The 71452-nt window shown below is 46.5% G+C and overlaps 1 protein-coding gene across 2 annotated transcripts; it reads left to right on the top strand.

Moving 5' to 3' along the window:
- The first annotated feature begins 13571 nt into the window (after nucleotides 1–13571).
- Nucleotides 13572–42903, top strand: ATP1A1 (ATPase Na+/K+ transporting subunit alpha 1). Of its 2 annotated transcripts, none has more exons than XM_046026893.1 (23): nucleotides 13572–13846; nucleotides 24209–24313; nucleotides 24999–25058; nucleotides 26833–27036; nucleotides 28079–28192; nucleotides 28469–28603; nucleotides 28691–28808; nucleotides 29266–29534; nucleotides 30022–30220; nucleotides 30472–30581; nucleotides 32439–32573; nucleotides 33065–33257; nucleotides 34586–34761; nucleotides 35967–36103; nucleotides 36911–37061; nucleotides 37591–37759; nucleotides 37897–38051; nucleotides 38382–38505; nucleotides 39502–39647; nucleotides 39739–39869; nucleotides 40142–40243; nucleotides 42078–42169; nucleotides 42549–42903. In XM_046026893.1, the coding sequence occupies exons 1-23, from the start codon at nucleotides 13835–13837 to the stop codon at nucleotides 42575–42577; spliced, it is 3066 nt and encodes a 1021-aa protein (XP_045882849.1). In that variant the 5' UTR covers nucleotides 13572–13834; the 3' UTR covers nucleotides 42578–42903. The 2 variants fall into 2 exon arrangements, with proteins under 2 accessions (XP_045882849.1, XP_045882856.1); XM_046026900.1 differs by lacking the exon at nucleotides 13572–13846 and adding an exon at nucleotides 14590–14616.
- Nucleotides 42904–71452: the final 28549 nt, after the last annotated feature.

The raw sequence follows: 71452 nt of genomic DNA, 5'->3' as shown, positions 1-71452 counted from the left end.
GACATGATTATCAGCCACTTGGGATTCCCCTTCTGTTGAAATGCCTGCGCTTAGCCATTGTCCTTTTCTTTCTGTTGCTGTTGCCCTCGTTTTATTGCTGGCTTGCACAATTTCCCTATACGTTCCGGCTCATAACATCCTGAAGTTTTAGGTATTGCAAATACGTTCTAGACTGTCACCAGACACCTGTCACTATCAACTTTGTGATGTCCTTATCGACGCCAAGACTTCCATTGTTTATTATTGTCAATCATCAATTTATCTCAGCATTTTGAGCTGATGAGGTTTCTACCTAATAGTTTCTCTATTACCCAAAGGCAAATAAGTATTCCCCAATGTTTTCTTCGATTAGTTTTATAGTTTTACTTGCTCATTTTGAAATTACTGCATTTAGAGGCACTTTAAAGCATCAAGATAGGAATTCAGTTTTATTTTTCTCCATTTAAGTAAGACCATCTCCATCAAATTTTTCTAAATAATCTATCCTTTTACTATAGATACTCATGAGTCTGTCCTTATCATTCTACTTGCTTCTCACAGCTGCATAGTTTTATTTCATTCTTTCCATTAGCCTATTTGCTGGTTCTGCACTTCAGCCTTCTACTTGTCATTGCTACATCTTTCTCAAATGACTTAATTTCAAGTAGAATGGTCCCGTCCCTTGGTTCTTCTTTTTCAGAGTTGCTTGGTTCCTCAAGAGCCATTGTTCTCCCATATAAAATTTAAAATCAGTTCATCAGAAGCCCAGAAATTCTTGCTGTGATTTTGATTGGACTTGTAATGAACTATATAGCTATCTGGGGAGCAGAATCCCAAATAGTACCAAGAGTTATCTGTATTCAAATGCAAACGCTGCATGTATAGAAAAGCACAGTTGAAACAAATAGGACTCCCCCTTTTCATTTTGTGATTGTTCACCTTTGCCCCAGGCTAGAAGCTCCACAGGCACTGGGGACACTGTCTGTCTCGTTCATGGGCTGAGATTGGTGCCAGGCACAGAACGAACACCCATAAGTGCTTTTCGAATGAAGGGAAGCCAGAGCCATCAGAAACACACATGCCATTAGAAACTCACAACACACAAACGCATCCACCAGCCTCTGTGGCAGAAGTCCAGTTCCTGGATGAAACTGACTGTAAAGTGCTTTGATGGTGCAAGGGACTGCCCAGTTCACGGCCATCTCAAGGAGAGCTTTGATCTGCCTGGAGTTCCAACATAAGGATGAATCCACACTGCCCCTGACCTGACTTAACCCCTCAGTTCCAGTGAATCCACACATTCCTGAGTTTATCTTTCTGATAAACTGAGGAACCTGAGATATAGAGCCTATGGCAATGGTCTTGAATGAATGAGTAATGCAACAAGTTACAAAGTTCTTACAGGAAGGTTGGAAGATAGCGCCTCCTTATTCTCTTTGGCTTTTCCAACCTCAATTCATTGTATCTAGTGGGTGGACTTGAGGGGGTAAATTTATATAAAGTAATAACCAGTTGTTCTGTTTTTCTTGGGCTCCTACTCCTCTCACTTTATTTGGTGGGAGGGCAAGAACGAAAAGGTTAGGGCTGGAAAGGTGGCAGATTTCTAATGAAATCACAATTCTTTCTTTTTTTTTCCTTTTTCTTTCTTTTTTAAAATTTTTTTATTTATTTCTTATTTTTTTATCTTTTTTTTCCTTTTTCTTAGGGAAAATGGTAACACTAAAACCATAAGGCAAACCAGTAGGGGGTGTTAAAGATAAAATTACCACTCAGAAGTCAATGGAAATGCAGTTATAGACAATTATTGTATGTTCTCTGTGTCCCTTGTAAGCGAATTGACCTTTAAAAATAAAATTGCTCTTGATTGTTTTTTAAATCTCATTTTCTGTGCTCCTGAGATGGTTTCCAACTGTTATCTGTCTATTTTTAAGATCTCCAAATGTGCAGTTATAAATAATAGTGATCAAAATTTCTTGGATTATTAACTTTCCCTTATATTTAAAAAATACTCCTCTTGCATATCTGACCATGAATAAGCAAATCACCATTTTGCCATAAAATGGAATATTATGCAGCTATTAAATAGTATTTTAAAGCATCTTAAGATATCTGGAAATGTTTATTATATAATCTTATATTAAAAAACAAGATACAGACCCACATCTGGACAATGTTATTTTTTTTTATTTTTTAATGTTTAAAATAATGATTATGGAATTATAGGCTGGTTTTATTTTCTTCCTTCTGTAACCATTCTCTGTAATTTCCAAATTCTCTTCTGATAAATCCCTCTCTTACAAGCAGGACAAAAAATGATAAAAGTACTCAGATGTCTTTTTGATAGAATTTAATTTGTCTTGAAAGTATTCTTTGATAGGAAATAGACAACATTTTTCTGTTTTAATAGTGGATTACCAAGACATCGTGAAGTGCCCTGTCATAAATCACATAATTCATGACTAAGAACTGGAATCTGAAAGAGAAACCAACCTCGTGGATTCGGTCCTGGCCCCACTTCCAGAAACCTGGTGAGAGATGCAGAGGGTTGGTCTCTTCTTTGAGCCTCTTGGTGGCTAGCTTTCAAGGGGCAGCCTTCCTCCAAGTACTGACTGAATCTGGAGGAGACCCAAGGAGGAAGAGAGAGACTCCCCTCCCAGGTCAGCTCTCTCCAGCCTTCTGCCAAGGGAAAGGAAGAATCCTGAAACATATCTCTGGATTATCACGATTTCCAAATAACTGGCTCTATCTGATTGAAATCACTTCAGATACAAATGCTGTTTTCAGCAAAGAACAACAGTTCCATGGTTCTAAATTACCAGAAGCCTAACTTCAGATACATTGTGCCCTTCTCTCTTTGAACACTGAAGAACAGAGACTGCGTCTATTCTTTTCCAAAGGCTCCCAGCCAAATTCCCAAAACAGAGGCATGACACTTGTCGTGTAATCTTTCTAAATACTCATTAACTCATTACCCATTGGCCTTAGAACATTGTACCTTGAGGGCACTGATTCAAATTCAGGCCTGGTGGACAGCGTATGCTACGCTCAACATCTTATTACCATGTGGGATGACTCACTCTTCAATGTGGGAGCTCTAAATGTCCATTGGAAAAGTCAATAAATCTTGTGATTTACTTTCAAGTGGCTCTTTTAATTTTTGGAAGTGCAAATGGTAACTATTTCTTTCTTTTGGTCATGGCTCTTGATAAACAAAAAAATTGATTTCCTGGGCTCACCTATAGAGATATCTCTTCAGCTGATCCCCCATGGAGCTCAGGCATTGTGGTTTTTGTTTTTTGTTTTTTGTTTTTTTAATATCCTTTGATAATTCTAATGCTCAGCCAGGGTTGAGAACTATTAATTTGAACTCTGAATTTTTGACTCTACAACATATTTAGTATCTCTGATTTATTGAATGGCAAGTCTTTGGTCAAGAATGCAACATCCAATTATAACACAGATCCCATGGGTAAGATCAGTTTTAGGATTTCCCATGTGGTTCCCAGAAATGGACTACAACAACAATCAAGTACGGTTGGACACATTGTTTGTCTAGTACCCTCAAAAGAAGCACCTAGGAGAAACCAATGTCCTTAAATCTATAGCTCAAACCAGGGAGAATGACTTATTTGCAATATTGTGTCTTCCAAACCATGAATATTCTTTGTTCCTGAATTTATTAGGGCCTTGTATCAGTTAGGGTCCAATAGGGAGTCAGAAGCCAGACCAGTCATTTGAACAGGGAAATTTTAATAGAAAAATTGTGTGACCCAGTACAACCAGGAAAAAGATGGACACCTGTTTAAGAGGGTCGAGGATGGCTCTAAGGGGTACAGAAAGAGCAAAAGTAGCGACTCCCTCTGGATCGTGGGGGATGCTGGGAGAGTGAATAAGTGAAGATACTTGGAAATGTAAAAGACCCCCTTCCCCACCACCACGGCTGAGGTTCAGCCCTCCCTGGAGGAGGTAAGGTGGCGTGGCCACCATGGGAAGCCGCCGTCCACCAGGGATGGAGAAAGGGGGTGGGGGGTGGGCTGAGCTGACCTGCAGCACTGCCAAGCAGGGCGTGGAGGAAGAAGTTACCTGAGGGCACAGGCTGAGCGGCTAACCGAGCAGGACGGGACTTCTGTGATCGTGGGAAGAAGTGATGGGAATGGCTGTCAGTTACTCATTCCCAAGCTCCAAGAGAACATTTTCAGTATTTCACTAGATCTGTTTTCTTCACATTTTTAGAGCCTGTGGGCCACACGAAGGGGAAATGGTGATGCAGCTCTCTGACAAAAACCCAACCCTTTGTTATCAGTGGGATACAATTTACGGTAAGAAGAGCAGCCTTTAAAAACGAAAACGCAGTTACCCAAGAAATCTCTGATCCCATGTTGAAAGGGAAGAATCCTGCTGCTCCGGCCAGCAGCCCTCAGCCCCAAAGCCCTGGGGCTCCCAGATCCCTCCAGCCTCCCGGCAACTGGGTCTAGAATCAGTGCTTCTCCACCACCCCTCTCTCTTCCCCAGTGGGGACCCGATCTTCTGCCCATCATGCATGAATCCAGATGTGGGAAGACAGAGTCTATTCTGACTCGTTTTCAGAGGAGCTGGGGGCAGAGGCTGTTCTGCATCAAGGCAGAGACATAGCAACAGAGAGAGAAACAAGAGTGTGTGAAGGGGCAAGGAGGTTGGAGACATTGTCCATTTGGCAAGAGAGGGGAGAGTAAAAAGACAATAATACCTCAGGGAGCTGTAAATGATTTATGATTCTAGATCAATATCAAAAGAGCCCTCTCCAAAACTAGTTTTGAAGAGGAAATTGGTGAACTTGACTCCTTCGGGACAGGATATTGTGGATAAAATAATCTTACGGCACTTTTTCAAATGTAGGTAAGTGCCACCTTATTGGATTAAGAAAAGAGATCTGAGGCCAAAGGCGCATAAGTGAGCCTGTAGGGAGTTGGAACGGGCTGCTGGAGCTCTCTGGGCACCTCAAACCACCCACTCTGCCTCCAGGATCTGCTGAACCTTACCCCAGCTCCACACTCGGGCCCTGGCCCCTAGCCACTGCCCTCCATATTCTCTTCAGAACTGTCCTCCTCCAGCAGCTGGCAGAGGGAAAAGTCTGAGGACGTTGGAGCCACAATGGCCGTGAGGCATTGCTGGGCAACATCACCCAGTAGCTTGAGGAGACCCCAAACAGGTGCCCATGGTGCTGTCCCTGGAGAGAGAAATAGAGGGGGCTTTTCCTGAGCTAAGAACCCTGCAAGTGATTTTAATTTAATGTTACCTTGAAGCCATTTTGCAAAAAGCTGGAGAAGCATCCTTACATTCTCTGAAATTCCAAACAGTAGTGTAAGTGTGTGTGTTTGTCTACATGTACACACGTGTGTACATCCCTGTGAGTGTTTGTGTGCCTGTGTGTGTTCAGATATGGCTCCCTGGAAATAAGGATGAATCCTTGAGGGGGATTTTTAAGAGCAACGTATATGAGTACCCAGGGCATCGTGAAAAACTCTATTTTAAAAGAGCTGTCCCTTTAAATAACATGTTTTGGATAACCGTCTTTTTTTTTTTTTTTTTTTGGTTTGGAAGAAAAACATTTCTGTCCTTCGAGTTGACATTTTTTCTAGGGGTCCTTAGGTTAAGGAAACAGCACAGTCCAGTGGCAAGTCAAGGGGCTGGGTCTTGTTCCTTCTGTGTCTTGTCCTTGCCAGCCCTGCCCCTTGATACCAGCTTTGTCTATGCATATAAAAAATGGAAGATGCCCTGGGCCCTGGTTGGGAGGTGCGTGTGCAATGCTCCAGGTTCCTTTTCTCTTGGCATTTGAGTGTTGGAGGTTGGGGAACAGGACTGCAACTTGATGGTGCCCCCCCCCCCCCACTTTGGGGAACAGGAGTGGCTAGCAAAAGAGAAAGCTGCAGAGAAGGGCAGGGTGTGGCATCCGGCCCATAGACAGACCCTGGGCATTCCTCCCAAGCCACACGCCCCTCTCTCTGCTGTGTGAGGAGCTGGAAGCAGCCTCCTGAATCCTCTAGAAGAACAAGGTGATTTCAGTCCCACATATTTCTATGACATGGATGTCCAAACAGGAAACCAAAGGGAACTGGCTTTTCAGATCTCTTTTTTTTAAGTCACCAGGTGGCTGGGGATGGACAAAACCAACATTACAGTGGTCATTCCAAATGTCTGCAGCCTAAGAAATCCACCAGGTACTGAGGCAACGCGCTGGAAAACAACGTACGATTTTTAGGAAGCGACGTGGCCACACTGCATGTGGACTGTGTTTAGTAAGTCCACACGGGACCTTAGCTGACACATCCGTACCTGCCAGGAGTTGCTGATGTGAACCAGGTGGCCTGCTGCGAGCAGGATTCAATTACCCAGATGGCAACTGTTTCTTAATTCAAAACTTTAACATGGTCTTCTTTTTTTTTTTTCCTGTTATGAAAAATGAGAGGGGGAGAAAATATCCAAGCAGTCTGGCTGATGCAATTACAGGTATGGTAGGGCAGTGGATCCCGGGCCTCTGCTGGCTCCCTGCAGCTCTGGTCTGGAGCACAGTGCCTGGTGGCCCCGGCTGCTTTATTCCAGGAGCAGGAGTGATGGTCCTGAAGCCCTGCCCTCTTCCCGGGTCTGCTCTTAGGAGGCTGTGAGAATGCTCCCTCGCTCGTTTGTGATTGCATTAGCAGATGGTATCTTTCTTTTTGTGTTTTGTTCTGTTTTGTTTTGTTTTAAGTGAAAAGGAAAAATCAGAAAAGGAAATTTCATTTGGAGACAATGCCTTCTTTTTTTCTAAGGAGGCTGTGCTATATCATAGGTCCCAGCAGTTCAGACCAGTTACTGGGGCTTCTTATTCCGACCCTGCAAATGGCCTTGCTGGGCTGGTGCCATGGTTCATTAGTGGGCTCATTTGCCTGGTCCCCATCTGCAGATGGGAGATTAGCAGTTCTGACAGGTAGAGAGCTGACCGACCCCCGCCCATCCCACTCCTGCGCTCAGCACTCTGCTTATAGCCACCGCCACGGGCTGGCTGTGTGTCCGCAGACAGGCCTGCCCTTGGGGAAAGGAGGTTGGTGGAGGAAGAGAAAAGCCAGCATCGAGTAGGTTCTGTGTTCCCTCCCTTCTCCTCTAGACACGTTCTTGTGGATGCCTTCCTCCTTCTTGAGATCTTGTTTCTCCCAGACTGAGGACAAAGTTGAAATCAGGAGAATTCCTTAGGCGTTTTTGAACAGTCACTATGTGGCAGACAATGTTTTAATTATTCAAGTGTGTCATGTCACTTGATGGTCCTGGCAGCCTGGTGATCTAGTTACAGACAGAAAGGTTCAAAAGTTTCATGTGAAGAAGGAAAATGCTGTTGCTTGAAAGAGGTGTCTGATGGGGGTCCTGTTGCTTGATCAACTCTGTCATCATGGTCAAGTCCCTTCCCACCTCCTGCCCCAGCTCCCCCCACCTCTACTGCCACATCCACTACCAGATGCTAAATGTCAGATGGACAGTGTTGTCCCCCAAAATACAAATAGCTGAGATTCGTTTATACGTGAACATCTTTGACTTGAACTATCTGGACAATTGAAGGTAAAGTTTTCACTAATTTGGCCTTTTACACATTCTCTTTCTCCTCTCTGGTCCCAGTCTTTTCGTGTGGAATTGGGAGCCAGTGACTTAACTTTTCTTAGTCTGGGGAATTGCCTCAAGAACTGATCTGTGATAGAAATGGAAGCCAACCGAGTCCTTGGCCCACGTGGAATTCAGGTTTACAAAAACTATTAGGAAAGCGGAGTGAGATGCCCACACCCTCCCAGCTAATTGAGCTGTCTTCCAGGGTCAGGTGTTCAGGTGCTGACAAATTGTTAAAATCAGGTCGAAATCCCAGTTTTTCATATCCAGCAATTTTAAAACCTCTGTTTGGGGGAAGTCATGCCCAATGGGAATGATAATGGGAATGAAACATGCATGTGTGTGCGTAGAAAAGGAAGAAAATAAAATTAGTGCACCATCTCAAAGATATATGGGGAGACATAGATGTCTTGGGAAGCTGAATTCAATAATACAGTCAGAAGAGCTTTGATAAATGGACTGATTGTGAAGGCTTACCCCAGTGCTTGGAGACGGCCAGAGAAATCTTTGCAAAGCACAAAGCAGATCATGCCACTTCCCTGCTCCAAACCCGGCAGTGTCACCCCAGGGCCAACAGGATAAAGTCCAGGCCCTCACACTGGAATCCAGGTGCTCCACAGTCTGGACCCTGCTCACCTCTCCAGGCTGCTCTCCTGCTGTGCTCTCCCCCACTACCCATGCTCTAGCCATTTGAAACAACTGCCCTCCAACACACAAAGTTCATGTCCCAAAGGGTTTGCCTACTCTGTTGCTTTTGCTTGCGATCGCCCACCCACGTCCACCCCCTGCACCCCAACACGTACAGCTCCACTTCATCAACTCCTACCCATCTTCAAGACCCAGCCAGAGAAGGCTTTCCACCTCTGCAGACAGACCTGGCCACTTCTCCCTTCAGGCCTCCATCAGAGATCCTTGCCAACCCCTCTCAGTGTGGTACCAGTATCTCGGTGTGTCTTTCTTCTATGCCAGTTGGTGAACTATTTGAGGGCAGAGAATGTGTCTCGGTCATCTTTAGTCACGAGCACCAGGCATAGTGCTAGGCTCAAAGGAGATGCCCAAGAAGGGCTGTTCTGGGGTTTCTTAGGGGCATCTCCGTGAGATGGGAGGAAAGAGAGGAAACCTTTCTTATCCGTGGGTTTATCTGTGGGAGTCCACATGGGGAGGTCACCCATCACCCAAAATGGCAGCCTCTAGAGGAAAACCTAAGCTGTTAAAAATTAATTGAGCTGGTTACTATTTTTGTACCTGACCTACTTTTTGGTTACTTTCTACTGCTGTAGAAAAGCTCTGGGACTTTTTGTAAATGAACCAAACGCCTTTTCCATGGTTTTGTCTTCTTTCCTTTTCACTCTACCACAAGGAAAATCGGCATAGTCCCTGCAACCCAGCTCTTGTGCCCAAGCATCTATGGAAGAGTGTTGCTCTCCACAGAATCATCTTCCACAGAACTTCCCCAATTGTTTTTCCATGGAAGACTTAAAGGCCAGAAATAGCAAATCAATCCACCCCCAATGGTAGCGCTCATTTCCTTAGTGGTCCTGACTGTATTCCCCCAAGAACACGAAGGGTTACACAGCCGTTCTCTCCTGCTGCCTCTTCTGGGGCAGGCTTCCCCACACTGGGTTGGGTTGTAAGCCTGCCGGACGCCAAGTCTCTGCCATCAGAGTGCAGATGGGACTCGGGCAATAGAATATTTTCCCGTCTAGATCCTTCCTCTGTTGCCATTTTTGTCTGCAACGCCCCAGTGGATGTTGATTTTGTCAGGATATCGTAACACTCAATAGAGTTTTTTATTGGAACGAGGGGATGGATGCATGGTGAGGGGTGGATGGTGGAGGAGAGGAGCACATCCCGGCTCTGAATTTCAGGATTCTGCATCAAAGCCGTGGCAGCCAGCTAACATCTGACTTACACAGACCGCTTCAGAAGAACAACTGACCTGAGGGGCGGTCAGAGGAAAGGGAGGCTGAGGGAAAGACTGAGGATCCAATGCTGTGCGGCCGATCGTAGCTCCCAGGACAAGCACCAAGGAAATGCTGACTCTTCTGAATTTCCAGAAGCAAAACTTGAGGGCTTAAAAAATCATTAACAGAAGAAGATCTGTTCAAGAGAGTCCTAAAGAGCCTTAAAAGGAAATGAAGAGATGAGCAGAAAACGGAGGCTGGGAGGAAAAGTTGCGGGGGTGGGGGGGTCAGACTTATTTAACCGACAGATTGCCTATGTTGGTGGTGTGCCCAGAACTGTGCTTTAAAAGTAGGAGGTGAGCCATCAGCTGCTGGGCAGGAAAAAGTGGATTTGTAATGGTGGGATAGGAACGGTCTAGGAGGAACTTAGGGACAGCGAGAAGTGACAGTCACAGTGGTGGCTAGGGGGACCTAGGAAATGGTGAAAGATAAAGATGCGTGTTCACAAGGGTTTCCACACCGGCTCCAGCACAAGCTGGGCCGAAGATCCCTGGCTCACTGATCTCCCCCAGTTCTCGCTCCCTATGGAAAATGCTCACTTGGTATATGCTCCAACTCCTGTTCTAAAGCCCTTAATTGCAATGGTGTGTTTATTCAGCTCAGCAAGTGCTTGTTCAAAGCAGAGCATTCTTGGCTCAAAATACGGGCTTGCATCATATTTTTCTTACATCTGCTGACGGTTCGCAATGGCTGGGCCAAGCCTTCATGGCTGTGTCAAATCCTCCTGTAGGCCACGTGCACTTGGCAGTCTTGGATCTGAGAATGCCCGAGTCTCCGGGCTGATCAGTTTAATTGTGTCCTGAGTGAGGAGCTTGAAAAGAGCTGATAGGACAAGAGGCAGATACAATGGAGAGGCAGAATTTGCCCTGCCCTCTCTTCTGGAAGTAGCGTGTATCCCCTGCACTGCTCTGGGAGTCGGAAAATGAACACAAAACTCAGCCCATCTCCTGGGACACGGACAACAGTGTCACTTGCTCCCTGGGCCTTGGGTTCTTCATCAGAAAATGAGGGAGTGTTCGATCTCTAAGGTTCCATTCAGAACCTCTCCCAAGAGGAAGAAAGAAGGCTTTCCCAAGAAAAGGACTTTCCCCCTTTAGTCCCTTGCTTCTTGACCACAGTTTTTCCCTTCACCTCTTAAAATTAGCCATTGACTCCTGGCAATAAACTTTACCCCTAAAAACACCCCTGAAGACTGCCCAGAAGTGCCTAGACCATAGCACTTGGGGGGAGGTGCTGTTGAAAGAAAGCATCAAATTTATCGGGGTAATAGTAAAGCCCTTTCTGATACGCTGAAACTTTTTCATTGAATTATGTTTCTTTCAACAAGACTGCAATAACAGTGACACACTATCAAGTACCTTGAAAATGGATTGGGGTTTGCCTCTGGCGGGGGGATCCCGTGATTCACAAGTGGGGTGGAGGGAGTGTGTGTTCATCTACATGGGGCGTTTCTACAAAAATAATGGCTCTCTGCCTTAGATGCCCCACAGCAGACCTTGGAAGAGCGAGGCCAGGGGAATAAAAGGCTCTAGCGGAGGTCTTCTTGATTACAAAAGAGAAGCATGTAGAAAAGTGTGAGGACAGCAGGGCTGGAAGCAACTGCTCTTCCCCCACCAGAACTTTCTTGGTGCTGGGCTGAGACCAAGCTTTAGAAGCAGGAAGACGGCTCCCACTAACTGAATGGCTTTGTGAGAAGAAAGTCCCCGAGCCTCCAGTTTCCCACTCTGTAAAATGCAGCTAAAACCCTTTACCCTCCTGACTTATGATGCCCCAAGGGGCTTTTATATGGAAAAGCGCTTTGCAAAGGCAAGGCGACATTAAGATTTTAGTTAACATTTCCTATATTTTTATGCCTTTTCCCCCATGCTGGAATTCAGCCAGAACTTTGAGGTCCTCCTGGAAGGACCTACAGCAATCTTCCCGTGGCCAGATAAACAGCTCTAGAGACAAAGGCAAATGCGTTCATCTGTTGAGGTTATATTCCTGAACGGAAAAAAGAAAAGATAATTTTACTTAGGAAGGGAGAAAAAGGAGATCAGCTGGTAGGAAAAATCTCCATCTCTCAGGCTTCTCCTTTCTACATTTTGTTGCCGTTCTTGTTGCACTTTCCCCATTCAGACTGGAGCCCATGGGATGATCAATCTTGAACAATCTAAGAGATGTTTAGCCAGCAAATGCTTTCTAGGGGTAAGCAGTCATGGGGGCTCTAAGGTCTTGTGAGAGAACCATTTTCTAGAGCCCTGGAGCAGAGCACTGGTACCACACTGTAACTGTCTTTGAATTAGCAGGGTAGGGAACTCTGTTCTGGAATTGAGGGCTCTTTCCCCAGCAGTCTCGAATCTGAATCCAGGTCACAATTCCGTTGCTTTTCATGGTCTGGAGGGATGTAACCAAGCCTGATGGTCCCTAGAGGAGACGTTAGCCTTTAACAATGCATTCTTGGACAAGAGGAGGAGACTCCGCCTTCGGCTCAGGTCATGATTTCAGGGTCCTGGGATCCAGTCCCGCATCGGGCTCTCTGCTCAGCAGGGAGCCTGCTTCCCTCTCTCTCTCTCTGCCTGCCTCTCTGTCTACTTGTGATCTCTCTCTGTCAAATAAATAAATAAAATCTTAAAAAAAAAAAAAAAGAAACAGTTATCTTTGAAGAAGTAATAAAAACTACCCTAATGTTTGTACTGATAATACAGTTACTAGTTTTTCCTTTTTTCCTTCCTTCCTTCCTTCTCTATTTCTTTCAAGCTTCGCATCTTTATTTGTTCATGTTAAATTAATACTTAAGAGTTCAGAGGGTCAGCTTTAACTTGCTTAGGAAGTTAATATTTTCCTTGTTTCTTGTAGGAATACTCAGAGACGCATAGAGACTTTCTCCTGCAAATCTTGTGCTTTCCCAGAGTATATCTGACTCCCTGAAAGTATTATTAATAATAATACTTTGGTTTCTCAACGCTGGAGGCCTTCAACCATCGCAGCCTCTGCTAAGAAGCTCTAGTGGGAGCGAAGTCCCACAGCACAGCCAGGCCCTGCCTCTCTGGGGATTCCTGAGCTTATCATCACACACCAGGCCCGGAGTCCCTCACAGCACCCAAGGCCGCGCAGGCAAGAGCGCTGCCCTGCCAGATGGGAGGCGCAGAGAGGATCCTGACAGGTCCTGGAACATCTCCCCATCAAGATAGCTCCATCTGCTAAAGACAGGCATTCCTTTAGGCTTCTTGCTTCTTCCCTAAAAACCGAATCCCCCAAAACGGCAAACAGGTTTCTTTCACACAATATCGTGAGAAACTTCACTGGAAGCCCTTTGGGCGGTCACTGGGGTCACGAAGAGAAGTAGGGGGAGAGCGCTTGGGACCTTTTGCAAGGCCAGCCCAGACCCATTCTTCCTGAGGCCGAGTGGGAAGTGGATCACGCGAGTCCCAGAGCAAAGGAGGCATTTGGGAGGGCAGCGAAAGACTGGGCAGGCCATCTGCAGGAGGGCGCTGGGCTTGGACCGCGAGGAAGGCGGAGTCCCTCAGGCGGGCGCCGGGTGCAATCACACCCTATCCCCCACCCCCACCCAGGCTCGTTCCTTAATCCCAGAGGAGCTCCCTGAAGCACTGCAAAGGCCCCTCTGCGGTTTCCTTCCGCGGCCCGCGGTGATTCGGAGAGCCCAGTTCCGAAAGCGTACCCGCACCCACTGCGGACCTCGCGTGTCCTACAAAGCAGGCCGGTGTCAGGCAGGACGGCGAGAGGAAGGACGCGATAGCCTCACAGCCGCATAGAGTCCCTACGGCCCAGCCAGCCAGCGAGCCCCGCAGTGGCGCGACCGCCGCCTCCCGGGGCTTGGGCACGCGCGCCCCGGGTCCCGGCGCCCTCCTGCCTGGAGCCCCGAAGGGCCGCAGCCGGCCAGCCCGGGCCCGGGGGCGGGGCCTGGGGCGGGGGCGGAGCCAGGCCGGCGGCCGGTGTCAGGTTGCTCCGGTAACGGTGACGTGCTGCGGCGTGGGCGGGGCAAACACGCAGGTTGCATATTTTAGGAAGTGAGGAGGAGGCGCGGGCTTGAGCTGCGGCGGGGTCTGGGGCGCGGAGCAGCGGCGGGAGGAGGCGGACACGTGGCAGCAGCAGCGGTAGCAGCCTCAGCGGCGGCATCGGCCCGAGCCGCCGGCCGGTCTCCCTCCCTCCCGCCCCGTGGCAGCCCTAGCTCCCTCCTCTCCGCTCCCCCGGCCGTGCTAGCTCGGCCGGGAGCTGCTCTCTTCTTTCCTCTCTGATTCTCAAGCGACAGGACCCGGCGGCGCGCACAGACCTCCGCCACCATGGGGAAAGGGGTGAGTGTGCGGCGAGTCTGGCGAGGGGGCGCCGGGAGGGAGGAGGAGGAAGAAGAAGTCAGGAGGGCGCCCGCCGCAGCGGGAGGCGGCGGAGGAGGAAGCGGCGCGGCGTGGAACGGGCAGGCAGGGCGGCCGGGCTTAAAAGACGACGCACTCTGGAAACGGAGGGAGCGCAGCAATGGGGGCCCGGAGGGCGGGCGGGGGGAGGGAGCGCCGGGAGGACGGCGGGCGGGCGGCGGCGCGGGGCGGGCCGCGGACCCCGGGTCCCAGCGCGCTGCGGGCCAGGGGCTCCTGGAGGCGGCGCTCGGGAGCCGCGGGGCCCGGAGTAGGAGGAGGGCGGACGGCGCGGGGCGGCCCCGGGAAGGAGCTGGCGGCCGCGGCATCCCCGAAGCCGGCTCCCCTCCCCTCCCTCGGCCCGCCCTCACCTCCCATCTCTCGCCTTCCCTTTTCCTTCCGCCCTCCGTGCCCGGAGGAAAGGCGTGCTCCTCCCCTTCCCCTGGGGCGCGCCGCCGGGGCCCCTCCCGGGCTGCCTTCCCACCGCGGCCCTGGTACGGGCGCCCGCCGGGGCTTCCGACGCGGGGGCGGCCCTGAGGGGGTGAGGCTCCCACTCTCCGTGGCGCTGGGGCTTAGCCAGTTACCCAGAGAGGCGGCCGCCCTCCCCAAAGAGGGGGGGGGGGACAACAAAAACTGGCTTCCCTTCACTGCGGAGCTGGTCGTGCTGGCTGGTGCCAGAAAGGGTGTGTCTTCACCGCCCTAAGATGGCCTTTAAGGTATACTTTTGAGAGCTTTAATGGGCCGCTTTCCATAAGCACTGGATGCGCCCTGGGGCGGCTGGAGTGGTCATTTCCCTGGTGGGGAGGGGTGTGTAGAATTTTGTTTTATTTTTTGACGGATGAGCCTGGAAGGAGGACTGGCTGGCTCTTCAGGGCCTCTGGGTACAATAAACCCGAAAAAGGACTGCAGGCGGCAGGCGGGACGAGGTGGTAGGAGCGCAGAGCCGCGGGAGAGGGCGGCTCCCGAAGGAACCAGGGGGTCTCCGGGGCAGGGGCGGAGAATCCACGAAGCTCTGGCGAGACCAGAGCCACAGCTCGTTTCTGTGTCTCTGTGCCCCGTAGCTGCGATAACCTGTAGCCACGGCAAAAGACCGAGTGTCAGACCCTAACGGAGCCAAAGTCAAGTTGAGAAAAGTTTATACAAGATAACCGCCCCCCACAAAGTATCAGTTCATGGTAGAAAATGACCAGGTCGTGAGAACACGGGCAGGAGGACAGGCGCTCCGTTATCTCCAGGGCTTGCACGAAGCGGGCATCTAGTAGGTCTTTGGAGATTTTCAGAGCTCCGCATGGTGGCGGGAGTGGTGGGGGAAGAGGCAGGGTGTGTTCTTTGGGGATTCTTAATTTTGGGTGTTGAAGGAGGTGATTAGAAAGCCAGGAACCTGGTAGGGAGGGTAGGGAGAAGCGGCATGTACCACCAGTATCTTTTAAAAGCTTAGAATGTGGAAGGCTGGCGCTGGTTACAGAGCCGGAGGCAAAGAGCTGAGAACCAGCCAGCATACTCCTCACGATATAGAAGTGGGTTAGTGGTCCCAGGCCACACCGACAAACCCTAGGTCATTCCCATAAACAAGACCTTTTAAGCTCACCCCTTTATCTCCCCTCCCTCAAAAAAAAGAGAAAAGTTGATATTCTGAGCTGGACATTCCTGCTTGGGGGAGGGGAGGAGGTGTAGTGATCGGGGATATGTACTCAAGGCCTAGGAAGGTGAAGTGACTTGTTCAAGGTCAAATGGTTGGTTAGTGACACACCAGCCTGCCTGATTCCTGAACAGCCTGTGGCCTCCCCACCTGAACACTCACCCATTTAACGTTGCCTTATATGCAGAACTCCAGTGTTATTTTTCATTCAGATGAAAGTGGGGTATTTGTGATAATTGAATTAATGTGCCCAAGAGCTGTTTGAGTAACTATGTTCTATCCACTGTTATCCGTCTCTTTCGTAACCGAACTCATGCACAACAGTGGTGATTCGCACACCTGGGTTGTGGAGGTTCTGAACTCAGGAGGTCTTAGGGATCTTAGTAAAAGCCAGTGACTGCAAACACAAAAATGAATTACAGCTGGTTCCCAGGATGATAGGCTCCTTATCTGCTGGGTCATAGTAAGCGTTTTGGGGGACTCTGGTAAATTGAATATTAAATAGGGGGGAGATGTGTGTTGGTGATTCTCCTGAGATAAAGTCACCCCTTCTGTCCTCAGTGACTTACTGTGATAGTCCAATGTTCAGAAGGATATTTTATGCTGAAATGTTGGGATTTTTCCACATGGGGATTAAAATGTGGGTGGAGTGGTGACTAAAGCCCTCCTGATAATTGGTTAACCAGGAAGCCTGTGCTGGCAGCTAATTTTTAAGGTCATTGTTAATTTCTTCCCCTCCTCTTCCCACTGCCTTGGGGGCCTAAGTTTTGATGGTATTTCAGGTGATTTTATTTCTCCTTAAAAATCTAGTTCCTAAGCTCTTGGTAAGAAAATGAAAGAATAGCTCCTGCTGAATCATTCCTGGATGAAATAGGATTTTGTCCCTTTTTTTCATATTGGGTGTTGTTGCCAGTGACTTGGCCTAAAGCCACAGGCAGGCCTGCCACCCACAACTAGCTCACCAAAAGGTACACAAAAAAACCTTTCTCTTTTCTCAGGTTTACCGAAGCTAGGGGTGGGGGGGATGTCACCAGGTCCTTCCGTGTGGTTCCCCATTGTTTGAATATTAACTTAGTTACCTGGAAAATAAATCCTAGCTTATGGGTGGTGATTTCAAGAGGAGCCGGGGGAAAACGATTGCAGGTGAAGGTTGCACAAGGGATACACATGTCAGCAAAAATCCTATGGTGACATTATCAGCTGCCCTTTGGGAGCTCAACTTGAAAGTGTGACTAAATCCCCCCTGGCCGCTATAAAGCGAGTACTTTAGACTGGAAACATCGGAAGGCAGAGTCCTCCGAGTGGAAAGTTGCCCGGGCCTGGCCTGGAGCAAGTGGAGAGCGGTTACAGGAGGAACTGTTGACCAGCCAGGGGGCCGGACCAGAGGGCTGGGACCAGAGGGCCCGGGTTGCGTCACACTCTTTTTGCCTCTGAAATGTTCAGTGTGTTGAGTGTGACAGTTCCCAGCTCAGGGTTCTTTCTGTACCCTGTTCTGAGGTTGTATCCTCTTTTGGTAACTTACTGTTTGTTAATTTGTAGTGTTCTCTGCCAGTAAGTTTGTAACTCTCTAGTGACTCACCTTTGGGTGGGAGGGTAAGGAAGGGGGAGGTATGCATTGTAAATGAGGAGGCTGAGAGGAGGCTAACCCCTGTAACCTCCCTCCCCCACCCTGCAGGGGGGGTAAAAAATTCGGTAAATGTGCATTCAGGTGAAAGCTAAAACTGAAGAAAGATGTACAGTTTGGTACAGAGGGTGACATTCCTCCCCGCCCTCCCCCCCCCCAGCTTCTTGTAAACTTCTGGAAGTGTTACCACTAAGTTGCATTTAAAAATAAAAAGTGAACCCAGAATTAGAAAGCACAATAGACTTGGTACCCAAACATGCTCCATCCCAGAACCTTTCCAAGTCCTTGTTTCCTGATTATTTTAGCAAGAAATTAACAGTTAAGTGACTTTCTGTTCAAAATCAGGCTTTGTTGTCTTAAAGATATCCAAACTTAGGAATGAGATAAAGGCTTTAACTGTTTGAAGGATTTTGTAGGCAAAAGTAAGAAAAATTAGTTTGTTCATTTAAAAACGAAAAGGTTAAAAAAATATTTTTTTTTTTTAAGCCCTCAAGCTTCAGGTTTTCAACTGGCCCTTTAAGTAGGCTCCTGGCCCCGAGGACCAAATGCAGTCATCTCTGTTCTGTCCAAAGTGAGTGCAGTACAGGCATATATCACAGCTATGGTCAGGCTTACCAAGGATTTGGCATGGAGGGAAGATCAGATATAAACTATAGGTTTCCTGTTCATCGGTTAGTCTTAAGGCCTCCAAAGCCAGACAAGAATTTTTCTTTCACCTGAAAAACATATTAAGGATGGAAAATAATAGGAACTACTATTAATTACCCTCCAAAGGAAAGCCAAGTGGAAGTATCCCTCGACATTGCTGACCTCCTAATTTAACAGCATCTTAGAGCTTTCATCTACTTTCACTTTTCAAGCAAGGAACTTGACTTTTTTTTTTTAAGTCTTTGTAAGACTTGAAAGAAAAAAAGGGGTGGTGGGAGGGGTTGCTTTTCAACCCTCTTGTGATGGGAAGGGAGTGTGAACATTTGTGCTGCGGTGCCTTCTAGCTGCCCAGGGCTCTCTGCCAGCTAGCAGGCCAGAAGAAGAAACATGAGTGTCAGATCAGATGGGCTCACAGTAATCAGAGTGGCCGCGTTTGGACAGCATGACGCTGGGCAGGATGTTTCCCTATCCCTGCCAGAGCTGTCCAGTTCTGGGTTACTCTGAAAATACATGGCTAGTAAGCGATAATGCGAAGCAAAGAGAATTTGAAAGCCCACTGGCTATTTTTTTTTTTTAACGCTCTCCTTTGTTTCTGTATTTTTGGAAGAGGAGACGTAACCAAGTCAGGTTTGAACTTTTCTCACGTTGCTATGAATTGAGTGTATGAGAGGAAGTGTATTCTTTGGCTGGAATCTCAGAGAGACTGTTCTTTGCATATGACTCACCTCATTAGTTGTGCTGAAATCTGTTGTCAGGAATCCACAAGAAGTTCTTCACATTTATTTGACTGATGTTTGGGTAGCAAATTCGATCAGTGAGAAGAGAGCCCCCATCCGTCCACCCACCCACCCACCCTGCAGTTTCTCTCTAGGGTTTCATTTGCATCCTGAGCCTTGGGAATTGGGGCCAGTACACCTCATTCCTTACTTCCTTTGTGACTCTACAATGAATTGTATCTGAACATTAATTATCTCCGAATCTGGTTTTATCCAGACTCTACTGAGTAACAACTGTTGGGTGTTTTCTAGTAGTGACCCAAAGCATTGGTTCGTGGTGGCTGGTGCTTTGTCTTTGGGGCTTGTATTGTTGGGGGCCTGAAAGTGGAGAGTGTCATTTGTGGGGATCAGTGGGTCTTGGTGTCGGATTTATCTCTCCAGGCTGTCATCGTGGCCAGGGCCCTTGGGCATTTTGGGGCGATACCCTTTTGTTTTTCTTGCATCTTCCACATGATCCTTCCGTGGGGCCGTATTGGTTTTATTGTTTCGGTTGGAGTGACCTGTGTCTGGAGCCTTGTGCTGCCTTTGTCCTCTTCAGCCTGCCAGCTGGTTTACTTCGTACCCTACACTTCGTGTACCAACTGAGGAGTGATGACTGGGAATTTATTCAGTCCCCTTGGAACGCTGGTGCCAGCTAGTAATCCTTGTCTCTCAAACTGACAGCATCTTTTGAGTAGCACTAGCCAAAGAGTGCTCTGTAAAATGAGAAAAGGGGTGAGGTGGGCAGCGGATGGAAGGTACAGGCAGAAGGTTTTAACTCTTCATAACCCGGTGCCTAATGATGGAGGTTAACTGAGTTAACCCCAGTGAAAAAACAGGCTTGGGTTTTGTTTTGTTTTCTTTTCTTTTCAATCACTGAAAGAACTAAGAATATTAGAACTATGAGTTTTAAAAGAGGTAGTAAATCTAAAGTGTATAGATTGTTTAGACATTCTACAATATTTTTTTGATTATGGGTGTACACTGTTGCAGGTTGGGCAGGCTGGCAAGCTCCTTAAGAATTTCCTTAAGAAATTGGGGAGGAAGGTTAAGCCTAGTTTGTTTGGGAGGCTGAGGGAGCCTGCTGGCTAGAGCTGGAGCTGGGTTCTCCCCACGCTCAGCTGGGTGGGCTACAGTCCAAGTATGGGGGTCCTGAGCTGGTCTCATGAAGGGACGCATTGCTCTGGCTTTGCTCCATGACCTTCTCCAGCCTGCTGCATGTTCAGGTGAGTGACAAGGAATATGAAGGCATGGCGTGGTGGTCCCCTGGGTCGCCTCCTCTGCAGAAGAAGGCAAATCATTCTTTAACTGTCCTAAATGCTGCTCTAGGCGCAGAGCAGCTGCAGTATTCAAGCAGTGCGTGTCCTCCCTCAACCCCGTCCACGGCCACCTCGGAGCCCTGGGTCCTGGGCTAGAAAATTCCTTGCACGTAAACTAAACCACTTAGTCATTTAGGCGCAACTGTGGGTTGTAATGAACTGGGCTTGATCGTTTCTGATCCTTTAAGTTTTAACTGATGAGATTTAAAAAAAATGCCCTGAATGGGTTGTTTTTTTAAGGTTGGAAGGGGTTTTCGTAGGAGGCAAGGAATGGCAGTAATTTATATGTTAATTAAAACCCAGTTCTATAATAACCATGGTCCCCTGCTTTGCAGAGTACCTCTAAGTAGTACACCTTTGTGTTTGAGCATGATTTAATAATGCACGATCCCGGGAAGATGGGAAGAGCCTGTGTCCCTCTTCCCCCCAAACCTTTTCCCCCCACGTGAAGGAAGGCATAGCGCCCCTTCTGGCCCCTCTTGCTGGTCCAGAGCTTTATTAGTTTGTGTGTAGGCTTTAGGCCAGGCACGCCTGGTTTTAGGTGTTTTGTTTTAAGGCTTGACAGCAGCCCCTTGATGAATCAGACGATCAGAATGCCTTCTAGACTCTCCAGTCATCACACCAAATGTTAATGCCCTCTGTAGGGACAGGTAGCTGAGGCTGACTGTTGAGGGTCCCGCAGCCATCCAGGATGGCAGGGGGTGGGTGGGTGGCTTACCTCAACCATATCAGCGATGCCGGCTGAAAGGGCATGGATGTCCAGAGCTTCCCAGTAGCCTGGAGGCAGCTTCACCAGTTCTAGATGTCTGAAGCTCATGGAACTCCCGGCTGCCCCCAGGGCCATCTGTTGCTGTGGTGGGACGGGTCCCCTCTTTAGGCTTTTCATTACTGACAGAGACAAAGGAGCACATCTAGGGGGTGGTCCATGGTTTTTTTTGTTTTGTTTTGTTTTTTAAAGATTTATTTATTTGACAGAGATCCCGAGTAAGCAGAGAGGCAGGCAGAGAGAGAGGAGGAAGCAGGCTCCCTGCTGAGCAGAGAGCCCGATGCGGGGCTTGATCGCAGGACCCTGAGATCATGGTGGTCCGTGTTTTTACATTAGTGAACCTCACTGCTTGTGTTCACCTTGGTTTCTCTTGTCAGGAGTTTTCTCTTCCCATGTCCTGGGTACCTTTTCCCACTGCCCAGATCCAACAGTAGCAGAATTCCTTAGGGCATCTTTGGGAGAATGGAATCCCTGGGAAGCACAGGATGAAGTAATGACCCATTTTCAGCCATGTCACACTGGGCACGCCCCTGCCCTCCTTGTGACCTTCCACTTCCTAAATTAGCAATGGAAAAAACACACACACAAACCAGAACCTAACTCACTTCATCATTTTCACTAGTCAGTGTCCCATTTATGTGGGACCTCATGGGAACCTTGAGCTTCCCATTGTATCCTCCCTCAGAGACCTTGGTTTGGGGGGGGGGGGGCGCCATCACAGGGAGCATGGTGGGTGTAGAAGTGATCTGAGTTTTCTAATTGGGCAGTGGGCACACATTCTTACTTCTTCAGAGGAGCAGGAAAGATTCTTGTAGTTGATTGGGGAAACCATGTTTCTGTCATTTTTCCCAAATGTTTTAAAGGAAATAATAAAATGCTGTCTCACCCAGTTTTTAGCATTGTTCCCCATCCCACCCTACACTCCCTTTACCCCAAACACACAAACACACATATTTTTCTGCTTCGAATCTAATCGAGTCTTAATGGAGACTTAAGAAATATTTCATTTCTGTCACAATAAACAGATATTAAATCATTGTTTTACTTGTAGGGAAGAACTGAATTGTAAAAGCCATCTGGTCTTCTGGACAAACATTGCCCATTGAAAAAATTAAGAGCTTAAGGAGAAGAGATTCCACATATTAATACTTGCCATGTCTCTCTCACAGATGTCCTCATTTAAAACTCGGCGTTACATAGCATGGATTGATGAGGAGGGAGGATGGGAGCTATTAGGAAATCAAACTCCCAGCCAACTTAACCATTGATAACTGAGTCTGGAGGCAGGATACTTTTCTGTAAACAGGGATACAACTTTGGAACCTGTCCAGGGCCTCTCTGTCTTAATCATTCTCTCCCCCCCTTTTTGGAGTGGAAAATACTGAAAGTCTGAGCATCAAGTATATAGGTGGTGAGGCAGAGAGATTTTTTTAATCTGGTTTTCACATATTTAAATTAAACTTGTATTAATGATATCTTGCTTAAAAGAGAAATTGTGAACTCTGTTTTAAAAATCAATACAGGGCGCCTGGGTGGCTCAGTGGTTTAAGCTGCTGCCTTCAGCTCAGGTCATGATCTCAGGGTTCTGGGATCGAGTCCCACATCGGGCTCTCTGCTCAGCGGGGAGCCTGCTTCCCTCTCACTCTCTGTCTGCCTCTCTGCCTACTTATGATCTCTCTCTGTCAAATAAATAAATAAAATCTTTAAAAAAAAAATCAATACAAACTGACCACATAGTCTTTTAGAGATTCCCTAGTCAATGCCTTTAAAATGATTTTTAAGTGATGTGCTTTCCCATTAAATACGGGAAAGAAATCCCACTTCAGGCTGTGGTTCTTGTCTGGTGGAAGCCCTGTCCTTTCTGTTTTATTTGTGTATTTGCTTTCAGTGTGTGATGATTTTCCATTTTAACACTGGCACGGAGGGCTCTCTGTCTGCAAAGAGGCACTTAGAAATGTGGTTGCTCCACAGTGGAGAGAATTTCAAGAATGTTGACTATCTTTAGACCTGTTTCATTCTTAACAGATAAGATAGAAACAAAAGAACTCCACTCTGGTGGGAGAAGTTAGTCAAGGAACACTGCGGAAGGAACCACAGGAGTTGAACAGCATGAATAATACAAATGTCTCTGCTTGTGGGCTGCACGAACTCATTTGGGGCAGGATTTCTCTTTAGAGTCTTAAGAGAGGATGTTTTCCAAAGTCAAGTAAATGTTGTATTTTATTTGCAGCGGTCTTGGCTGTGACACCTGTGTCCTTTTTTTGTTGTTGTTTTCTTTCTTTTTTTTTTTATAAGCACAGTAAAATTTTGATCTGGACACAGGTTCTCAGTTAATTGCTTTCATAGCTAGTAGTGCACTTCTGCTAGTTGGAAGTGAGTAAGGGAGAGCTACAAGATAATGGAGCAGTAGCACGACAGAGCATCCATTTTAAGAAAAATGCTGCTCTCTCCTTTCCCGGCCCCTTCTCAGGTGGCAGTTTTGGGAGGCAGTTTTTGGGGTGGGGGTGTCTAGAGGGAAGGCGTCTTCTGGGCTGACCAAGCTCTGAAGCACCAAGTTCAGGCTTTGTGTAGATAAGGTCCAGCATTTTAAATGGGGTGGGGGGAGGGGTATGTGGAACACTCTAAATTTAAACTATAGAATCACCATTTTCTCTAAAAATTGTTCCAGTTTTCATGAGGGTGTAGGTGGATCCTGTGAATTGTGTGATAATGCACATGCTTTCCTCCACCCTGCTTATGTCAAAACATTTCCAGGGACTTTTCATTTGGGGGCTTTATTTTCAGGCTGTACTGGGGAGAGGACTTTTTTTTTTCTCTCTGTCTCTTTTATTTAAATAATGTTAAGTATTCTTAGGCTTAACTTCTTTTTTTACATATAAGAAAAGATGAACAGGTCACTATTCTTATGTAAGACCTAAAAAAAATTAAATTGGATCTTGAATGGCTTCTTGGCAAAGCTGAGAATTTAAACATAATGATAAAAGTGACTTGCCTCTGAGGGTTTTGTTTCATTGGTTCTCCCAGAAAACACTACATAGAGGTAGGTACAGTGATTCTCTCCATGCTAGGGAGGAAAAAGCAGAAGCCTGAGAATCAGGGACTCACCGAGGATGCATAGCTGCTGGGAGGTAGAGAGCAGGAGTCTAACTTGGACTTGGCTGGTTCAGAACACAGAGGCATCAGCACCCCAGTTACTAATATCAAGATGGTTGCATTCTCTCAGTGGGGTGGATGGAGGGGGGTGGTGCAGAGATTTCGGCTGCACCACCCTCTCCCTGTTCACCCCAAATGGAAGTGCCTGGCGGGACCCTTCTCTGGCTCCTGTGACTTCTCCCCTGGTCTTAATGCCCTTGGGCGCAGATGGCGTGTCGTGCAGGTGCGGTACTTAAAATCGTAGTCGCTCTTGCTTAGTTTGTGGTTTGTGCACGTACATTTCCGTGCGTTTCCACGAGTACTGTCTTCTTGTTGGCCATCCTAAAACCTGCTGAAATCCCCTGCTCCAGAATCTCCTGTGTGTTCATCATACACAGCCTCACGGCTCCCACATTCTCCTGTAGGTCGGACGTGATAAATATGAACCCGCAGCCGTTTCAGAGCATGGTGACAAGAAGAAGGCCAAGAAAGAGCGGGATATGGATGAACTGAAGAAAGAAGTTTCTATGGTGAGTGTTAGGAGGCAGGTTGCTTTCTGTTCTCCTTGTAAGTTAATTGAATCATATCTGTTGGGTGTTCCATATCCACCCCCTCTGAATCCTTTAGTCAGAGGCTTTATTTGAAAAGTGAAACCATTACTGTGGTTGTTTCTACAGACCTTACCAAGCTGTAGAAGTCAATATGGAAAATTTTCACTTTCTAGGCTGTTGGAGCGTTGGGAAGGTTATCCACCGCCCTGGCATAACCAAAGGTCCACAGAAGGAACTGTGGTTGATATCAGGGGGGCCTCCACTTTTCTCTGTTTCTGGATGATAGCAGACAGAGGGGGGACCTCGAGCCCCTCCAGCTGTGGAGGCTTCCGCCGACATAGCCTGTCTGGAACATGCTGGTCATCCGAGAAGGCAGGCAAGGTTTCCCTCCAGTGCTGAAACTCCTGGGCCTTCCTGAAGCCGTGGCGGGTCGCAAGGGGTTTGTCCCACAGCTTCCACCATCCTCCAGGACGGGCTCTCAGCACAGGGCTGTGCAACTGCCGAGCCACTGGGGATCAGTGAGAGGCCTCCCGCCTTGCAAGGGAAGGAAAGCCTGTTAGCTGAGCTGAGTCAGTACCTGCCAGGACTGACATTAATGCTTTCCTCTAACCTTTTTTTTTCCATGGAACAGTGTTTAATTCTTTCGTTTTCTGTTTCCCCTTAGGATGACCATAAACTTAGCCTTGACGAACTTCATCGCAAATATGGAACAGATCTGAGTCGAGTATGTTGTCATGTCTCACTTGTACGGGACCATTCCCTGGGGCCTCTCTCCCATGTCACAGACCTAAGCCTGGAGCCTCTGGGAGGAGAAGGGTGACAGGCACCCTCTGAGTATCCCCTGTGACCCAGGTGAAGCTCAGGCTTTCGGGTGCTTCTTTAGTATTTTCTTGGCCCCTGACACTTTGAAAGCGGACATTATTGTCCCCTTTTTATAACAGGTGAGATCTAACCAGGGGAAGCACCCAGATTTGAAAGGGAATGGCTCCACAGCCACGCTCCTTCCCTGACCTTTCGATTACAGATCTTTGTCTCTATTCTGCGTTCATGACATGGAGTTGAATGTTTGAGTGAGATGAATCTTCGGCACTTCAGTTTTTGCACTTTTGCCATCTAGCTCCATGGCTCCAGAACCTTGGTTATTCTAGCACTCATCCAAAACTTGTCTTTTTACCCCACTTAAAGTAATCTTTCTGCAAAGCCTGTGTTGTGGGTCCTTGTTACCTGGTATTAAATTTGCCACATGAATGACATAAAAGTAAACAGTCAGGGAAGGGTGCAGTTTGTTATTTCTGTGCAAAATGCAAAAACTCTGGGAACTCACATGGGTGCCATCCACCGTGCAGTCATTATTTCAACACATCCACAAGAAGTTGTCGGCGCCACTGTTGGCGTGGGTGCCCTGGGCTCGGAGGGGAGGCCTGACTCCCAGACACAGCTGCCGCTCACTGTTGGGCGGCTGAGCACATGTCTCCCTTGTAGTGACGCCTGAGAAAGGGGCATCAGGAGAGCGAGGGTAGCCCCGGCCTCCATGCCCAGCACGCGCAGAGCGCTCGGATGGTGGGTGTCTATTACTCTGCCCTGGGGTTCCGCCAGGAACTTGAGGGAGGGTCCTGGCCAAGTCCTCATTTCCCCTTAACTGCCTGGCTGTCATCTCCCTGTTCCTCATACTCCCTAGGTAACTCCAGTATTTAAAATAACGTGAATACGAACTCTGTATTAACAGATAACTTTGGGCAGACATGGGTTTTGCCCCCCCCTCCCAACTTGGGTATTTTGATAATACGAAAGTAATCACATTTTCTTCCTCTTGTCATGGAAGCCTTATATCTACTGTGTGCCATCCACGTATCTTGGTTTTAAGGCCCATTTAGAGCAGCATGAGGCTTTAGTGCAGTGAGGTTTTTTCAGTGAATACTTTGAAGCTGGCAGGTTCCTGGGGATGGGCTGGAATATGCACCTGTGTGAACCCTCCCAGCTAGACTGTCCTTTTAGTTACCATTCACAGGGTAGACTTCTATACTGAAAACTTGGCTATTAAACCATTCACAGGTTGGATTCCTACAGAGAAGGTTTTCTCTTTTTTTGATGTTTACAGAGGATTTCTTTCTTCCCGTCCCTGACAGATTCAGTATGCAAAAGAACTCAAAGCTCTTAATTTGCAAAACTGAATCGATGAGTTAACACTGCTGAATCTTTCTGGTAAAAATACCATTTGGCCGGAGTCCCTTACCTTAGATCAGACTGGATGTAGATCTGTCCATGGATCAATTTAAAACGAGTCTGGGTGTTGCAGGCTCCTCAGGAAGTTTGGGCAGCTGTGTGCCCGGACCAGGAGAGGGTCCTTGTCAGAACTTGCCGGGTTTTATAGGTTCTCTAGCTTGGGGGATTTTGTTTCTTCCCAAACCTGTTACTGGGGCCCTCAAACTAGCAGGTAGGTATATGCACTTGTACGTTCTGGGGCAGTGTGTCTTAACTTCCATTCCTCTGCTTCTTAGGGCTTGACAACTGCTCGAGCTGCAGAGATCCTGGCTCGAGACGGCCCCAATGCTCTCACCCCGCCTCCCACCACTCCCGAATGGGTCAAGTTCTGTCGGCAGCTCTTTGGGGGTTTCTCGATGTTACTGTGGATCGGAGCAATTCTTTGTTTCTTAGCTTACGGCATCTTAGCTGCCACAGAAGAGGAACTTCAAAATGATAACGTGAGTTCTGTAGCTCCTCATTTAGATTACTAAATATGCATGAGGTATCCTTCTCGTATTTGCCATTCCCTTGTTTTCCATTGGTTACCACTAGTTAGCTGATCATTTTAAACAGGTGGGAGAGGGCCACCTGGGTGGCTCAGTTGGTTGAGCATCCGCCCAACTCTTGATTTCCACTTAAGTCATGATCTCAGGGCCATGAGATTGAGCCCTGTACTGGGCTCCATGCTCAGCAAGGAATCTGCTTTGGATTCTCTCCCTAACTCATAGAAGTCTTTAAAAGCAAACAAACACAAGGGAAAGCAGTGTTAGCAACTATGGCCTTCAAGGCCATCCATTCTTCCTTCTTCGTTTCCAGTTCATCTCTCCATCTCCCACCTCCTAGATGCTCTTCTAAGCTGTACATCCATTGTGCATGTGGCTGCAGTGAACAGGCAGCTCTGTGCAAGTCCCGGCCTGGGGCCAGCCACCATGCACACCGCAGAGCACAGCTTTTACTGTTGGCCCGTAATGTACATCCTGAAGCATTTGGTAGCCCCTCTTCCAAAGTCACAAGTTGTTTTGCAAAGATCTTTATTTTATTTTAGATTTTTTTTTTTTTACTTGTTTATTTGACAGAGATCACAAGTAGGCAGAGAGGCAAGGTGGGGGGGGGTGCAGACTCCCTGCTGAGCAGAGAGCCTGATGCAGGACTCCATCCCAGGACCCTGAGATCATGACCTGAGCCGAAGGCAGAGGCTTAACCCACTGAGCCACCCAGGTGCCCCCAAAGATCTTTATTTTAATAAAGTGGGAGAAACTGATTCATGTAGAACATTTCAAAAGTCAGTCAAGTTGTCATGACCAAGTGTCTCTGGGACCCCCATTTCTGACCCTCCTGTACTCAGTCTCTAGGCAGATAAATCTGAAGACACGAGCTGAGCTCTATATTTATTTCTGAAGCCTTGACCTGTTAAAAATTTGGTTTTTTATTTGGTCAAAAGTGAATGGTCCCATCTCCTTACTACAAGCCTGCAGCTCTAACTTGTTTGTTCCCTTCCAGCTTTATCTTGGTGTGGTACTATCAGCTGTTGTCATCATAACTGGTTGTTTCTCCTACTATCAAGAAGCTAAAAGTTCCAAGATCATGGAATCCTTCAAAAACATGGTCCCCCAGGTACCGATTGCTTTGCCCTCTCCATTGAGACCCCTGGGAATGAGAGCTAGTGTGGAGCTAAGGTTTCTGAGTCGATGGGAACAGGAGGGCCACCTCGCAGATAACCCAACAAGCCTTTGTAACTTTATAAATAGATCAATAATCTCTTTATCATGTACTCGTATAATTCATATTAGAGATGCCTTTGGAATTTGGCTTTCTTATTTCACCACTACCCAGTCCTTGCTGGCAGCCTCTTTTCTCTGATTGAATAGTATAAACTGTTTTCTCCCAAAGCAAGCCCTCGTGATTCGAAATGGTGAAAAAATGAGCATTAACGCAGAGGAAGTTGTAGTTGGGGATCTGGTGGAAGTGAAAGGAGGGGACCGAATTCCTGCTGACCTCAGAATCATCTCTGCCAACGGCTGCAAGGTGGGTTCAGCGGGGTCCCCAGGACTCGGGCGGAGTGCGCAGGGCAGCCCGGCGGGCATTCACACAGCCCTCTTGTCTTACGGACAGGTGGACAACTCCTCACTCACTGGTGAATCAGAGCCCCAGACTAGGTCTCCAGACTTCACAAATGAAAACCCCCTGGAAACGAGGAACATTGCCTTCTTTTCAACCAACTGTGTGGAAGGTAGACCATTTTAAGGTGCTGTTCTGTTCACAGCATGCTGTTTATCTTGGGCATTAAAAACAACAACAAAAACCAGAGACGTAATTCCTATTCTGGTTTTGTTGGACCCTTGTCTGACTGCTGTGGTCAAGCACAGCAGATGCGGTTCAGTCGCTGGCAGGAAGGCTCTGGAAGCCTGGGGGCTGGCTGGCTGGCTGGCTGTCCTCACCCCCCACCTCCCACACGCCTCTACTGTTGGGCGTGCTAACCTGGCAGTGGCCTTGGGAACTGCTGTCCTGCTCCTGGATATAAAGCCCTTCACCAGAGTCTCCATGGTGTGAAACCATGCATAACCCACCAAAGAGCTAGCCCTTGGAAATGCATAGTTTTGTCTCTTCTAACTGCGACAGGTAATCGTCCAAAAGCTGTGACTTCTTTGATGAAACATGGTACAATTCCCCCTCCCTCCTTTTTTAAGGTACCGCGCGTGGCATTGTCGTGTACACCGGGGATCGCACCGTGATGGGAAGAATTGCCACACTTGCTTCCGGATTGGAAGGAGGACAGACTCCCATTGCTGCTGAAATTGAACATTTTATCCATATCATCACGGGTGTGGCCGTGTTCCTAGGTGTATCCTTCTTCATCCTTTCTCTGATCCTTGAGTACACCTGGCTCGAGGCCGTCATCTTTCTCATCGGCATCATCGTAGCCAATGTGCCTGAAGGTCTGCTGGCCACTGTCACGGTAAGCAGCTCGGGGAAAACCGTGCACACTCTTCCATCAGCCGGCAACTGAGAACCGCCCCCTCCCCGCAAGGGACCACTGATTCAGGGTTGATCGGACGTGCTTGTGCATGGTAGGGTTAGATAGCAGGGAGGCTTGGCCTACTTTTTACATGGAAGGTAGTAACCCCAAAGCCTGAATAGGCCTAAATCTTGATCTGATCTGATCACATGATCCATAGCAGTATAACAAAGGAGAAGAATTAGGGGGGTGAGCAGGGGCACTATAATTCGGCAAATCCTGGCTATTTTTTTCACTTTTCTTAATCTGTTGCTTTATGGGAAGAGGGGAGCCCTCTATACATGTTCCCATTATTATTCAGACTTCAGAGGATGGCCGGAGAGGTTTAAGTTTAGACCAGCATCTTCCATATTAGGAAGTACCCAGAGTTTCTGTAGAATTCCATTCTTGTTGAGAGTGAAATAATTGGGTTCCTAATGGTTTTTAGGTATGTCTGACCCTTACTGCCAAACGCATGGCAAGGAAAAACTGCTTAGTGAAGAACTTAGAAGCCGTGGAGACCTTGGGCTCCACATCTACCATCTGCTCGGATAAAACTGGAACTCTGACTCAGAACCGGATGACAGTGGCCCACATGTGGTTCGACAATCAAATCCATGAAGCCGACACGACAGAGAATCAGAGTGGTAAGGCCCAGTCCCACCCCACACCACAGCCTCACCTCCTGTGGCTTTTTTTTTTTTTTTTTTCAAGTTCTTGTTTTTGTTTTTTATCATTTGGTAAGGAGTTAAGGGAATGGGTTTGAGATTTCTCTTGACTTTGCCCTGAAACCTGACTAGTTTCATTAGTTGGGAAATCAGATGAAACATTTCCCTTTTTATGGGATGTTAATAAAGGTAATGCATTTTCTTTTTTTTTTTTTTCTTGCCTCCGCCAGGTGTCTCATTTGACAAGAGTTCAGCCACCTGGCTTGCTTTGTCCAGAATTGCAGGTCTCTGTAACAGGGCGGTGTTTCAGGCAAACCAGGAAAACCTACCTATCCTTAAGGTATGCTCAGGAGTTCCTGTTTGCTGTTAGGCCGCCGTGTGGGGGTATAGGTACCCCACAAGAACCGCCACCTGAGTGTTTCCTTCAGAAGGCATGTGCCTTCTGGGTTCTGTAAGGGGATTGCTTCTCATGGGACACCCTCCTTGTGAAGTGTTGTGTGGGGATCCCAAAGCCCTGAGGGTTACCTGCAGTCTGCAGAGGTTCAAGAAGAGGGACTCTGCAGTAAGAACTGACCAGAAGTGGGAAGCTGTCTTTACCGTGAGAAACCGAATGAGTAAAACCCAGTTTTGCCACCCCCAGCATGATATCTGCTAACCTAGCAGACAGTGAGGGCTGCTTTTGTGACTTGATAATCGTATTTGCATATTAGGATACAGTAGATTCCAGTAAATCCCTTAAGCCATTTATTTTCTTAAAATAGCCCAGCTATTTCTCTTATTTGTTCTCTGCTTGCTTACTAATGATGCAAAAATAAGCTCAGGCTCATGGAATTCATGTGAAATGCGAAATGACTGAGGTTTCACTGTGCTGCCTGTGGAGACAATCTTGGAAAGGTCATAGCTGCACAGGGTTGTTAAGGCTGCAGAAGACGTGTGAGGAGGCCCTCTGGGCTCCTGTTCTCAGCAGGGCTGCTGGGGGTGGTTCTGGGTAGAGACCAGGCTGTCCGAGAGAAGGAAGGTGCACTTAGAGGGAACTGAAAGGGCTTCTCCTGGGAAGATGGGACCCCTGTATCCTTTAAAGGAGGCGTTCTTGGCATTGAATTAATGTTGATTAGAGGAAGATATTGTTTATCCTGGGATAGAACTTGAGATGCATGCTTTCATGTATTTCCTTACCTCAAAGTGGAAATCTTCTAGGTTTTCAGCATAGGACGTAATAGGTATCAGATCTTTCCCCACTTAAAAGTGCCAGAGAGGGAGCATGGCCTGTATTTGACTATTTCAGGGGGTGGGGCCGTGTCAGTGGCATTATTACTGTCCCTCCTCCACCCTCCCCCCCACCAAAGGCATGCCACTCTATTGTGCTTTAATAACTGGCCTTTGTTAAGAAATGTGGAATCATGGGATAATTTTTAACAAACCTAGCCACCTTTCTTATTAAATGGGGCTACTGTGTTTGTGAGCATTAATCTTTTCATCTGCCTGTGCAGTCCTAAAGCAGTCGGAGTTCTCAAGTGTTTATATAAAAGTTGGCTACACCTAAAAATGTTCTTAGTGGGTCCTAGTATATCACACAAAAGAGAAGTATGTGTTACCTCAAGTGTGGGCTTTAACTTAAAATGTTAGCTGATTATATGACTGTTGGAGCTAATAATAGCTTTCCGTTCATACCATTCAGGCCAAGATAATTTTGCACAGTTGAATAATGTTTAAAGTCCTCTATTTTGCCCTTGACACAGACAGTTTGCCCCCAGTCCTGGGAACTGAAGGGATTTTCTTCTAAATTGTAGGTGCTGTAAGTATTTGGCCTCTCACTTGGTGTTTTCAGATTCACAACCCAGGAGTACATCCTTCGGAATAGTGTTGGCTTTGAGACCTTGCAACAGGGGAAGATTTAAAACAAAACAAAAACAGGCTAAAGTAGGTTAGAAGAGTGTGTTATGCTCCTCTCAAGGGTGGGTAACCCCTTCAGGCACCCCCTTCTACTGGAAGCTGGAACTGGGGTGGGGCAGGAGGGCAGACAGGAGGAGGCTGGAGTGTGTCTGAGCAGAGGGAGGCCGGTCCCTGCCGCCACCGCTGCTTCCCCCTCACCTGCCTTGTCCTCCACCTCGGACAAGATCGGAGTACATCCGCAGACCTCTCCAGCTGTTCAGTGGTGAGCCGCAGGCTTACTCACAGGTGACATCTCTGTTCACAGCGGGCAGTGGCAGGCGACGCCTCGGAGTCCGCGCTCTTGAAATGCATCGAGCTGTGCTGTGGCTCTGTGAAGGAGATGCGAGAGCAATACGCCAAGATCGTGGAGATCCCCTTCAACTCCACCAACAAGTACCAGGTGGCCTAGCAGTGGCACGGGCAGGCGGGGAGGACTGGAAGCCAGGAGAGCTGTTTGCCCACTTGAAATGTTAACAAGCTTAAATGGCTTCAAAAAATGAATTCTCCCAACTTCCTGTGAGCTTTTACATTTGACCCTGAATTAGGTATAGAAAATGCTAATTTGTGTTTTGGTAGGAAAAATGAACCCTTGCCTAACGTGTTGGGGCCCTCTGGTGTACTTACGGTTTGGGGAGGGGGCGGGGCATCCTCTTACGGGGCTGTCCTTTTGTTCCCAGTTTCCCTTCAGGAAGGGTTTCCATAGGAACACAGGCCAGGGATTTAGGGCGACATTGCTGTTCTGGTTTTTCGGGTAGCATTCAAAGTGTGCTACAAGGTGTGGGAAACCAAAGTTAAACTAGGGGACCTGGGTGGTTGTCTTGACACTCTCAGCAGTAGGTGAGCTGAGCTCCCTGCAGTCACCGGTGTTCACATCTCCACCGTCCTTTACAGCTGTCCATCCACAAGAACCCCAACACGTCTGAGCCCCGACACCTGTTGGTGATGAAGGGTGCCCCGGAAAGGATCTTGGACCGCTGCAGCTCCATCCTCCTGCACGGCAAGGAGCAGCCACTGGATGAGGAGCTGAAGGATGCCTTTCAGAACGCCTACCTGGAGCTCGGTGGCCTCGGAGAGCGTGTGCTAGGTACGTACGTGGACAGCCAGCAGCACAGCCGTCGGTCTGGTCCGCCTCTGCAGTGTCCTCACCTCCCCTGAGCCTTTCCAGAGGATTGTTCCTCCTCCTCGATCTGCTCCGCTATTCTGAAAATAGGAAGGGCTGGAGAGATGTTTGGTGTCTTGGGGGCCTCAGAGCAACAAAACCGTGTTGGTTTGCTTCCGATTCGTACTTAGACCTTTGGTCTCAGGCTGGTCAGTTCTGTTTGCCTGGGGAAAAAAAAAGGGGAAGAGCTTTATTGTCAAACCTTTGTTGCTAGGACTATGACCTACAAATTTAATGAAATTAAAATTAATGCTTAGAGTAAAATCATTTCCTGACTGGCCCAACAGTTGTTGAATTTACACTGGACCGTATGTGTCAGCTCACAAATGACTTCGGCAGCAAACTTTCCTCTAGAGAGCCACCTGTCCTGAGTAGGTCAGCGAGGGCAGACGAGAAGTACGTTACACTCATTGTATAATGTAATTGAGAAAGAGATGTTTGCGCTTTTTTGGAGGCGGACAGGTAAAAAGCCATCATTGATGTGTTCTTCCTGTTCCGCTTAGCTTAGTAACTCAGAACTGATTGCCTGGGCCTGACCTCTGGTTCCTACCTGCTCCCTCATCTGATCTGAGGTGTCTCTTATAAGTCTCTCTTCACTGAAAAATCACTGTCCAGTGTTGTTTCCCCGTGTCTGCGGGCCCAGAGTAGAAGCGTTCTCTCTTCCACGAAGCCACTTGCCACCTCCTACCACTTTAAGGAACATTGTAACCTTCATACCACATTGCGGGAGCCTCTGGAATGTCCTGATCTTGCAGCAGTGATACTAAGCACCTCGGGCAGAATGTGTCTGCTTCGTATTTCTCCTCAGCATGGCTGGCAGGCTGGCCCTTGCTGGTGGGCAGTAATGTATTGTGGTTAGATGAACGGCGAGCAGAGATGAGAGCTCAATTTTTCTAAAGAAAGAAGCAGAGACAAATAATTACATGATTTGCCCAATCCAAGCACCTGAGTGGCAGGTCTAGAGCCCTGCAGTCCCAGTGCCTAGCAGTCCTGTCCTTGCTGGTCTTCTCTGTGCTGGACAGGGTGCTTCCGCTGAGGTTGGCCATGGCCTCTGTCATTTACATGGTTTTTCTGACTCCATAGCATCTGTACCTGTTAAATAAAACCTCACGGCTTTAAAACTTGAAACAATATTCTAAACTCAGCTCGGAGCCAGAGGTAGACCATCCGAATGACCAGTGGCTACTGTCCTGGGCTGTCGCCTGCAGTGAGGTCCTCACAGACCCCCCCACCCCACCCCGCCCTCCTTGCAGGATTCTGCCACCTGTTTCTGCCTGATGAACAGTTTCCTGAAGGGTTCCAGTTTGACACAGATGATGTGAACTTCCCTGTTGAAAACCTCTGCTTTGTGGGCCTCATCTCCATGATTGACCCTCCACGGGCCGCTGTCCCTGACGCTGTGGGCAAATGTCGCAGTGCTGGCATTAAGGTAAGTGTGCAGTGTGCCTCCTTGACATCACCGTCGTGCCTCGGGGCTCCTTGCTTAGTCACGTGACCCCACGGGAGCCATGCGGCCAGCTCATTTTCTCACTGGGAGGATGAGTTTCTTATCTCTAAAGCTTTGGTTACCACCAGAAAAGGCCAAATGGTATTAAAATGTTAGTGTAGACAGCAGATGAGGGATTCAAAAGAAAAAAAAAATACATTTGGGGGGAAACAAACAGAAGCCTGAAAATCATTGAAAAGAGCAAAAAGATCTGGCGTAAGGTCTTAAATTTGAAATACTCGCATTCTAATTGATCTACTTCATGTAGCGAACAGCAGGTCTTCTCCGTTTTCAGTTAACTGGTTTTTTTTTTTTTTTTTTAATATTTTATTTATTTATTTGACAGAGAGGTCACAAATAGGCAGAGAGGCAGGCAGAGAGAGAGGGAGAAACAGGCTCCCCACTGAGCAGAGAGCCCGACGCAGGGCTCGATCCCAGGACCCTGAGATCATGACCCGAGCCGAAGGCAGAGGCCCAAACCGCTGAGCCACCCAGGCGCCCCAGTTAACTGGTTTTTTAATGAATGTTTGGTGTCCTCTGTATCTGTCTGTCTAAGTCACGGAACACTGCTCAAGTGCACTGATAACAGGTGGTTTTTTGAGCCCGCCTTGGTGCTGGCTGTCTGATTTGTTTCCACTCTCTCATTCTTGTTGGTAATACCGCCCTGGAAAGCTTTGTAAAAATAACTCCCCCACCACTTGGACTGTATTCGTAAGTGTACTCTTCTGAATATAATCATCAGATCAGAAAAGCAGTAGCAAGATTTGAATTCTTTCTACGCATTTATGCTCTCTCCCCAAATTGGGCCACTTTGGGGCTGCTCCCCAGGCAGTGTGTGGCACTTGTGCCCTAGAGTCCCGTCAGCATCAGATTTTTTTTTTGGCTGGTTTTAATACATTTTAGTTTTCTTGTGACTGTGTAATAAAAGGAAAAACAGACGTTACACATCTTGTCATATACCAAGATAGGATCGGGATGTTGTTTTGTGTTTTCATAAACAGGTGCATGTTTGTATTTTTGGTTAACGTTTACCCATTTTAGGTTTGCATTCCTGTCTTTTTGATATTCCAAGATGAAGCATCCTTAATATTTCTTCTTGCCTGCTTAGGCATTTGCATTCAAATAAATTGCCCTGTTTCTTGTTCCAGGTCATCATGGTCACTGGAGACCATCCAATCACAGCCAAAGCCATTGCCAAAGGTGTGGGCATCATCTCAGAAGGCAACGAGACCGTGGAAGACATCGCCGCACGCCTCAACATCCCAGTGAGCCAGGTGAACCCCAGGTAAGGCAGGAAACTCAGAGCCTGCTCTGCCTTAATTGTGCAGATGATGGTGGTTGGGGATTATCAGCTTGGTTCCATGATGGTGTGCTTCTGGGCTTGCTCTGAATAGGGAAGGCCCCTGCAGTTCCAGAAGGCAACCTGTCCTTCCAGGGGAAGGTTTCAGTGAGAGCATGTCATTGTAGCCAACTCTTGGGTGGTGCTTCCATATTCTCAGCATTGACTGCAATAACCTGTGAAAGTGGGCATCAGTCCCACGCTGCAGAGCAGGGAAGCTGAAGCTTTGTCGTACGGTACACTCTAGTCGAGCCTTCAGTTTCATGATGTTAACCACAGAGCATGCGACCCAACACCTCGCACCGAGTCCGTTTCCAGGGCCATGCTAACTTGTCCAGGTGATTCAGGCCAAAAAGGACTTTGGACAGTACAGTACAGAAGGCAACAGAGATGAAGCGGTATTGTTCTGGGGTTTCGTTGGAGTGTGGGGCCTCCTTCCCTCAGCGTGGGGCTATGAGAGGGTTTGATCTCCTGTCTAGAACTTGGTCCCATCATTTCAACATGTTCTCTATAAGGAAGGCGAAGGCAGGCTGCCCCACAGGTGGTGGTGAGTCTTGAACGAGATCTAGTATGTAGGAACATGCTTGTAACCTGCGGACTACTGCCCAGATGGTAGCTGTAACGCGATGGGGAAGATCGCGTCTAACTCTGGGCTGTCGTACAAAGCCTCCCGTGTAGTAGAACATCCCTTTGTGGTGAGGAACATCACACGGGTGAAGCAGTGGGGGGCCTTTCTTCCCATCCCAATCCTAGAGATGCCAAGGCCTGCGTGGTGCATGGAAGTGACCTGAAGGACATGACCTCTGAGCAGCTGGATGACATTCTGAAGTACCACACGGAGATCGTGTTTGCCAGGACTTCTCCTCAGCAGAAGCTTATCATCGTGGAAGGCTGCCAGAGACAGGTTAGCGGGCAGCCAGGGCCAGGCTCTCTCAGGCCCTGCTTACCTCTGTGATCACAGCGCCAGGGCCGGAAACACGGCCCAGCTTTTCTTAGACTCGCTGCCTGTGTGCCAGAAAGAGGCTGCGGGCATGGCTTCAGGGCAGGGGAACCTGATAACGACCCAACAGAGCTCCGCACTTGGCCACACATGTCTTCACTGTGGCCCAGAATCAGGTTCCACACTTGGCCTAGAAGACCAGTCGAGGCTCGTCGTGTCTCTAGAGGATGTAAACGGCAGGAGACTCCTGTCCCATCCCTTGAAAAGTCCTTAAGCCCTTGTTGGAATGGGGAGGGGATCCGTTTGTCAGCACTCCTTAATTCTGTGGTTGGCTGGTGGCTGGGTGGCATCTTGGCTAAGCTGGTTCCGAGCCTGCTGAGGGTCTCCGAAGAAAGGGGCAGGGTCGTAGCGAGGAGAGGCACGTTGAGGTGTGTGCCTGGTGTGCCTCTACCCCTGACCTCGGGGCTCTTACCCACCCCCCTTCTCCTGGCAGGGGGCTATTGTGGCTGTAACTGGCGATGGCGTGAACGACTCTCCAGCCCTGAAGAAGGCAGACATTGGTGTTGCTATGGGGATCGCTGGCTCCGACGTGTCTAAGCAAGCTGCCGACATGATTCTTCTGGATGACAACTTTGCATCAATTGTGACTGGAGTAGAAGAAGGTGAGAGAGCAGCACTGCGTTTAAAAGTGTTCACCAAAACCTCATCCCAGTACTGCCCTTCTGTGTCTACTCCTAGCCTGCCCATCCCTTTACCCTCTACAGTAAAAAATAAAAAAGTCAACCTCTTGCTTTCCTAGGTCGTCTGATCTTTGATAACTTGAAGAAATCCATTGCCTACACCCTGACCAGTAACATTCCGGAGATCACCCCCTTCCTGATATTTATTATTGCAAACATTCCACTACCCCTGGGGACCGTCACCATCCTCTGCATTGACTTGGGCACGGACATGGTAAGTGCCTGTCATGGCAGCTTCTGGCCCTCGCTCACCCGGTGCTGCAACACCCAGTCAGGCTGGGCGTATGGGCACCCGGTGTGCGTCACGGCCTCAGCCCCCTGAAGCAGCATTCCCCAGTCCTCAAGGCAGCTGGCAATGCCCGTCTATCAGATAGCAACATTATATGAAAGGGAAGTTCTGTTTTGTTTGTTTTATAATAGGACTGGTTACAGCATCTCATGGCATGAAAACCAGTTTTAAAGGGGACAGTGGCAAGGACTTTATAATAAAATGTTTGCGCTATCAGCTTCCTCGTATCTGACAACTTTTATACTTCTCCCCAAGGTTCCTGCCATCTCCCTGGCTTACGAGCAAGCTGAGAGCGACATCATGAAGAGACAACCCAGAAACCCCAAAACGGACAAGCTTGTGAATGAGCGGCTGATCAGCATGGCCTACGGGCAGATTGGTGAGCCGCCGCACCCCCGGCACTGAGAGGAGAGCATGGGGGGAGGCCTCAGGCCTGGTTTCTCATGCCAGGCACAGTCCATTCAGAGGCAGTGTTTCCTGGGGATAAAAGTATTGGTCACTAATTTGGATAGAGAGTTAGGCTTTGAAGAAATTATATGAGCTTGCAGGTTTGACTGATGGGTCACGACCAAATGGCCTTGCACCCCCATTCTCCCCACCCCAAGACTTGATTCCCATGGTACCTGAAGCATGACCATCTAACAGGTGGTCTTCAGGGGATGGGCAGTGAAAATGCCCTTTGATCCTCCGTGTTCTGCCTAGTGGCCTTCAGGAGAACCCGGTGAGGCCACCAGGAGCAGCTCAGGCCTTTGGATCAATGGGTTACATCACTGAACACTTGTGTAAAGCGGAACAGAGGAGTTTCTGGTGGAAATACGGCAGAAACCGGTTAACAGCTGCTGACGAGGAGTTGGCTAATGGCCAGGAAGACCTAACTCTAAGGGGGATGAGGGCCAGAGCAAAGGATGAAACCTGGCCCTGAGGAACTCAGGGTGGTGCGGTGGGATCAGATGCCAGGGAGAAGGGTCTGGGGGGTGGTGGTGGGGGGAGGGCAGTTGGTCAGAGGGTGCCACACTATCAGGAGTATGAAAACAGAGATGGGAAAAGTCAAATTGTAGAAGAAATTAAAAAAATAGGGAAGCCTTTTTCCCCTAAAGAGACTCTGCCCTGGTAGATACACGATCATATGACAGCAGTGGGTGTTTCAGAGCAAGGCCTGTGTGTCTTCCCCTTTTAAAGCTCTAAAACAGTGACTCAAAAACGAGAAGAGGCTGCTGGGTGAGGGCTATGCCCCTGGGGTCCTCCATCCTCCCGTTCCTCTCCCAACCAGTGCCAAAGACAGTCCCTAATACGTACCATCCTGGGCCTGCTGCCGTGGTCAGACAAGTGTGTGGGTACCCTGGAACCAGGTTAGAATTGTTTTCCACCCTTGCAGGTATGATCCAGGCCCTGGGCGGCTTCTTCACGTACTTTGTGATTCTGGCTGAGAACGGCTTTCTCCCGACCCACCTGCTGGGCCTCCGCGTGGACTGGGATGACCGCTGGATCAACGATGTGGAGGACAGCTACGGGCAGCAGTGGGTAAGTGAGGACCTCACCAATGGGGAGCTCCTCAGGCCACCAGCCATGAGGGCCAAGAGCTGGGCTCATCTGTCTGCCTTTTGTGTTTCAGACCTACGAACAGAGGAAGATCGTGGAGTTCACTTGCCACACAGCCTTCTTTGTCAGTATCGTCGTGGTGCAGTGGGCTGATTTGGTCATCTGTAAGACCAGGAGGAACTCTGTCTTCCAACAGGGGATGAAGTGAGTAGAGGACAGTTGGGGCCCTCAGACCCCCGGGCTCTGGTGATCTCTCAGCGCTTTGTAAAATCCCGGTCCGAGGCCCATGGCAGTTTCTGGAATCTCCCCTTTGGCACGGATTTAGGAAGCAAAATGTGATTTTCCAGCGTTTCTTTTCATCTGCCCTCCAGTTCCTAAGTGCAGTGAATACATAAAGACATTGATCTGCCATTGAACAGTATTAGAACATTAAACTTCTGTTTGTGTTCTTAAGCTTTCTGTCTTCTTGATTTTAGGAACAAGATCTTAATATTTGGCCTCTTTGAAGAGACGGCCCTTGCTGCTTTTCTCTCCTACTGCCCTGGAATGGGTGTTGCCCTGAGGATGTACCCCCTCAAGTAAGTCGCTCCTCACCCAGCTCCCAAAGCATGAAACAGAAGTGGGACTTCCCTCATGACATGCACTAGTAGCTGGTGTTTTTAGGAGTTTGGGGTGGCCTGTACAAGAATTCCTCTGCACTGGAAATTAGGAAGTTCTGACCAGAATGCTTAGGATTTGGCTGAGATCAGGCCCGACAGGCTCTGGTACCTTGGGGATGGCTCACCAACTAACTGCGTGAGTGCTCGGGTCCCTCATAGCAACAGTCCCACTTGTCATTGGTATTCTGAGGTTTGGGGATGGGGTTCACGTCTTGATTTACTTACCTCGCCCCTGTGTGTGCTGTCAGGCCCCCACCTCTGTGGGCCCCTGAATCCTCTGTTCTCGAAGGAAGGAGGTGGGAGAAGCAGGTTGGAGGTGGGTCATGGGTAAACCAAAGGAAACCCACCAGCCCAGAGCAGTGAGGGACTTGGCGGTACACCCTGTAGCTGAAGCTGGTTTATCAGAAGCATGAATTCCAGTAACCTGACCCCATCCCTGAAGGAGCCAAGCCCCATGGGCCTCACCGGCATCTTGCTGGGTCTATACAGACATTGCTTCTGTGCAAGGGTGGCCTGGCGTCCAGGGGTCGGTCTGCTACTGTCCAGCCTGTCTTTTCAGCCTTCTCTTGTAGCCATCCAAGCTTCTGTTAGGGGAATTCAGTATTCTCTCTCCCTGCATGGGTCCTTGGTAAGGATGCTCCCTCCCACCCCATGACACCAGAGTCCCTCAGGGCCTATCTCCTGGAGCTAGCCCCGTGTGATCTTGCCCTCTTGGACACGTACATTTGCACCCTTCTTTGCTATTACTTGTTATTTCTGCTCCTTGCTAGGTTGTAATCTTTAAGGCATGGCTTATAGGATCTTTGTTGCAGCACCTTACACAGAGCTGGCGTATACTAGGAGGATGCAACTTAGACAAGGCTTGCCCCATCAACTTGAGCCATTGTTTGTCAAGAAGAGGGTAGGAGAACCCAGCTCTCCAAAAGGCTGAGATGCAAAGTCACTGAAATGGAGTAGTGTGTCAGGCCATGTTTTGTTCCGACTAGGGAGCTTGTTCCTGAACAGCTTCTGTTCAGTTCAAAAGGTGGGTTAGTTACTCTGTGGCTGAGTCACAGGAGGTCCTCTCTTAGCTGGGGAGGAGGATGCCTAACACCAGGAAGAAGAGGAGAGTGCCAGGCCTCTGTCTTGGACAGCCTCCCTCACGCACTGACTGCAGAAGCTGGTTGTCAGGAAAGCACAGCCTTCTGATGACCAGCCTGTCTCCAGGCTGGAGACTGTGGCTGTGGCCTGCTAGGCTCCCAAAGGCCTCTGCTCTCTGTTAAGAGCTCGGCTGTTTTCGTTCCCCAACACAGGGATTCGACAAACAGCTTACTGAATGCAAGGGATAGAGAAACTGGTTTTGACCCACACTGGCAGTCTCGATCTGCACATAGACCAGGACATAGACACAGGTCACTCTCAGACTTCTTAAACTTTGGAAAGGGAGGAAAGAAAATGTCCCTTTGCTCTGGGACGGTAAACAAAAAATCTCAACTCCTCCTACAAACCAAATTACAAAAACCAGATTTGAAGGTGGGAAGGGGACTTGTGCAGAAAGTCTGTGGTTGGCTTTGCCCTGCCTCTCTTTAGGCCCTGGACACAGGGAGCAGCGTTCTGTTCCTAAGACCCTGCTGTGTGGTCCACGCTAAGGGCTTAGTGGTTAGTTGTGACCGTGCTTGACTCCTTCCAGACTGTTCCACTGTCACTGTGATATACGTTCTCTTGCCTTTGAATTGTGTTCACGTGTTAAATTGGTACCTGCTTCTCCTTCCAGACCTACCTGGTGGTTCTGTGCCTTCCCCTACTCTCTTCTCATCTTCGTGTACGATGAAGTCCGAAAACTCATCATCAGGCGACGCCCTGGAGGTAATTACAGACCTTTTAGCTTCAGCAGGGGTGTGGGGGAGGCTGTAGTTCTGTGGCTTCTGTTTCATCAGTCGGGTGGGCTAAGGCAACCAGACTGCCTACAGCCACAGTCCCATCCCCAAAGGCTTTCAGAAGCAATCCTATTTGCAACGGAACTCAAACCCAATTATGATAGAGTGGAAAGCTGGTCAGAAATCGGAGCCATCTTACCAATTAACAAGTCCTTTCTAGAAACATTTGCAGTGAGAACAGTTGAAACCCAGTATTGAATTTCGGTGACCCCACCCCACCCCCGGTCGCTCCCTGTGGTTCCCACTGCACTACAGTGCAGTGAGGGAGGCCTCACTGTCGTGTGTCTGTCCGTCTGTGCCGCCCCCAGGCTGGGTAGAGAAGGAGACCTACTACTAGACCCCGTGTCCTGCACGCCGCGGAGCATCGCGCCACACACTTCGCACCCGCCCCCACCCCCTTTGTGTACTTCAGTCTTGGAATTCGGAACTCTACCCTGGTAGGAAAGCACCGAAGCATGTGGGGGAGCGAGACGTCCCGGAATGAAGCATGTAGCTCTATGGGGGGAGGGGGGAGGGCTGCCTGAAAAACCTCGTCTATGGGAATGACAGCGGGGATGGTTTTTATGTGCCTTTTTGTTTTTGTAAAAAGGAAAACTTGGAAAGACTGAAAGAATACATTTTATATCTGGATTTTTACAAATAAAGATGGCTATTATAATGGAATCTGTCTCGTGCCCTCCTCCCTTTTGGGGCCTGGACATTTGAGTGCGGCTCTCTGAGCGCACAGCCTGGTCCCTGCAGCTTCCCTGGCACCCACTGGGAACTGGGGAGCTGGGCAGCCCCAGGCCCCCTGAACCAGAGCTGACTGGCTGTCTGGCTTCCTTGGCTCCCTAGGCAATCTGGAGTCACAGTCACAGTGGAGAACCACTGTTCAGGGGAAACTTTTTGCCCAGGCTCCCTCTCATTCTGAGGAGATGGCCTTACCCAACCTGTTCTCTCCTGCAGGGGCCACCTCAGGGTTGGGGGCGGGGGGAGTGTAATTCCAGCTGCTGCCAATCCTCTGCTTCTTGGTGGAAAAACGGGTCCTGTGAAAGATGAAGTCACTTGGTGTAATAACACTCTTGCCAGCCTGGTGCCAGCCCTCAGCCCATCTGCCATCTCGGGTCCCCGCCACAACCACCTCAAGCATTGTGAGGCCTCGGTGGGTCTGAGCGGCAGAAGCCCACGTGCACACCGTCTCAGCAGCATGTGTTTCTCTACACGTGCTTCCCTTTTCACATAGCATGTTCCCAGTGTGGCAGCAAACAGCTCCATTTCAGAAAGCGCTTATGAAAAAGGTAAGAGGTCTGTCTGGGTCAAGTCTGAGAAGGCCTGCTTTCAAAGAGGGAGCAGAAAAATGCCCTCCTCGGTCTCCTGGCTCCGTACTCCAGCCCGAGTGCTGTTCACTAGCCCTGCTCCGAGGCTGTCCTTGCTTCAAGCAGCCAATAGTCCACAGTCCTTAACCACTGGCCCCAGAGTGATCGTGCTCTGCGCATGACCAGAGAAGTTGTTCAAGTACTCCGAAGTTTAATTCATTGCTCCTGCCTCTTGCCTGCGATTCACTTCCAAGCTGTGCAGTTGGGAGGGGAAGGGGGACAGACCATTCCCACATACTGGCTGTCAGCTGTTCCTACCCTCTCCAGTTGGAGGAACTGGAGGGCTGGGTAGTCTGCCCTTAAACCAGCAGCTCTTCCTTTCTCGGGGACCCTTTCCCTGGAATGAGCTCTGTACCTGTAAGCCAGCCGTCTTTAAAGAGAGCCATCTGCTCAGCCCGACATAAGGAAACCAGGAGGAAGCCGCAGAGAGAGTCGTCAGGATTACTGGACCATAAGACAGGGAGTAACTAGCTGCTGGAAGACATGCTGGGCTTCACTGCCGTGATGGCGGCAGGAAACCCCTGCCATGTGCTTAAACCCATACAGCCCTGGCAGGTTTGCTGCCCCCGCCCCTACTCACCACGTGTCTGCTTTCTGGCATCCCCGAGAACTGAGCAGGGAACACACACACTACTATGATGATGGTCAGTGACCTGACAGTCAAGGCTGGGGGTGACCCCAGGTGGCCCCCAGACTGGGGCTTCTCACTGCTCTAAGCAGCCCTAGGCTTCGAGACACCCAGAGGGAGGGTGGAGCAGAGCAGGACCAGGGGAGGCTCTGAACCTCCTGTCCCCTTCCCACCAGAATATTTCTACCTTCGGACAATCCTCTGAATAAAAAGTTTTATAGCCCAAAGTTTGCTCTGGAGGAAGCAGCTAAGTGATGGGTAAAACTGGGACCCAAATCAGCCCTTCTAAGGGGCCAGATCTTTCTAAGCTTTCTAAAAGCAAGACAACACCTGGGCTCATTTCTATGTTGCACTGGGCTGCTCCCGGAAGCCCAGTTCGTAGTCACTAAGGAAGGCTCCAGACCAGTGACAGAAACTGCTCCTGAATACTGACCCCAGCTACTGTTCGGACCTATAAATCCGCAATAGAACCATCCTAACTGGCCTCTTCCCGCCACCTGCTCACCTCCTAATCATCCCTCCGCCACCTCCTGCCTCCCATTAACCTGTCCCCTGAAACTGGCCTGCTTGAGGTCACCACTGACCTGCTTCTTATATCCAGCACCACATCCCAGCCCTTGCCTGACCTCTACAGCAGCGCTTCCATCACACACTTCCCGAAACCATCAACATCACTGCCCAGCCCTTAGCTTTTAGCCCCCTTTTCGCCTGCTCCTTGGCTATTCATTTCCTCAGGGAGGTCCCCATTCCCTTCCCTCTGCCTGCCTCATACTCCTGGGGCTTCCTAACATGACATCACCCACAGGATGCTTTCCGGCCCCTCAGTCCGGTCCTCTCTCCTGAGTCCCCAGACTCCTGCATCCACTTGTCTATCGGACATCTGTACTTATTCAGAAAGCATAACACAGCAGTCCTAACCCCAAAGGCAAATCCAACTTTGAGATCTCCCAAATTGAACCTGCTCTAGGCAATGATGTCTACCACCCCATTGCCCAGACAGAAAGCTGGAAATCCCATGGAGTTTCTGTCTCCCTTACTTGTGGCCCCCGCCACCAAGCCGTCAATCACCACTCACTGTCCATTCCGGTGTGGCTGGGAACAGGCTTTGTGTCTTAATCTAGACACAGTCACTGACTAACTGGCCATGGGCACAGATTTTTGCCTCTCTGTGCTTCCCTGACATCTCAGGACTGCGATAATACCTAAAGTAGACGAGCACAGTGGCTGCCAATAAATCCCCTTCTCTCCAGGCGCCTCCCTTCACTCCTGGCCAGTCCCCTTCCTCTAACCCAGTGCTTCTCTGCATGTTGTCTCTGGACCAGTATCACCCAGGAACTTGGTGGAAATGCATCTTCTCCTACAGACTGACTCTGAAACTGGAGGTGGGATGCAGCAACCTGTTTCAGTAAGCCTTCCAGGTGATTCTGATGCATGCCAAAATCTGAGAACCGTGGCTCTGTCCCACCTTCCAAGCTCCACTTGGCTGCCTCTCCCACCGTCCGTGTCTTCACCCTCAACTCTAGCACGTGTGCACACCTCTGCTCCCCCATTCAGGATCCCGGGAAGTCCCTCTGCTACACAATGCTGCCCCCAGCATCCTGCAAGTCCCCTTAGTAACCCCCACCCCCGTGTTGGCCCACCCTGCATTCTGCTGGCTAATCGACTCAACTTTATGGATGCCACTCAGGCCCAATTCCTTCTTCAGGAAGGCTCAGTGAGCCCTTGTTTTTTGCACACCTGGCACTTATGGCTATGTATTGCTATGTATTAGTGTGTTCCTTGGTATACTACAAGTTCATGAGTATACAGTCCAGGCCATACCCTCCCCAACATCTGGCACATTCAGTACTTGTTGAGTGAATGAATGTTCATTACCAGACTTTCCCCCCACCCCCATATTTTTAACATTTCACCCTGACCTTGAATCTCAGTTTCTTAAATCAGGGCTGACACTTTACCCAAGAGAAATCCATGCCCAAGTCTACCAGCAATCTATGAGTTAGGGCCTCTGCCTCTCTCCTAAAACTTTAAAATTGGAAATTAGAGAAGCTTCAGAAGAAGCCATGCATGGAATCACGATGCCAAGAAGCAGTGGGAGACCATGGCCAGTGATGGTAGAAGGCAAAGAGATCTACAGACAAAGAGAAACCAATGACACAGGTCCTTGGACATGCCTACGTCCCAGAGCATGTGAATCCCTGTCCTGGGCCTCCAATGATCTCCAAAACTCTGCAGCCCTCACCCCAACTAGGTTGCTATCTCCTATTAGATAATTGATTGGTCTCTACTCCTTCACAGAACTCACAATCCTGTTCAATTGGGTAATTATTAATTTAATATCCACTTTGCCCTGCTAACTTGTAAGTTCTGTGAGGTCCAGGCACCTACCTTTTCTGTTTCACCCCTCACGCTCAGCTCAGTGCCTTAAAAAGAAGCTGGCATTTAGCATAGTGGCCAGTACTCCCTATTTAAGGAGAAAGGCAGGTTTCAGTTCAAGATGGCGTCACCGGAAGATCCTGAACTCACCTCCCTCCCCAGACACATGAAATCCACAGCTGCATTTGGAACAGTTTCCTTCTGGAAAAACAACCCTAAAAACTAGAGTGAGGCCTACACACATCAGGCAAATAAGAAAAACCCACACTGATGCAGGTATGGGAGGCTGAAACAATCCAGCCATTAGCCCTACCCCTGGCATGAGCACCCACAATGGTAGATACTCAAAACCCAGAGCTCTTCCTGAGAAGAAAAGGTTTTGTATTCTACACTGGGCAACTCCAGCTTCTAAGACCTGCCCCTGAGACACAAGCCCCCCAAACATTGAACATTGAAAATAATGGGGTTTCTGTCCCTGAGACCCTTAGGGCTATAGAGCAAACTATAAAACTGCTCTTCAAAAGCCTGTGCACAGACTTACTTGCCCCAGGACCAGCACAGAACAGCCGATTCAGAGGCACCCAGGCTTTCAGTGAAAGAGGCTTGTTTGCTGATCTTAAATCATCAGCCTGAGGGGCCAGCTTCTAATTAAGCCACAGTTAACACCCTACTGTCATCCTTTCCAGAGACCTCAGCAGCCGGTGCTGACTTCTCACTTCCCCCCACCCCCCGCCACACTCTAGAGTGCCAGCATCTCCTGGAAAGGAGCTTGTCCATGTGTCTGGTGCTCCAGCTTTTGTGGCTGTCACCCAGGGGATGCCCCTCAATCACTGAGCACTTGGTGACCAGCAGGCCATGTGTTCCTGGATCCCATGGGACTCCTATCTGGCTGGCTGTCACCACCAGGACACTGCACAGACAGCAGAACGAAAGACACACCACATCTCTCTGTGACAGACCCATTTGCTCGATCAGGAGCTTCAGCCTGGGGGGGCAGACTTCCAGTTTGGTGCATATCTAGGGGACTACTAAGATGCACTGTGGGGACAGAGACCAGTGGACACATCATCTTTGCACGGTCCCTCTGCCTTGCTCCCAGCTGCCCGTATCTCCCAGAAAGGAAATCATACATTTGTCTGGCACCATAATGTCTGGGACTACTACCCAGAGGACACCTCAAGATTGCCTGGTCCTGGTGCCCTGGTGCCCTCCTGGTGCCCAGGAGGACTTAAGCTTGCAGTTCCACAGAACCGTATGTATTTGCATTCTTTAAAAGCTGCTGCCTAAGGGTCTAGCTTCCAATCAGCCTGAACCTAGGTGCTGACTGAACTCCTCCACTTCGGACACTGGCAGATCTTGGCTCACCCTCAATTACTGGGAGCCACCAAAAATAATGCTTGGACAGTCACAAAGGTCTGAGATAATCCAAAGCTCGGGCAGGGTTAAACTCTAAGTTTTATTTCTTCCATGAGGCCACTCCTTAAAGATGGGAAGACTGGGTTGTTTTATCTAATGTGTTTCATTTATCAAACAAAACAAGATAAAACCTTGAGAAAGCACTTAATGGAACAGAAATAAATGATTTATTCAATAAAGAGTTCAAAGTAATGGTCAAGAAACAGCCTCACCAAACTCAGGAAAAGAATGAATGAACACAGTGAGAACTTCACAAGAGATAGAAAATATAAGAAAGTACCAAAAATATAAGAATATAAATCTCACTGGTAAAGATAATCACATAGTACAATTTAGAATAATCTATTGTAAAGATAGTGGATCAATTTAAAGCTAGTAGGGAGGTTAAAAGACTACGATGTTTAACAGATGCGTAAGATAAACAGACATAGAATGTGACATTAAAAACCTAAAACGTGGGGTTGTGGAGGGGAGTAATATATAGAGCCTTAGAATGCATTCAAACTTAAGTTGTTATCAACTTAAAATATACTGTTATAAATACCAGTTGTTATGTGTAAACTTCATGGTAGCCACAAAGCAAAAACTTGCAAAAGAGCCACCAATGACAAAGAAATCTAAGCATAACCACTAAACAGACTCATCAGATCACAAAAGAAAATAGCAAAAACAAAACAGCCAGAAAACAATGAACAAAATGGCAGTAAGTATATACCTATCTATAATTACTTTAAATGTAAATGGACTAGCTTCTCCAATTGAAGACAGAGTGGCTGAAACAATTAAAAAAAAAAAAGACCCATTTATTGCTGCTTATAAGAGACTCACTTTAGACATAAGGACACACACAGACTCAAAGTGAAAGGATGGAAAAGATATTTGATGTTCCATGCAAATGGAAACCAAAAGAAAGCTGGTATAGCTATACTCACAGCTGACTTTGAAACAAAGACTGTAGTAAGGGACAAAGAAGGGCATTATATAATGGTAAGGGGTCAATCCAACAAGATGACTTAACAGTTGTAAATATTTATGCACCCAGTGTAGGAGCACCTAAATATATAAAGGAAATATTACCTAAAGAGAGACACAGGCAGTAATATTGTAACAGTAGGGAAATTCAATATGGTACTTTCATCAATGGACAGATCATCCAGACAGAAAATCAATAAGGAAACATCGGTCTCATATGGCATATTATGTATCTGTTAAAATTCATCTGATCTAGAGACTATACCATCTCAAAGCAGCAGAATACATATTCTTCTCAAGTGCACATGGAACATTCTCCAGGACAGATCATATGTTAGGCCAAAAAACAAGTCTTAAAAAATGAAAGATTGAAATCACATCAAGTATCTTTTCTGACCAAAATGGTATGAAACTAGAAATTAAGTATAAGATGAAGGCTTGTGGGGGAACCTGGGTGGCTCAGTGGGTTAAAGCCTCTGCCTTCAGCTCAGGTCATGATCCCAGGGTCCTGAGATAAAACCCTGCAACGGGCTCTCTGCTCCATGGGGAGCCTGCTTCCTCCTCTCTCTCTGCCTGCCTCTCTGCCTACTTGTGATCTCTGTCTGTCAAATAAATAAATAAAATCTTAGAAAAAAAAAGATGAAGGTTGGGAAAATCACAAATATGTGGAGATTAAACAACATGCTACTTAAAACATCAAGAAAGAAAACGGGAAAAATCAAAAAGTACTGTGCACATAACATAAAGAACACTGAGTAATGTATAGAATTGCTCAATCACTATATTGTACATCTGAAGCTAATATAGCACTTTACATCAACTATAGTGGAATTAAAATTAAAAACTTAATAAATGAAAAAAAGTTACCTTGAGACAAATGAGAATGGAAATACAACATACCAAAACTTATGATGTTGCATAAGCAGTTCTAAAAAGGAAGTTCATACCGATAAATACCTACCTCAAGAAACAAACAAAAAAATCTCAAACAATGTAACTTTACCTCAAGGGACATAATTCAAAGTTAGCAGAAGCAAGGAAATGACAAAGATCAGAGCAGAAATAAAAAAGACAACAGAAAAGATCAATGAAACCAACAGCTGGTTCTTTGAAATGATAAACAAAATTGACAAAACTTTACCTATACTCACCAAGAAAAAAGAGGGAGAACGAGGTCTCAAATAAAATCAGAAATGAAAGAAGGGACATTACAACTGATACCGAAGAAATAGATGAGATCATAAGAGACTACTATAAATAATCATATGCCAATAAATTTGACAATGTAGGAGAAATGGATAAATTCCTTAGAAACAAACAAACTACCAAGATTGAATCATAAAGAAATAAAATCTGAACAGACTAATTACTAATAAGGAGATTGAATCAGTAATCAAAAATCTCCCAAATAACAAAGGCCAGGACCCAAAGTCTTCACTGATGAACTCTACCCAATATTAAAGAATTAACACTAATCCTTCTCAAACATTTCCAAAAAATAGAAAGGGAAAGAACACTTCCAAATGTATTTTATGAAGCCAGCAATACCCTGATACCTACACCAGACAGGGATGCCACAAGAACAATTTACAAGTCAATATTCCTGGGGAATACAGAAGTAAAAATCCTCAATAAAATATTAGCAAAAAATAAATATACATTACATACATTTAACTATGATGTATTACATTAAATACATTAAAGGATCATATGCCATGACCAAATGGGGTTTATTCCATGGATACAAAGCTGGTTTAACACCTACAAATCAGTCAACACGATACACCACATTAATAAATAAAGGATAAAAATCATATGACCATCTCAATAGATGCAGAAAGGCATTTGACAAAATTCAACATTCATTTATTATTTTATTTTTATGTATTTATCTATTTTTAAGATTTTATTTATTTGACAGAGACAGATCACAAGTAGGCAGAGAGAAAGGGGGAAGCAGGGTCCCCACTGGAGCAGAGAACCCAATATGGGACTCGATCCCAGGACCCTGAGATCATGACCTGAGCCGAAGGCAGAGGCTTAATCCACTGAGCCACCCAGGCACCCTCATTTATGATTTTTAAAAAAGCTCTTGACAAAGTGGGTACGGAGAGAACATACCTGAGCATGATAAAGGCCATATATCACAAACCCAATAGCTGAAAGACAAGGATTCCCACTCTCACCACTTACTCAACATAATATTGGAAGTCCTGGCCAGAGCAATTAGGTAAGAAAAAGAAACAAGATTGGTTCTGGTCCAAGATGGTGACAAAGAAGATCCAGAAGTCACCTCCTCCACAGACACACCAAATCTACACCATCTTATAGAGCAATTCCCCCTGAAAAAGTACTGAGGGCTGACTGAACAGCTTCTGCAAAACAACCGAGAGCCCACACAGACAATGACAAGAGAGATGGAAACATGGTAACAAAAGGAACTTCTAGCCCCACCACCATGAATTATAGCCGGGGAGGGATAACACTGAGAGACCATGAACAGATCTGTCTACTCTGGGGCACAAAAAAAAGCCATGGTTTAAAAGTGAACCAGAAACTACCCTAGCACCCCAAAAATGGCAGGGCTGCTGCTGGAAATCCCTCTGGGTCAGAGGGATATATTCTCTTCTACCTTGATAACATGGACAGGAGCAGAATCCAACACCTTAGCTGGCCTGCTGCTCATTTTTTTTTTTAAAGATTTTATTTATTTGAAGGGACCTGGGTGGCTCAGTGGGTTAATAAGCCTCTGCCTTCAGGTCAGGTCATGATCTCAAGGTCCTGGGATCAAGCCCCACATCAGGCTCTCTGCTCAGCGGGGAGCCTGCTTCCCCCCTCTCTCTCTGCCTGCCTCTCTGCCTACTTGTGATCTCTCTCTGTCAAATAAATAAATAAAATCTTTTTAAAAAAAAAAGGTTTTATTTATTTGACAGAGAGAGAGAACAAAAGAGCATAAGCAGGGAAGCAGCAGAGGGAGAGGGAGAAGCAGGCTCTCCGCTGAGCAGGGAGCCCAAGTTGGGGCTCAATATCAGGACCCTGAGACCATGACCTGAACTGAAGGCAGATGCCTAACAACTGAGCCACCCAGGCGCCCCAGGCCTGCCACTTTAGTGAGCCTCAGCCCCTAGCCCACGGGAGCCCCAGGTATCCCCCTAATGTGGTCCCAGTGTAGTACACACCAGGATATCCCTGGTCAGAGCTCATTACAGCTCCAGCTGTCTCCTTAAGGTGACACAGGCAGAAAGCACCCTGAAATACTCTAGGCCTGTATCACTTCAGCTCCAGATGACTTGCCAGAGCACCCCCAGCATGGAGTGCTTCAGCAAACCTTGGTTCACACCTGCCTCAGATCCAACTGCCCTATCAGTGTGCCCCTGTGTGGAGTGCCCCAGGGCCCTCTAGCTTGCACTCACTTCAGCTTCAGCTATTCTGCCAGGGTGCCCTCTGCACAAAGAGCCCTGAAACTTCCCTGGCCCATGCCCACTTCTTCTCTAGCCATCCCACCAGGGCAGTTCCAGCATGGAGTGCCCCAGGATCCTCTGCCAATGTCAGCCACATCTCCAAGCAGCCACCCAGCCAAAATCACCATGGACACACAGTTCATACAGGGGATGACCACACATAGGAGCTCAAATTAGAAGAAGTAGCTGTTCCATCTAATTCATAGAAACAAACACAGAAAGTCAACCAAAATGAGGAGACAGAGGACTGTGCTCCAAATGAAAGAACTAGATGAAACCTCAGAAAAAGAACTAAATGAAATGGAGATAACCAATCTATCTAATAGAGTTCAAAGTAATAGTCATAAAGATACTCACCAGAGGGGCACCTAGGTGGCTCAGTGGGTTAAAGCCTCTGCCTTCGGCTCAGGTCATGATCCCGGGGTCCTGGAATGGAGTCCCACATCAGGCTCTCTTCTCAGCAGGGAGCCTGTTTCCCTCCCTCTCTCTCTGCCTGCCTCTCTGCCTACTTGTGATCTCTGTCTGTCAAATAAATGAATAAAATCTCAAAAAAAAAAAAAGATGCTCACCAGACTGGAGATAAGAGTGGATGAACTCAGAACTTCAAGAAAGTGATAGAGAATATAAAAAAAGAACCAATCAGAGTTGAAGAATACAACAACTGAAATGAAAAATACACTAGAAGGAAGCAACCGTAGATTATAGAATGCAGAAGAATGGGTAAGTGATCTGGAAAACAGGAACAGAAAGCACCAAATTGAACACCAAAAAGAAAAAAGAATTTTTTAAAAAATGAGGATAGGTTAAGGGATCCCTTGGATAACATCAAGCAAGCAAACATTCACATTATAGAAGTTCTAGAAGGAGAAGAGAGAGAGAAAGGGACAGAAAACTTACTTGAAGAAATAATAGTTGAAAAATTCCATAACCTGGAGAAGGAAACAGATATCCAGGTTCAGCAAGTACAGAGAGTTCCAAACAAAATGAACTTAAAGAGATCCATACCATAACACATCATATTAAAATGTAAAAAAAAAAAAATTTTTAAGGCAGCAAGAGAAAGGCAAGTGGTTACATATAAGGGAAATGCCATAAGGCTATCAGCTGGTTTTCTATCAGAAACTTTGCAAGCCAGAAGAGAATGGCATGATATTCTTGAAGTACTGAAAGGGGAGGGGGGAACCCCCACAAACAAGAATACTCTACCTGGCTAAGTAATCATTCAGATTGAAGGAGAGACAAAGAATTATCCCCATCAAGCCTCTAAAAAGTTCATCACCATTAAATTGGCCTTGTAAGAAATGTTAAAGGTACTTTTTTTAAGTGGAAAAGGCCATAATTAGAAGTACATTAGGGGCACCTGGGTGGCTCAGTGGGTTAAAGCCTCTGCCTTAGGCTCAGGTCATGATCCCAGGGTCCTGAGATCAAGCCCTGCAACGGGCTCTCTGCTCCATGGGGAGCCTGCTTCCTCCTCTCTCTCTGCCTGCCTCTCTGCCTACTTGTGATCTCTGTCTGTCAAATAAATAAATAAAACCTTAAAAAAAAAAAAAAAAGAAGTACATTAGAGGGACACCTGGGTGGCTTAGTCGGTTAAGCAGCTGCCTTCGGCTCAGGTCATGATCCCAGCATCCTGGGATTGAGTCCCACATTGGGCTCCTTGCTCGTCAGGGAGCCTGCTTCTCCCTCTGCCTCTGCCTGGCACTCTGCCGGCCTGTGCACGCATGCTCTCTCTTTCTCAATCTCTGACAAAGAAATGAATAAAAAACCTTTAAAAAGAAAAGAAGTATATCAGAAAGGAAAACATTTCATGAGTAAAAGCAAACATACAGTAAAGATAGCAGAGCAATCACTTATAAGGTTAGTATAAAGATTTTTAAAAGTAAAAAAAAACAATCATATCTAAAAATTTAAACTCATGCAATAAGAAAGATGTAAGATATGACAATATGCACACAAAATGTAGAGGAAGGCGTAAAAATAAAGTTCTTCTAGAACATGCTCTAACTTAAGCAACAATTAATATAGACTACTATATACTTAGGATGTTATATAGGAATCTCAGGGCAATCACAAACCTATAATAGATACCCAAAAAATAAAGAGAAAGAAAGTCAAGCACAGCCAAGCATAACCTTAAAGTCATCACTCACAAGGAAAGAGAATAAGAGAAGAAAGGAACAGAGAAGAACTACCAAAACAACCAGAAAACATCTAACAAAATGGCAGCAAGTAAAGCCTATTAATTACTTTACAAGTAAATGGTCTAAATGTTCCAATTAGAAGACACAGCGTGATGGAAGCGGGGGGAAAACCCCAAGAGCCCTCTATGCTGCCACATATACATAATGATCAAAGGATCAATCCAACTAAAGGAGATAGGAACTGTAAGTATGTATGGACCCAATACAGGAGCACCTAAACACATAAAGTAAACATAAGCAGATATAAAGGGAGAAACTGACAGTAGTACAACATTAGGTGACTTTACTAGCCCATTTACATCAATAGACCAATCATCCAGGTACAAAGTCTATAAGGAAACAGTGTCTTTGAATGATCATTAGATCAGGTGGACTTCACGGATACATACAGAATACTCCATCATCCAAAAACAGGAGCATACATATTCTTTTTAAGTATACATGGAACATTCTTTAGGATAGATCACAGGCTAAACTACAGAACAAACATTCTTTAGGACAGAGCACACATTAAGCCACAAAACAAAAAATAAATTTAAGAAGACTGGAATCATATCAAGCATCTTTTCCAAGCACAGCAATATAAAACCAGAAATCAATTACAAGAAGAAAAAACTGGAAAAAACACAAACACATGGAGGCTAAACAACATACTACTAAACAACCAATGGGTCAACAAAGAAATCAAACAGGAAATATACACAGCAAAGGCAGTTCTATGAGGGAAATTTGTAGTGATTCAGGCCTACCTCAAGAACTGAGAAAAAAATCTCAAATAAACAATCTGATCATACAACTAAAGGAATTAGAAAAAGAAGAACAAAGCCCAAAGAAAGTAGAAAAAAGGAAATAATAAAGATCATGGTGGAAATAAATGAAATAGAGACTTTCTTTAAAGACTCTATAAATGAACCCCAGAGGTTGTTCTTTGAAAAGATAAAGAAAATGGATAAACATTTAGCCAGAGTTATCAAGAAAAAAAAAAGAGCACCCAAATAAATAAAATCAGAAATTAAAGAGAACAATCAACATCATAGGAACACAAGGATTAGAAGAGACTACTATGAAAGATTATATGCTAACAAATTGGGCAACACAGAAGAAATGGATAATGATTAGAAATATATAACCTCCCAAAAAGGAATCAGGAAGAAATAGAAAATCCGAACAGACCAATTACCAGCAATGAAATTGAATCAGTAATTAAAAGACTCCCAAGAAACAAAAGTCAGGATGAAAAGGATTCACAGATGAATTCTACCAAACATTTAAAGAAGATTTAATACCTAATCTCTTCAAACCATTCCAAAAAATAGAAGACGGAAAGCTTCCAAATACATCCTAAGGACAGCATTACCCGATATCAAAACCAAAGATGTTACAAAGAAGTAAAAATACAGTCCAATATCCTTTATGAACATAGATTCAAAACTGTTCAACAAAATATTAGCAAACTGCATTTAAACATACATTAAAGGATCCATTCACCAGGATCCAATGGGATTTAGTCTGGGGATGCAAGGATGGTTCAATATCCACAAATCAATCAGTACAATACACCACATAAGTAAAATGAAGGATAAAAAACAAATAATCATTTCAATAGATGCAAAAAAAAAAGCATTTGACAAAATTCAACATCTGTTCATGATTAAAAAAAAAAAACTCTCAACAAAGTGGGTTCAGAGGGAACATACACCTCAACATAATAAAGGCCATATATGGAAAAACTCATATCTAACAACATCCTTAATGGTGAAAACCTAAAAGCTGTTCCTCTAAGATCAGGAATAAGAGTGTCCATTTTTACCACTTTTATTCAACATAGTACTGAAAGTCTTGGCCACAGCAATCAGACAAGAAAAAGGAATGAAAGGCCTTCAAACTGCTAAGGAAGAAGTAAAACTGTCACTGTTTGAAAATGATATAATACTATACATAGAAAACCTTAAAGACTCCTGTAGTAAACTACCAGAATCAATGAATTCAGTAAAGTTTCAGGATGTAAAATTAATATACAGAAATCAGCTGCATTTCTTCTACATACTAATGATGAAGTAGCAGAAAGAGAAATTAAGACAAAAATCCCATTTACAATTGCACCAAAAAGAATAAAATACCTAAGGATAAGCTTAACCAAGGAGGTAAAAGACGTGTGCTCTGAAAACTATAAAACCCTGATGAAAGAAATTTAAAATGACACAAACAATTGGAAAGATATTCCATGCTCACAGATTGGAAGAATATCTGTAAAATGTTCCTACTACCCAAAGCAATCTACACATTCAACACAATCCCATTCAGAATATCAATAACGTTCTTCACAGAATTAGAAAAAAAAATCCTAAAATTTCTATGGAACCACAAAAGACCCCCAAATAGCCAAAGCAATCTTGACAAACAAGAACAAAGCTAAAGAGAGGGAGGAGTCAAGATGGTGGAGAAGTAGCAGCCTGAGACTACATCAGGTAGCAGGAGATCAGCTCGATAGCTTATCTAAACATTGCAAACACCTACAAATCCAACGGGAGATCGAAGAGAAGAAGAACAGCAACTCTAGAAACAGAAAATCAACCACTTTCTGAAAGGTAGGACTGGCAGAGAAGTGAATCTAAAACAACGGGAAGATAGACTGCGGGGGGAGGGGCCGGCTCCCGGCAAGCGGCAGAGGAACGGACCACAAAATCAGGACTTCTAAAAGTCTGTTCCACTGAGGGACATTGCTCCAGAGGCTAAACCAGGGTGAAGCCCACGCGGGGTCAGCGTGGCCCCAGGTCCCGCAGGGTCACAGAAGGATCGGGGGTGTCGGAGTGTCGCAGAGCTCGCAGGTATTAGAACAGAGAAGCCGGCTGCAGAGACAGAGCCGAGGACTGAACTCTCAGCTCGGGGTTACCTTGAACGGTCGCGGGCTGGGTGAGCTCGGAGCACGGCTAGAGGCTGGGGATACGGGAGTGATTGGGTGCTGTCCTCTGGGGGCGCACTGAGGAGTGGGGCCCCGGGCTCTCGGCTCCTCCGGGCCGGAGACTAGGAGGCCGCAATTTTCATTCCCGTCCTCCGGAACTCTACGGAAAGCGTTCAGGGAACAGAAGCTCCCAAAAGCGAACCCGAGCCGATTACTTAGTCCGGCCCCCGGTAAGGGCGGTGCAATCCCGCCTCGGGCAAAGACACTTGAGAGTCACTACAACAGGCCCCTCCCCCAGAAGATCAACAAAATATCCAGCCAGGACAAAGTTCATCTATCAAGGAAAGTAGGTTCAATTCCTAAGACAGCAGTGCAATTCCAGAGGAGGAGAAAGCAAAGCATGGAACTCATGGCTTTCTCCCCATGATTCTTTAGTCTTGCGGCTACTTCAATTTTTTTTTTTCTTTTTTCAATTTTTTTTTTCTTCTTCTGCTAAATTTTTTAAAACTTTTACCCTTTTCTTTTTTAACTTTTTTGACTAGTTTATCTAAATACATATATATTTTCTTTCTTTTTTGTATTTTTTCTTTATTTGTTTTATTTTTTAAATTTTTTTCTTTTTTTTTTTCTGAACCTCTTTTTATCCCCTTTCTCCCCCCCACAATTTGGGGTCTCTTCTCATTTGGTTACAGCGCATTTTTCTGGGGTCTTTGCCACCCTTTTAGTATTTTATTTGCTCCTTCATATCCTCTTATCTGGACAAAATGACAAGGCGGAAAAAATCACCACAAACAAAAGAACAAGAGGCAGTACTGAAGGCTAGGGACCTAATCAACACAGACATTGGTAATATGTCAGATCAAGAGTTCAGAATGACGATTCTGAACATTCTAGCCGGGCTCGAAAAAGGCATGGAAGATATTAGAGAAACCCTCTCTGGAGATATTAAAGCCCTTTCTGGAGAAATTAAAGAACTAAAATCTAACCAAGTTGAAATCAAAAAAGCTATTAATGAGGTGCAATCAAAAATGGAGGCTCTCACTGCTAGGATCAATGAGGCAGAAGAAAGAATTAGTGATATAGAAGACCAAATGACAGAGAATAAAGAAGCCAAACAAAAGAGGGACAAACAGCTACTGGACCATGAGGGGAGAATTCGAGAGATAAGTGACACCATAAGACGAAACAACATTAGAATAATTGGGATTCCAGAAGAAGAAAGAGAGAGGGGAGCAGAAGGTCTATTGGAGAGAATTATTGGAGAGAATTTCCCTAATATGGCAAAGGGAACAAGCATCAAAATCCAGGAGATGCAGAGAACCCCCCTCAAAGTCAACAAGAATAGGTCCACACCCCGTCACCTAATAGTAAAATTTACAAGTCTTAGTGACAAAGAGAAAATCCTGAAAGCAGCCCGAGAAAAGAAGTCTGTAACATACAATGGTAAAAATATTAGATTGGCAGCAGACTTATCCACAGAGACCTGGCAGGCCAGGAAGAGCTGGCATGATATATTCAGAGCACTAAATGAGAAAAACATGCAGCCAAGAATACTCTATCCAGCTAGGCTATCATTGAAAATAGAAGGAGAGATAAAAAGCTTCCAGGACAAACAAAAACTGAAAGAATTTGCAAACACTAAACCAGCTCTACAGGAAATATTGAAAGGGGTCCTCTAAGCAAAGAGAGAGCCTAAAAGTAGTAGATCAGAAAGGTACAGAGACAATATACAGTAACAGTCACCTTACAGACTAATAATGGCACTAAATTCATATCTCTCAATAGTTACCCTGAATGTTAACGGGCTAAATGCCCCAATCAAAAGACACAGGGTATCAGAATGGATAAAAAAACAAAACCCATCAGTATGTTGCCTACAAGAAACTCATTTTAGACGCGAAGACACCTCCAGATTTAAAGTGAGGGGGTGGAAAAAAATTTACCATGCTAATGGGCATCAGAAGAAAGCTGGGGTGGCAATCCTTATATCAGATCAATTAGATTTTAAGCCAAAGACTATAATAAGAGATGAGGAACGACATTATATCCTACTCAAAGGGTCTGTCCAACAAGAAGATCTAACAATTTTAAATATCTATGCCCCTAACGTGGGAGCAGCCAACTATATCAACCAATTAATAACAAAATCAAAGAAACACATCAACAATAATACAATAATAGTAGGGGACTTGAACACTCCCCTCACTGAAATGGACAGATCATCCAAGCAAAAGATCAACAAGGAAATAAAGGCCTTAAATGACACACTGGACCAGATGGACATCACAGATATATTCAGAACATTTCATCCCAAAGCAACAGAATATACATTCTTCTCTAGTGCACATGGAACCTTCTCCAGAATAGATCACATCCTGGGTCACAAATCAGGTCTCAACCGGTATCAAAAGATTGGGATCATTCCCTGCATATTTTCAGACCACAATGCTCTGAAGCTAGAACTCAATCACAAGAGGAAAGCTGGAAAGAACCCAAATACATGGAGACTAAACAGCATCCTTCTAAAGAATGAATGGGTCAACCAGGAAATTAAAGAAGAACTGAAAAAATTCATGGAAACAAATGATAATGAAAACACAACAGTTCAAAATCTGTGGGACACAGCAAAGGCAGTCCTGAGAGGAAAATATATAGTGGTACAAGCCTTTCTCAAGAAACAAGAAAGGTCTCAAGTACACAACCTAACCCTACACGTAAAGGAGCTGGAGAAAGAACAAGAAAGAAACCCTAAACCCAGCAGGAGAAGAGAAATCATAAAGATCAGAGCAGAAATCAATGAAATAGAAACCAAAAAAACAATAGAAAAAATCAATGAAACTAGGAGCTGGTTCTTTGAAAGAATCAATAAGATTGATAATTATACCCCTGGCCAGACTCATCAAAAAGAAAAGAGAAAGAACCCAAATAAATAAAATCATGAATGAAAGAGGAGAGATCACAACTAACACCAAAGAAATACAGACAATTATAAGAACATACTATGAGCAACTCTACGCCAACAAATTTGACAATCTGGAAGAAATGGATGCATTCCTAGAGACATATAAACTACCACAACTGAACCAGGAAGAAATAGAAAACCTGAATAGGCCCATAACCAGTAAGGAGATTGAAACGGTCATCAAAAATCTCCAAACAAACAAAAGCCCAGGGCCAGACGGCTTCCCAGGGGAATTCTACCAAACATTTAAAGAAGAACTCATTCCTATTCTCCTGAAACTGTTCCAAAAAATAGAAATGGAAGGAAAACTTCCAAACTCATTTTATGAGGCCAGCATCACCTTGATCCCAAAACCCGACAAGGATCCCACCAAAAAACAGAACTACAGACCAATATCCTTGATGAACACAGACGCAAAAATTCTCGCCAAAATACTAGCCAATAGGATTCAACAGTACATTAAAAGGATTATTCACCACGATCAAGTGGGATTTATTCCAGGGCTGCAGGGTTGGTTCAACATCTGCAAATCAATCAATGTGATACAGCACATTAATAAAAGAAAGAACAAGAACCATATGATACTCTCAATAGATGCTAAAAAAGCATTTGACAAAGTACAGCATCCCTTCCTGATCAAAACTCTTCAAAGTGTAGGGATAGAGGGCACATACCTCAATATTATCAAAGCCATCTATGAAAAGCCCACTGCAAATATCATTCTCAATGGAGAAAAACTGAAAGCTTTTCTGCTAAGGTCAGGAACATGGCAGGGATGTCCATTATCACCACTGCTATTCAACATAGTACTAGAAGTCCTAGCCTCAGCAATCAGGCAACAAAAAGAAATTAAAGGCATCCAAATTGGTAAAGAAGAAGTCAAACTATCACTCTTCGCAGATGATATGATACTATATGTGGAAAACCCAAAAGACTCCACTCCAAAACTGCTAGAACTTGTACAGGAATTCAGTAAAGTGTCAGGATATAAAATCAATGCACAGAAATCAGTTGCATTTCTGTACACCAACAACAAGACAGAAGAAAGAGAAATTAAGGAGTCAATCCCATTTACAATTGTACCCAAAACTATAAGATACTTAGGAATAAACCTAACCAAAGAGGCTAAGAATCTATACACAGAAAATTATAAAGTACTCATGAAAGAAATTGAGGAAGACACAAAGAAATGGAAAAATGTTCCATGCTCCTGGATTGGAAGAATAAATATTGTGAAAATGTCCATGCTACCTAAAGCAATCTACACATTTAATGCAATCCCTATCAAAATACCATCCATTTTTTTCAAAGAAATGGAACAAATAATCCTAAAATTTATATGGAACCAGAAAAGACCTCGAATAGCCAAAGGAATATTGAAAAAGAAAGCCAAAGTTGGTGGCATCACAATTCCGGACTTCAAGCTCTATTACAAAGCTGTCATCATCAAGACAACATGGTACTGGCACAAAAACAGACACATAGATCAGTGGAACAGAATAGAGAGCCCAGAAATTGACCCTCAACTCTATGGTCAACTAATCTTCGACAAAGAAGGAAAGAATGTCCAATGGAAAAAAGACAGCCTCTTCAATAAATGGTGCTGGGAAAATTGGACAGCCACATGCAGAAAAATGAAATTGGACCACTTCCTTACACCACACACGAAAATAGACTCCAAATGGATGAAGGACCTCAATGTGAGAAAGGAATCCATCAAAATCCATGAGGAGAATGCAGGCAGCAACCTCTTCGACCTCAGCCGTAGCAACATCTTCCTAGGAACAACGGCAAAGGCAAGGGAAGCAAGGGCAAAAATGAACTATTGGGATTTCATCAAGATCAAAAGCTTTTGCACAGCAAAGGATACAGTTAACAAAACCAAAAGACAACTGAAAGAATGGGAGAAGATATTTGCAAATGACATATCAGATAAAGGGCTAGTATCCAAAATCTATAAGGAACTTAGCAAACTCAACACCCAAAGAACAAACAATCCAATCAAGAAATGGGCAGAGGACATGAACAGACATTTCTGCAAAGAAGACATCCAGATGGCCAACAGACACATGAAAAAGTGCTCCATGTCACTCGGCATCAGGGAAATACAAATCAAAACCACAATGAGATATCACCTCACACAAGTCAGAATGGCTAAAATTAACAAGTCAGGAAATGACAGATGCTGGCGAGGATGCGGAGAAAGGGGAACCCTCCTCCACTGTTGGTGGGAATGCAAGCTGGTGCAACCACTCTGGAAAACAGCATGGAGGTTCCTCAAAATGTTGAAAATAGAACTACCCTATGACCCAGCAATTGCACTACTGGGTATTTACCCTAAAGATACAAACGCAGTGATCCGAAGGGGCACGTGTACCCGAATGTTTATAGCAGCAATGTCTACAATAGCCAAACTATGGAAAGAACCTAGATGTCCATCAACAGATGAATGGATCAAGAAGAGGTGGTATATATACACAATGGAATACTATGCAGCCATCAAAAGAAATGAAATCTTGCCATTTGCGACGACGTGGATGGAACTAGAGCGTATCATGCTTAGTGAAATAAGTCAATCGGAGAAAGACAACTATCGTATGATCTCCCTGATATGAGGACATAGAGAAGCAACATGGGGGGTTAGGGGGATAGAAGAAGAATAAATGAACCAAGATGGGATTGGGAGGGAGACAAACCATCAATGACTCTTAATCTCACAAAACAAACTGGGGGTTGCTGGGGGGAGGTGGGATTGGGAGAGGGGGAGGGGGCTATGGACATTGGGGAGGGGAGGCGAACCATAAGAGACTATGGACTCTGAAAAACAACCTGAGGGTTTTGAAGGGTCAGGGGTGGGAGGTTGGGGGAACAGATGGTGGGTAATAAGGAGGGCACGTTTTGCATGGAGCACTGGGTGTTGTGCAAAAACAATGAATACTGTTACGCTGAAAAAAATAAATAAAATGGAAAAAAATAACAACAAAAATAAATATGGGAAGAAAAGAGGTCCCTGATTGCCCTCGGTTCACATATGGGCTGCTCTATTATTCATAACACATTTTAGGCTCCACTTCATTTAATATGTTCTCTGTGTACACTTGCTAAATAAAAAGTGATATCTTGAAAAAAAAAAAAAAAAAGAACAAAGCTAAAGAAACTAGAACTACCCTGTGATCCAGCAGGCCCACTTCTGGGTAATTTATCCACACGATATGAAAACACTAACTCCAGAAGTGTTCTATGCCCCCATGTCATTGCGGTGTTATTTTTTTTTTTTAAGATTTTTTTTATTTATTTGACAGACAGAGATTACAAGTAGTCAGAGAGGCAGGCAGAGACAGAGGAGGAAGCATTATTTCTAATAGCCAAAATATGGAAGCAACCTAAGTGTCCCTCAAATGGTTGAATGAATAAAGATGATGTGGTATATTCTGGAATATTATTCACTCATAAAAGGAATGAGATCTTGCCATTTGTGACCCAATAAATGGAACTTAAGGGCATTATTGCATGAGATAAATCAGAGAGAGAAAAATACCATATGATCTCACTTATATTGATTCTAAAATGAATAAAAATCCCAAGCTTATAGATACAGAGAATATATTGGTGGTTGCTTAAAGCAGGGGTGGAGGAGGGGTGGGTGAAATGGCTGAAGGAGTTCAAAAGGTACAAGCGTCCCACTATAAAAATAAATAAGCCCTGAGGATATAATATACAGCGTGGTGACTACAGTTAATAATACTGTATTGTGTATTTGAGAGAGGATCGGAGAATACATCTTAAAAGTTATCATCGGAAAAAAAAGTTATCATCGGGAAAAAATGCATGGTGACAGAGGTTGACTAGACTTCTTGCGATCATTTTGAATTATATACAAAAACTGTACATCTGAAACTAATATGGATTTCAATTATACCTCAATTTAAAAATTTCAATAAAATCATTGTATAAAAACCATAAACAGAAGGGGAAAGAGGCATGGGGACTTGTCCACAACCTCACATGGCTTCCGAAGGCAAGGCTCTAGCTGCTGGGCTCTGGTTTCCTGCCCTCCTGGAGGCCGACCTGCTGCGTACAGTTTCAGAGGCTTATAGGGTGGAGAGCCTCCTGGCTGGGCTCAGGCTTGCTTGTTTCATGTACAGGGTCCATGTCCGCTCCTCCTGCCCCTGACCCCATGTGCCTAGAGCGGAGTGGCCTCATCACTGATTGGGAAAGCCTGCTTCCTCAGTTTAATAGGTAGGCAATCTGGGCAAGGCATTTACATTCCCCGAGCCTCTGCCTACAAAACAGAGGAGACTGCCATTCCTCCCTAATGGGGTACTGTGAAGAATAAGGTGAAGTAAATCGTGGAAAGGGCTTGGCACAGCGCCTGGCTCTTCACAAGGGTTCATTAACAGGTGACCTACTTCCTAAGCCTCCCCCCATTCCCATCTTTCCACACATCTCACCGCAGCTGTGCTCCAAGTGTCCCCTGAAATAAATCTAGGAGAGCCTACCTGGTGTTCCCCAGTCCCAGAAACAGTGACTTGTGCCAGGCAATGTCCTAAACTGCCAGCATTTACAAACAAGAAAAGTGAGCCTCAGACAAGTGGGGTGACTTGCCTGATGTCACAGAGCTAAAAAGTGGCAGAAGTGGGGGAATTTGCCTCAGACCCAGACAGCTGAGCTCGGAGCCAAGCCTCCTAAAACTTTGCAGCTGGTACATTATAAGCAAACACTAGGCAAGCGTTGGCATTAGTGGCAGACGGCTGGTGCTGGGGCCGAGGACCAGAGAAAGGCAGTGGTTTTATGAAAAAGAACAGGGAAGGGTAGAGTCGGTCTTAAAACATAAGCTCATGGAAAGTTTCTTGGAAATTAAGCATAGGCGGTTGAACAGTTACTCAAATGGATTTTCCCCCAGGCACCGCTGGGTGACCAAGCCCACACCTTGTGGAACTGGGAAGCGTGAGGGCAGGGGCTCTCATCCCAAGCCAGCTGTGCAGCCACAGATCTGTTTCCCAGGCGGTGGCAGGGCTGTGAGCTGGAGGACGGCAAGTCCCTTACCTCCTGCAATCTCGGTGTTGTGCCTGCTCTTCAGTGGTTCCAACGTTGTCCTTTCTGGTCCTGCCTTCTCTGATAAGAAAATGCCCATTCCCCGGCACTCCCCCCCTGCCCCACCCCTGCCAGCTGCTGAATCAGGGCCCCAGGGAATTGTGTCTCTAGCTCTCTAGCTGAGAGCCACTGCCCTAGAGGAAGGTAAGCTGCAGGACAGAAAGAGTTTGGGTCCTGAGCTGCATGGAAGGGCCACATAGGAGAGCTATATCAGAAATACCCGAGCTGGGGTGCCTGAGTGGCTCAGTCATGAAGCATCTGCTTTTGGCTCAGGTCATGATCCCAGGATTCTGGGATCAAGCCCTGTATCAGGCTCCCTGCTCAGCGAGAAGCCTGCTTCTCCCTCTCCTACTCCCCCTGCCTATGTTCCCTCTCGCTGTCTCTCTCTCTGTCAAATAAATAAATAAAATCTTTAAAAAAAAAAAAAAAGACAGAGAAAGAAATACCCATGTTGGGAGAATGAGAAACTTTTGTTAAGTCATTGGCTCAGTACATGTCTGTGTGACTGAAGAGAGAATACAGGAGATCCGAAGTTGGGTCTAACCCGTGGTGTGTGAGAGCTAACTCCCACCAGCTCATCTGACTGTTCAATTTTCAGGTCCTTTGCAAGCCAGCTGACTTCACAAAGGTAGCTTGAAATTGGCCAAGGTTGGAATACGTACAGCATGGAAATTATCAAACACTGAAACCAGGGCTTGTTTTCTCAGAGCTGATTGTTAACCACTAACCAGGACTAAGTATCAGAGAATGGGAAGGCAGCATGGCTCAGTGGTCCAGAACTGTGATGAACCATCAGAGAAGATGATGCCTCCAACACATGAAACCCCCTAGGCCCTGCCAGCATGCAGGCTTCTCCTGACAACGCCTATCTTTGCCAAGTCCTTGTATTCAGTGCTTCTGGAAGCTGAGAGAGGACTGCGGAAGCAAAAGGGGTGAATGGTCGGAACTATCTTACAGGTTAAGAGCAATCCATAGTTTTAAGCAGGGTTTCTCATTCTTGGCACTGCTGACATTTGGGGCTGGATAATTCTTTGCTGGGGGGCAGGGAGGACTGTCCTTTCCATTAAAGTACGTTTAGCAGCACCCTTGGCCTCTACCCATTAGATGTCATTAATTACCCCTTCTCTTTCCAGACACTGCCAAATGACCCCTGGGGCCAACACCCCCTCCCCGCCCCCCAGTGCGAACCACTGATTAAGAACTATTAGAAAGAAAGACACACCATCTGGGAGCACTGGATCTCACCCTCGTTTCAAGCCCTGCACAATTTAGAAAAAGTGTTCTTCGTCAATCACCTGCTGGCCTCCAGCAGCTGTCTATTATAGCAAGCTCTCTTCCTTTGCTTCCCATTTCCCTGATCACACCATTTCCCTCTCAGCCATGCCTTTAACTCCAGAGCCCGTACCACCACCTCCAGCTCCTGGTTTGGCAGAACCTGCTGCAACTCTCAAAGCGCTTCAGGTAAGTTTGCTTCTCCTCTCAACCTCCGGGGCTGCGATCCCTCCCCCAGGACGGTGTTGTACAGTGATGGAGAATATCGGTTCTTAGGGCAGAAGGTCTGGCTGGATCCTGGTTCTGCCCTGCTTTAGCTGGTTGACACTGAGCACATCTCTTAACCTCTCAAAGTCTCCATTTAATTGTTGACTGAATAGGGAAAGTAGGATTTCCAACCTTGCAGAGTTGTGAGAATAAAATGAGATCATGCCCAACAAGCCTTGGCTATTGTTTTCCATTCAGCTGATTTTACAGAGACCAGCCAATGCAGAAGAGCCTGTGCCACATCCTGGGGACAGACCACTGAGCAAAACACAATGCACAGTCCCAGGCCCTGTCACACACATCTGCTGGGGAAGAGGGTGCACGAAGACGCCGCGGAGTCAATGGCAGAATAGGAGAGCCCCCCAGTGCTGCAGAAACCCACAAGAGAAGCCTAGCCAAGCCTTGGGCGTTAGAGGGAGGCTCCTGGAGAAAATAAAAGTGGTCACAGAGCAGATCTCGTAGGCCTGCAAATGCCGTGTCCTTCCCTGTTCCCTGGCCCATGCTCCAAGGGAGGCAAGTCTTCTCAGCCTCTCAGATGGAACACCAAAGATTTTCTCTATTTTCTTTTGTCTTTTATTTGCCAGAACCCCCTTTCCCCGTGTTCTTCTGCACTACGGGTACCGTTTTAATGTGCAGCTTTTTATTTGAATGTGTTGTTTCAAGCTTTTGTCATGAAAAATCTCTAAGGTACACACAAGTAGAGACAATGTAGTAACGCTCCATGTAGCCATCACCAGGCCTGAACAATTACCCACATTCCTCAGTTTTGTTCCCTCTAATCTCCCTTCCCCATGCTCACTTTTTTCTTTCAATATTTTAACACAAATTCCAGACATCGTGTCACTTCACCCAGAAAAATCCAGTACGTGTCTCTAACTTCAAAAAATGACCTTTAAAAATTTCATGACCAGATTCTTTAAAAAATAACAACAAACTTCGTTTTTAAGATCCATCCATGTTGCCATGGATACGTCTAATCCATCCCCCCTACGTGATGCATAGTATCTTGTTGGTGTGCCCACCGTATCTGACCTTTTCTTTCTCAGGGATGGATGGCAGAATTGTGGACAAGTCCCCTCCATCACAGATAAGGCATCAGGGAACATCGTCATACACATCCCTAGTGGCCTCTGTCAGAATTTCCCTGGGAGCATAACCGCTGGTCATATACTATACACATTTACATCACTTGACAAGAAGACCAGACTGCCTTCCAGGATGGCTGCATCCGTCCACACTCCCACCAGTGGTGTGTTTGGGTTGCCAACAACTGGAGTTACCCAGCTTTCTAACTGTTAACCTAATGGTGTACAACCTCATTTAAATATATACTTCTTTGGTGATTAATAAGGACTGGGTATCTTGTCTTGTTTGTTAGCTTTTAGGGTTAATTCATCTATGAAAACTGCCTATCTTTTGTCTCCTTTCTGTTGGGGTTGCTCTCTTTTTCCTAACTTGGAGGAATTTCTCGTGTATTCTAGGCCTCAGTCACTTGTCAGTTTGAAACACTGAAAGTATCTTCTCCCATTCTGTCTTCTAGCGCATGGTCAGAACCCTCTTTCTGATCAGATATGTCCACTTCCCTCCTGGTTCCAGATCCAGGAGGTCTCCTGCTCAGGCTCTTCTATTCATGGGAGTCATGCCCTCCTTGCCAGTGACAGGTCTAAGACCAGAGCTGTGACTGATTCTTCACCAGCAGAGAGACAGTAGCCAGAAGGCATTCAGGGAGGATGTCCTCACTCAGCAGAGACACGGGGACAGCCAGACTCGGAGCTTCTGCAAATCTTGCTACCAGCCTGAGGCTAAAACCCACCAGGAAGTCTTGGCATCCTTGGTCGCATGGTAGAGCCTGTATCAATGACCCTAGGGCCTACTCCATCTCTAAACATCCTTTTTAGTGATATAATAAACACCCTTCTTGTATAAACTAGGTTGAGCAAGGGTTTCTCATGCTGTAGTAAGAGGGATATGAACATAGATAGCTTCTAAACCAGAGGCTTTCCTTTTTTTTTTCTATTATCACCAATAAGAATTAATTTTATACATATACCTGAAATAACATGACCTTTATTATGTCTGATGTGCTTGGATAGCCTACTTTATTGTTCATCTTTTTTTTTTTTTTTTTAATGCTGGGTGTGAGCCACTACTAACGATCATGACCCAGAGTCTGAAAAATGCTGCTCTAGGTCTCAGACCTCAGAACTGAAGCCTTGAAAGAAAAATAAGCTCTAATCAAGCACGGCAGGGGGCAGGGAGGGTGGTGAGGAGAGTTCTCTGCAAGGCAAGGAGCCAATCAGAAACTTCCCACCAGCAAAGATGACCAGAGCAAGCCTCTGATAAGCCCTTGCTGATTGGCTGTCCCCTCCCACAGCTCTCCTCTCCCAACAATGCCTTTCTGGAGCCATATTCTGCGACTAGATAAGGCTAGAGCTCTTATCTCACCTCTGCCTGGCGCTAAAGATGCTTGGGCCCCAAAGCCTGCTAATTAGAGATGGCTGGGAGGATTACGAGGGCTCTGGTCTGGCAACTGTGCCCAGCTCTAAATTCAATAGCCAGTGCCCCAAAGAGTAAGGGCTCACCTTGATAAACCCCCAAGACAAAGCAGGGAGACAGACAGGGCTTGTTCTCAACAGAGCACTCACTCTCTGAATACAGTTTTTGTTTAAGCCCTGAGGCTGGGAACATTCCATGGCCTGGCGAACTCCCGGTCTTCTCAAGGTCAGTCCTTCCTCAGCATTCCTCTTTGGAAACATCTCCCACGGCTGGCCCTGCTCCTGCCCCCTGACTTTGGGGGCAGTTATGTAACTCTTAGGAAGACCTAGAAATGCAAGCATATGGTGTCCTCAATTCCTGGCACTGACAGGCAGCTTCACATTTTTAGCTGGTGCTGAGAGACTGGCTTCACACACAGGCGAGCACACACGTACACATCCCTGACTCATAACCACATTTCTGCTGCAGAATTTTTGTTAATTAAATCCAACATCTGAAGCCACATAAAGGTGAAAGCATAGGATGTTTTGTCCCAAGAACTTGTGGGGAAGGGCAAGTGCATTGCTTAGAAAAGGTGGGTGGAAAAGCATCTGAGGCAGGACCCAAGGAGGCCATATCATAATGTCACTGCTGCTGCCCAGCCAAGGTCCTTGAACCCCTGGATTTCATTCTGAGGGTCTGGCTGGGCAACAAGTGGCTTGCAGCTGAATTCTCTAAGCAAAGTCGGCTAAGCCCAGTGCTGAGCTCACAAATTCAGCCCACATTTATTACGTGTGTGCAATGAATAAAAGGTTAGTGAAGGGAGCCTGGTTAGGAGGGGGGAGGTGGGGAGAACCTAGAAAATGCGCTCTGAAAAACGCTTCATTACTGGTCCAAAAAATTAAGGTTCAGAAAGCATTTTGTTTAAAGCAGAAAATACGGGTAGATCTCTAGAGCAGTGTAACTGTTAAGAGCATACGGTTTAAGAGTCAAGATCAGCCCAGATTCACATTCTGGATCTGCTCCTCTCTCGCTGTGACCTTCAACATGCCTCTCAAACTCTGAGTCTTAGCTTCCCAACATGTAAAGTGGACAGAACACTGTGAGGTTGGCTGCCTGGATTAAGTGAGATTACAGAGCATTTAGTACAATGGGTGTAAAGAGAACGGGCTAAACATAGCTGGTACAATATACTTTCAGTGCAAGTGAAACACCTTCACTTGAACGACGAAGAAAGGTCAATCTGCTTTTCTGTAGTACTGGAGAAGGCCCGGCTTACCGAGGAGCGAGGAGCGGAGAGTGGCCTGAGCCAGGCAGGCCCCTGACTTGGCTATTTGCAAGAAGCTGCCTCGGAGTGCCTCACTCACCTGGAGGCTGCACGGCCATCCCCAGCTAGCTGCTAGGGAGGGATACTACAAGGAGTGTGTGCGGCACCCGCTCTGCTCAGTCGGGACAAGCTGTACTTGTGCTCCTGGCCTCGGAGTCCGGGTGTGGGAACTGAAGGGCGCAGCACGTGCAAACACCAGGCAGGGCCGGGGCAAGTCGTGTCCCGGCCGGTTGTGCTGCCTGCCTGGGCGCCGCGGGCCGGCTGCCCTCTGGCTCTCTCTGGCAAATGACTTCTCCCGACCCACCTGCACTCTTACAAGCAGCAGACTCTACCGGTGTGTGCTTCCACAGGTGCAGCCTGTAGATCACCGTACTTAAGGAGGAATGGCTACCGCTTCCCAAGTCGTAATTAAAAGCAGGTTCTTTGTGGTTACTTTTCTCACTGAATTCTCACCACGCAGCTAAGAACGCCTCCTCGGGCTGGTGGCCCACCCGGGGACCGCGT

Source organism: Meles meles, chromosome 1, assembly GCF_922984935.1.
Source record: "Meles meles chromosome 1, mMelMel3.1 paternal haplotype, whole genome shotgun sequence".
Classification (NCBI taxonomy): Eukaryota; Metazoa; Chordata; class Mammalia; order Carnivora; family Mustelidae; genus Meles; species Meles meles.
This window is presented reverse-complemented; position numbering and strand designations above follow the sequence as displayed.

Excerpts from the sequence above, each read along its gene's own strand:
- ATP1A1 (XM_046026893.1), top strand. Across the intron at positions 36,104-36,910 it reads GTGAGCCAGGTGAACCCCAG|AGATGCCAAGGCCTGCGTGG; the intron begins GTAAGGCAGGAA and ends TCCCAATCCTAG. Across the intron at positions 39,870-40,141 it reads GTCTTCCAACAGGGGATGAA|GAACAAGATCTTAATATTTG; the intron begins GTGAGTAGAGGA and ends TCTTGATTTTAG.